This window comes from Oncorhynchus clarkii, chromosome 17 (genome assembly GCF_045791955.1).
Source record: "Oncorhynchus clarkii lewisi isolate Uvic-CL-2024 chromosome 17, UVic_Ocla_1.0, whole genome shotgun sequence".
Taxonomy (NCBI): domain Eukaryota; kingdom Metazoa; phylum Chordata; class Actinopteri; order Salmoniformes; family Salmonidae; genus Oncorhynchus; species Oncorhynchus clarkii.
In genome coordinates this window covers 47,757,632-47,818,579 of record NC_092163.1, presented here as the reverse complement: position 1 = coordinate 47,818,579, position 60,948 = coordinate 47,757,632, and the positions used below count along the sequence as shown (strand labels likewise).

Sequence of the window (60,948 nt, the reverse complement as noted above, 5' to 3'; positions counted from 1 at the left end):
GTATGGACTAAACAGCTGAAAGCAACACCCCAAAATGACTCGGTGGAATTACTCATGCCATAGCATTAATAGAATTGTATATTATACCTGAGACTCCAAAGCTCCTCTGAACCCCTCTCAATCTTGCTCCGCTCTCGTCTTGAAATAGAATATCACATTTTCGCTCAAAACCATGTTAAAGGTTCCCCTTAAATACAGCTCCCGTTTAATTCAAGCTTTGGCATTGTCCCATGAGTGACTGGGTCGAAAATGAACGTGAGGGAATTCCGTTTGATCTTATTGCTGTTTGGATATGCTAATCGCTCACACTGAAAGCTATCATGATGGTTTTGTATTGGTATCCGTTGACTCCCGAAAAGAAACAGTCTCTGCCCATTCATTAAAAAACTTCCGCATTGGCTATCATAGGCTACACTTGGTAACAGAAAAAATGTATCAAGGAATGATACAATCTATTTACATTGTCATATTTGGATTTCTATTGACCAAGATTTGTGCCCGGCAGCCATACTTTTTATAGACACCTCTGATATTTTGTTTTGATACCATAGCTAGAGAAGGCTACTTGAAACAAATAGCCTCGCACTTGGCAATAATAATAATAATACTAACAAAGCCCCCTTTGGCTCCCAAATCATGCAAACTAAATGCCTGATTCATCCAACTCCCTTTATTGATACCTTCTATTTCACCCTACAGCTGCATTTTGCCTATGTAGGCTAGTTCATGATGTTTAAGTACCGGATCCGTATGTTTTTCAATGAACTGAAAGTGCTGGTTTTCATGCGGTCTGGCTCAAGACGGGAGACCGATTCAGACACAGACACAGACAGGCGAACGAGCAGCATGCGAGGGCTCGGGGTAGGAGGCTGCGGGTGGCCACGCTTCGACTGCTCTACTCGGGACGATGAGGAGGAGTACTATGGCACCGATCCCCGGCCGCGCAGCCTGGCATTCGAGGAGAAGGATCAGAAGCTCCAAGCAGGCCTGGACGCGGTGTCGCTCACAAGCAGCTTGGACAGTGGCATGCGCTCGCCGCAGTGCCGGATCTGTTTCCAGGGCCCCGAACAGGTAGGCGCCCCTGTCCTCAACCGTAGCCCTGCACTTCACCTATCTATCCAAGTCTAGGCTACCCTTCCCCCTGCTCCTTGTGACTACCCATTGTTTCCAGGGTTATTTCTATAAGTTTCTTCAAGGCTTATAAGTTGGTTCTTTGCATGTACTGTATTTCAGGTCTATACATAAGCACACACTGCAGGGAAGCTCAGGTATCCCTCTACTAGGCTATGGCAAACAAGCATGTCTTTTATCAGTTCAAAGATCAAACTGTTTGGATCAAGCCAAGCTTTGTCTCCAAAGACCAGATATTGGCAGGGCCTCCCGAGTGGCTCAGCAGTCTAAGGCCCTGCATCTCAGTGCTAGAGGCGTTACTATACTAATACTTATTTTCCACCATAATTTTTTTTCTCATTTTGTCTGTCATAGTTGAAGTGTACCTATGATGAAAATTACAGGCCTCTCTCATCTTTTTAAGTGGGAGAACTTGCACAATTGGTGGCTGACTAAATACTTTTTTGCCCCACTGTACATAATATTGTTCCATACATTGTTCCATATATACATGTTGTTCCATACATTGTTCCATACATACATGTTGTTCAATACATTGTTCCATACACATGTTGTTCCATACATTGTTCCATACATACATATTTTTTCCATATGTTGTTTCCATGCAGATAATTTCAGGGTAAAACAGGCAGTGGTTTCACCATCAAGAACCAGATACAAATGAATACTGTAGGTACATACCATGATTTTAACAGAAGTGCTTTCGATATTAATCTGATTGTTGTGATTTGATTCAATGTCAGTCTGAACCTGACACTACTGTATAACACCAACAGTCTTGAAAGGTTTTCATCAATCGCAAACCTTTTCAGGATTTCATCACAGGCAAAAAGGAAAACACAAATAATGTGAAGAGGTGTACAACATGTTAGGGAGCAACAATGACATATAGTAGTTTTAACACAGTAGGACATACCTAGTCCGTTGCACAACTGAATGTATTCAATCGAAATGTGCTTCCACATTTAACCCAACCCCTCTGGATCCGAGAGGAACGGGGGGCTGCCTTAATCAACGCCATAGGCGCCCAGGGATCAGTTGTTGTTTGGGGGTTAACTGCCTTGCTCAAGGGCAGAACAGACAATTTTTCAACCTTGCCAGCTCAGGGATTCAAACCAGCGACCTTTCAGTTACTGGCACAACACTCTTAACCTCTAAGCTACCAGTAGATAAAGTGAAATACAGTTGTAAAGTGCATCCTGGGTAATGCATTTAATGACCTTTGCCCTTTTATAATGACATCCAATCACAATTAATCAACAAAGATTATTGTTTGCACAAAATTCAATCTATTAGTGATGGTAGAAAATGTCTGTTACTCTAGCAAATCAACTTCCTGTATTCTTGAGTAAATTAAAATACATTTTGTTTGAATTGGGCTATTTGTCAAAGAGCTCAAAATAAAAAAAGGCCCAAGCTAAGTCTAACTTTGGGCTGTAGTTTTATAGATAGGAACAGTCTCTGTTGCAGCACCATGTCCCGTGATATAGGGATCCCCTGAGGGAATCAAATGAGACAGGACCTTTGAACACTTTTAATTAGGCTTGGTGGTATCCTTTGAAAGGAGGCACGTGGTTCCATTAATAGAGTGGAGATGACAACATCGCATGGAGTTGATTTATAGGAGTGTCGTGATGGGGACTTACTGTGCAGGGAAATAAGAGATGAAGAGAGGACTGTGGAGTCTGCAAGACAAAAACCATGTAGCTAGGGGTATAGTGCCCTAACCTTATCACAAATCTACAGTCAAGTGTATTATTCCACCTCTGCACTGGGGAATGGTATTCCTTCCCAACCTCTAACTGTACATGTATATTAAACGGGTCACATTTTCTCATTTAGCCGAAAGACTGCAGATAAAGAAGAGCTTAGGAAGTGGGTTTCGAATGGGAGGTTGAGGAGTCTTTTATCCTAGATGATAATTCATTTTCAAAGTATGGTTCTAAGAATATCCTTGAAACGGCTGGCTATAGCTCTATGTTATTTGCAGTGAGGTAATTAATGGTGGTGGTGCACGTGTATGGACCCAGGCTCTGCTGGTTGATGAGTGCTGATGTGTAAGGCATTGGACTGCAGGCAGATTCTGACATTCATCCAACATCACTGGAGAGACATGCTCATGGAACCAAGAGTGCCCACAGTGGATTGTCTAGATGGACAACTCCCACATGCAATCCCAGGGTTTTAGCTGAAACACACCATGAACACTGTATTCCACTCCATTACATTAAAGATATAATCAACTTGAGTCGGTTAAATCGCATTCTTCCTTCTACCTGTGTATTTGTTCTCTGAATAGAAACTATACAGAAAGTGGTCATTACCATCTGGGTGAAAGAATCTGATCACCTTGTGCATGAATTCATATACACTGTTTTTTCACACTGGTCTAGTCAGAGAGGAATGTTGTAAGTTATGTCTGAGACCAGAGACAATAACAACCTTTCTGTCACCGTCAGGTGTTTCTGGAGCACTAACTCTGTGTAATTGTGCACATGTCAACATATGTGTATGTGCGGTTGTGTCTGTGTGTGTGTGTGTGTCTCATTATGTAGTACATCCTAAATGATATGAACCAAGCAGAGAGCAAGATAATAAAGGAGCGATGATAAGAGATGGAGAAAGACAGTGGGGGAGGGGAAAGAGACAAAGGAGAGCGAGGGATAGAGAGAGGGGGAGGTGAGATGGACAGTTAGGTAAAGTGTAGTATGGTGGGAAAAGAACAATAGAGTGGGAAATAGGTGATGAAAAGAAAATGCCGATTTTAGGGATTCTGTTATCTCTTTTAAAACCACATGGTTAATTGAGAACATTCATTTGTACATGTACCTTTCTAGCTTTTGAGGTTTCATTATGATGATTCTATGTAAGCTATTCACAAAAAGGTTACTCTTTGGCTTTGATATTGGTACAGTTTGACATTTTCAATTTTCATACATCAGCCCTTTCTATAGCCAGGTTATATTCAACTTGATAAACACTTGAATGTCAGTTGTGTTTTCAATTCAGTCAATTCATAAGGTTAACTGGAATTCCAATTCCATTTCCAAATGTTTATAATTGAATGCCATTGAGGAAAATATAAACTATCTTTCAAAAGTTTGGTATCACTTAGAAATGTCCTTGTTTTTGAAAGAAAGGCACATTTTTGGTCCATTAAAATAACATCAAATTGATCAGAAATACAGTGTAGACATTGTTAATGTTGTAAATGACTATTTAAAAGAGGGGTGAGAGGCCCAGGTGCACAACTGAGCAAGAGGACAAGTACATTAGGGTGTCTAGTTTGAGAAACAGATTCCTCACAAGTCCTCAACTGGCAGCTTCATTAAATAGTAACCGCAAAACACTAGTCTCAACGTCAACAGTGAAGAGGCGACTCCGGGATGCTGGCCTTCTAGGCAGAGTTCCTCTCTCCAGTGTCTGTGTTATTTTGCCCAGCTTAATCTTTTCTATTCATTGACCAGTCTGAGATATGTATTTTTCTTTGCAACTCTGCGTAGAAGGCCAGCATCCCAGAGTTGCCTTTTCACTGTTGACGTGAGTTTAATTGCTTCTTTAATCAGGACAACAGTTCTCAGCTGTGCTAACATAATTGCAAAATGGTTTTCTAATGATCAATTAGCCTTTTAAAATGATAAACTTGGATTAGCTAACACACCGTGCCATTGGAACACAGGAGTGATGGTTGCTGATAATGTGCCTCTGTACACCTATGTAGATATTCCATTAAAAATCTGCCGTTTCCAGCTACAATAGTCATTTACAACATTAACAATGTCTACACTGTATTTTTTATCAATTTGATGTTATTTTAATGGACAAAAACTTTTGAACGGTAGTGTACATTTCAGTTAATGGGGGCAATTAAAATGGAATTGATCCCAACCTTAGTTATGGTCAGCCTTTTACCCAACATAGTGAGAGGTAACCGTTGGCCTTGAAACAACTTCATGAAAAAGCTGAGGATTTTGAGGAGCACAACATTAATCACATACAGTGCAATAGCACTACATAATAGTTACATTTTTTTAAACCTTTATTTAACCAGGAAGGGCTCATTGAGATTAAAATCTATTTTTCAAGAGCGCCCTGGCCAAGATAGGCAGCACCAAGTCATTACAAAAAAAATACAGACAGACAACAATAGGAGTGTCATGATGGAGACTTAATGTGCAGGGAGTACAAGTAATCTAGTAAAAAACATTGAATTCACAAGAGTATAAAAAAGCAAATTAAAAACATTGACCGGTCAGGGAATCAGCCTCAAAATCCTTCATCAAGTGATTTAAAAATACCAATCGGGACAAGTTCTTCCAGTTTAAAAGTATTTTGTAAGGTGTTCCAAGACGATGGCGCAGAGTACATAAAAGCCCTTTTACCAAATTCAGTTTGGACATTTGGAACAGTTAGCAGGATAAAGTGAAGCGAACGAAGAGAGTACCCACCACATTTCTGAACAATAAAAATGCACAAATAAAAAGGTAATAAATCAAAAATTTCTTTGTAAATAAAAGTATACCAGTGACTGAGCCTACGAGTGACTAGAGAAGGCCAGCCATCCCTGGTATACAAAGTGCAGTGGTGCGTAAGGGTTTTGCAGTTTAAAATAAATCTCAAAGTGCCATGGTAAAGAGTGTCATTTGATCTCAAACACTGAGTGGAAGCATTCATATATAAAATATCCCCATAGTCTAGTAAAGGCATAAATGTAGCTGATACTAGCCTCCTTTTGGCTTCAAAAGAAAAACAGGTCTTATTCCTAAAATAAAATCCCTTTTCAGCTTCATTTTTTTTGTAAGTTGTTGAATATGCAATTTAAAAGAGAGGTCGTCATCAATTAAAATTCCAAGATATTTATATGAGGTTACAACGTCAATCTCCTTGCCCTGACAGGTAGTAATAGGTGAAAGGTTCAGAGGTATTTTTCTTGCATTAGAAAACACCATTAGTTTAGTTCTTAGTATTGAGGATAAGCTTCAATTGACACAAGGTATGTTGAACAGTATAAAAAGCAGTTTGCATATCACACTTCTATCACAGTTTCTCTATTCCTTCTCCTCATCGATTCTTCAGGTTAAGTGTCTCAACAGGTGATGGCCCGACCTCCGTGGCGCTTGCCATTTATCTTCGACAAACACAATTAGCCACCTCGTCAGGAGGTATCAAATATTCATGATCATTAGCAGGCCGTTCTCCAGCGGCTCGGTGATGGGGGTGACTCCCTGTTGACACTGTCAACCTGAGATGGAGAGATGAACATGCTGTGTCACTGTGGGTCAACCGGCCTGGGCCTGTATTCACAAAGCGTCTCAGAGTAGAAAATTGGTTGTAAGTGGTGAGAATAGAGACATTTTACTCCTACTGTTATGGGTAAAAATAAAAGCTATGCATGAAGCCTCTTTAGTCATTAGAGTCACACCTAGTCTAAATATATTTTGGAGACCTCATGAGCTGTCGTAACCAGTTAAGAGTTACTAGCAGGTGTCTTGATTAGGAAAATGCAGCGAGTCAGCGATTCCTGCGCCACATGCAATTGAATTGGAGTTTTTAAAATAATGTTTTGATATTTCTATGAGAACCATAAATAATCTAGACCTACATGCATTGGTATCTCTTTCGCTTTGACAATGATTTCACACAAGGCCTATTTCCCATCATATGTACCTATAACCCCTACCCACTGGGCACAGAAGTCAGTTCACCATCTAGTTTTGGAGTTGTCAACTAATGTGAATTCAACGTGAAATCAACAAAAAATGTCACCTTGTGATTGGGTTTAGGTTAAACGTTGGGTAAAAATACGAACTGACCCTACGTTAATGACTTTTGTCAAATTCAAACAGTTTTCCAGGTTGATTCAACATCGTAACAATATATTGTTTTGTTGAAATCTATCACATGGAAACAACGTTGATTTAAACAGTTTTCCAGGTTGATTCAACATCATAACAATATATTGTTTTGTTGAAATCTATCACATGGAAACAACGTTGATTTAAACAGTTTTCCAGGTTGATTCAACATCGTAACAATATATTGTTTTGTTGAAATCTATCACATGGAAACAACGTTGATTTAAACAGTTTTCCAGGTTGATTCAACATCGTAACAATATATTGTTTTGTTGAAATCTATCACATGGAAACAACGTTGATTTAAACAGTTTTCCAGGTTGATTCAACATCGTAACAAAATATATTGTTTTGTTGAAATCTATCACATGGAAACAACGTTGATTTAAACAGTTTTTGCCAAGTGGGTAGGCTATAATAAACAGGTTTTTCTTTTGATTATTTAATTACCTGCCTTCCATTGACATTGGCGTGACATTTTGATAACCATGTAAATCTCTCTCGAACAAGTTGAATATTACCAATATATTCACCTTTATTTACTCTCAGATTCAAACATGTTAATATGCATCAAAGTAGACCATGCAAAACTAAAAATCCCTGCAAGGCCAGCTCCTGCATGTCATCACTAACTGAAACCTTTGCTAACAGGTATTGTGTCAATTGAAAACATGCACAAGACAGATCACAGAATTGTCCATTTTAAGAAATGTAGCCAATTTATTACATTTACTAAATTTATAAGTTATTACTACATTTAGCTAACATTAGATAGTTAATCCAGATATTCTGACCTTTGCCTCTATTGCCAGTCTTGTGCAGGTCATCATGGCATTTGTAGTTCTTTATTATAGCCACATTAGCAGTAAATTAGCATTTCATTTTGGGAGGGTAAATACTTGCAAATACAGTGCCTTGCGAAAGTATTCGGCCCCCTTGAACTTTGCGAACTTTTGCCACATTTCAGGTTTCAAACATAAAGATATAAAACTGTATTTTTTTGTGAAGAATCAACAACAAGTGGGACACAATCATGAAGTGGAACGACATTTATTGGATATTTCAAACTTTTTTAACAAATCAAAAACTGAAAAATTGGGCGTGCAAAATTATTCAGCCCCTTTACTTTCAGTGCAGCAAACTCTCTCCAGAAGTTCAGTGAGGATCTCTGAATGATCCAATGTTGACCTAAATGACTAATGATGATAAATACAATGCACCTGTGTGTAATCAAGTCTCCGTATATATGCACCTGCACTGTGATAGTCTCAGAGGTCCGTCAAAAGCGCAGAGAGCATCATGAAGAACAAGGAACACACCAGGCAGGGCCGAGATACTGTTGTGAAGAAGTTTAAAGCCGGATTTGGATACAAAAATATTTCCCAAGCTTTAAACGTCCCAAGGAGCACTGTGCAAGCGATAATATTGAAATGGAAGGAGTATCAGACCACTGCAAATCTACCAAGACTTGGCCGTCCCTCTAAACTTTCAGCTCATACAAGGAGAAGAATGATCAGAGATGCAGCCAAGAGGCCCATGATCACTCTGGATGAACTGCAGAGATCTACAGCTGAGGTGGGAGACTCTGTCCATAGGACAACAATCAGTCGTATATTGCACAAATCTGGCCTTTATGGAAGAGTGGCAAGAAGAAAGCCATTTCTTAAAGATATCCATAAAAAGTGTCGTTTAAAGTTTGCCACAAGCCACCTGGGAGACACACCAAACATGTGGAAGAAGGTGCTCTGGTCAGATGAAACCAAAATTTAACTTTTTGGCAACAATGCAAAACGTTATGTTTGGCGTAAAAGCAACACAGCTCATCACCCTGAACACACCATCCCCACTGTCAAATATGGTGGTGGCAGCATCATGGTTTGGGCCTGCTTTTCTTCAGCTGGGACAGGGAAGATGGTTAAAATTGATGGGAAGATGGATGGAGCCAAATACAGGACCATTCTGGAAGAAAACCTGATGGAGTCTGCAAAAGACCTGAGACTGGGACGGAGATTTGTCTTCCAACAAGACAATGATCCAAAACATAAAGCAAAATCTACAATGGAATGGTTCAAAAATAAACATATCCAGGTGTTAGAATGGCCAAGTCAAAGTCCAGACCTGAATCCAATCGAGAATCTGTGGAAAGAACTGAAAACTGCTGTTCACAAATGCTCTCCATCCAACCTCACTGAGCTTGAGCTGTTTTGCAAGGAGGAATGGGAAATAAATTCAGTCTCTCGATGTGTAAAACTGATAGAGACATACCCCAAGCGACTTACAGCTGTAATCGCAGCAAAAGGTGGCGCTACAAAGTATTAACTTAAGGGGGCTGAATAATTTTGCACGCCCAATTTTTCAGTTTTTGATTTGTTAAAAAAGTTTGAAATATCCAATAAATGTCGTTCCACTTCATGATTGTGTCCCACTTGTTGTTGATTCTTCACAAAAAATACAGTTTTATATCTTTATGTTTGAAGCCTGAAATGTGGCAAAAGGTCGCAAAGTTCAAGGGGGCCGAATACTTTCGCAAGGCACTGTAGATTGATAAAAGCCACCTTGTCCTAGAGAGATTTACACGGTTATCAAAACATCACGCCAGGGTAAGCCTACATGAAACACAGTGTTTCTAAAATACCCTATGGGAAAATGAATGGTGGAAAAATTATTGGAACCATTTCCCTGTTTGACTGCTAGGTTTTATGGGTATTATGACTCATACTGTGGTACTCTATGTCATCATTGGTTCACCTGTCTCTCCATAACATCCCATTAACAAATAAATCATTGGTTACTTAGCTGTCTACATTATTTGATTTATAAGACATTATGCCCAAGGAGCAGATTCACTTAGCCTTGAATTAGCCTATATAATGTTGCTGGTTCTTTTTGGACCCAGCTACTTCAGTCCTTGCCAATTGAACCATCAACTGCTGTGGATATTTATATGCCCCGAAACAAATCTTATTTATATTAAGTTGTTATGATGGGCACTCTGTGCGTGTTTTGAGGTTGGGAATCAAGTTTGGTCCCACCCATGCTCAATACTCCATACTTCATCCCCCAAAACATCATAGTGACAGAGAGGCAAAGATACAATCCAGCGAGCAATTGTTGGTTTCCAGGATATTCATAGGGTATTCCAATAATGTTCATGACAGGCACATTCCATGAATTGTTCAGGAACGTTTTCAGTACTCTGTGGAGACATTCTTTCAACATTCACTTTGTATATGAAAATAATGTTTTGTCCATGTCTGTGATTGTTAGCTGAGAATAAGTGTTGATTGACGATGATAAGTATTGATCAAGACTGAGATACACTTGGTTGCAGGATTCAAATACAATATAATGTTCATAGAATGAACTACTTTATTTTTTTTATTCCACCTTTATTTAACCAGGTAGGCAAGTTGAGAACAAGTTCTCATTTACAATTGCGACCTGGCCAAGATAAAGCAAAGCAGTTCGACAGATACAACGACACAGAGTTACACATGGAGTAAAACAAACATACAGTCAATAATACAGTATAAACAAGTCTATATACGATGTGAGCAAATGAGGTGAGAAAGGAGGTAAAGGCAAAACAGGCCATGGTGGCAAAGTAAATACAATATAGCAAGTAAAACACTGGAATGGTAGTTTTGCAATGGAAGAATGTGCAAAGTAGAAATACAAATAATGGGGTGCAAAGGAGCAAAATAAATAAATTAAATACAGTAGGGAAAGAGGTAGTTGTTTGGGCTAAATTATAGGTGGGCTATGTACAGGTGCAGTAATCTGTGAGCTGCTCTGACAGTTGGTGCTTAAAGCTAGTGAGGGAGATAAGTGTTTCCAGTTTCAGAGATTTTTGTAGTTCGTTCCAGTCATTGGCAGCAGAGAACTAGAAGGAGAGGCGGCCAAAGAAAGAATTGGTTTTGGGGGTGACTAGAGAGATATACCTGCTGGAGCGTGTGCTACAGGTGGGAGATGCTATGGTGACCAGCAAGCTGAGATAAGGGGGGACTTTACCTAGCAGGGTCTTGTAGATGACATGGAGCCAGTGGGTTTGGCGACGAGTATGAAGCGAGGGCCAGCCAACGAGAGCGTACAGGTCGCAATGGTGGGTAGTATATGGGGCTTTGGTGACAAAACGGATTGCACTGTGATAGACTGCATCCAATTTGTTGAGTAGGGTATTGGAGGCTATTTTGTAAATGACATCGCCAAAGTCGAGGATTGATAGGATGGTCTGTTTTACAAGGGTATGTTTGGCAGCATGAGTGAAGGATGCTTTGTTGCGAAATAGGAAGCCAATTCTAGATTTAACTTTGGATTGGAGATGTTTGATATGGGTCTGGAAGGAGAGTTTACAGTCTAACCAGACACCTAAGTATTTGTAGTTGTCCACGTATTCTAAGTCAGAGCCGTCCAGAGTAGTGATGCTGGACGGGCGGGTAGGTGCAGGTAGCGATCGGTTGAAGAGCATGCATTAAGTTTTACTTGTATTTCAGAGCAATTGGAGGCCACGGAAGGAGAGTTGTATGGCATTGAAGCTTGCCTGGAAGGTTGTTAACACAGTGTCCAAAGAAGGGCCAGAAGCATACAGAATGGTGTCGTCTGCGTAGAGGTGGATCAGAGACTCACCAGCAGCGACCAATAACACATCTCAATGTAGAAAACCAAATCTGGGCAATAGGGGTGAGAGAAATTAGTCCTACTATTTTGGATGAATTAGGATGTATCACAGTGGAAAGAATCACTGATTGAATGAAGGAAAATACCAAATCAAAGCACCAGCACTGACTGACTATGATTACTCCACATACAGTGCCATCAGAAAGTGTGAGACTTTTTCCACATTTTGTTCTGTTACAACCGGAATTTAAAATGGATTAAATTTAGATTTTGTGGCACTGGTCTGTACACAATACCCCATAATGTCAAAGTGGAATTTTGTTTGTAGAATTTTTTGGGGCTCAGCTGGTAGAGCATGGTACTTGCAAGGCCAGGGTTGTGGGTTCGATTCCCACGAGGGGACCAGTAGTAAAAAGTATAAAAATTAATGCACTCACTAACTGTGAGTCGCTCTGGATAAGAGTGTCTGCTAAATTACTAAAAATGTAAATGTAATAAAACAAATAAAAATCTGAAATGTCTTGAGTCAATAAGTATTCAGCCCCTTTGTTATGGCAAGCCTAAATAAGTTCAGTAGTAAAAATTTAAAGTATGTTCATGAAATGGACCACATAAAAGCTCAAGTGTTTTGTGTGCGTAAGTGTAAAGTGTTTTTATCCTAAGTGGACACTGGGCACTACATCATTTCAACATGGAAAATTGGGTAACATTTGGTTGAGACATTGATCAATGAGATTACAACCTATATTCACCCACTCAAAAAGACAGTTGAATTTCCAATGCTTTCAACCATCTAAAAGCACAACCAAATTCCAATGGAAAAACAATGTCTGATATTTTTTGGTTAAGTTGTCACACTAACGTCTTATCACTTCACTTTCAACCATTTAAACGCACAGCAAAGTTCAAATGGGAACAAAATGTCAGATATTTAATTAATTTATACGGTACAAAAGAGGAATGTGATTTCACTGTGCTTCAACTAATATAAAAAACAAATGACCTGGATTGCAGTTGAGATTACATTAAAAGTACATGGTGCAAGTGATCAATGCCGTTCAAGATTATTACAGCGATTTTGAAGATCTCCACAGACTTGCGATGACCTATGTCTGCTATTTTGAACATGCATGCTTTATATGATTACTGAAGAAGAAATGTATAGTTACAGTAACCTCAAAATGTGCCCATGGATGTGTTACTCATTTTAAGGTCAAATGTTACATTCATTTGCAAGATCGTCTTAACTTTTATAAGAGCACAAGGCGAGACCCAAATGCAGACACAGGAGGCAGATGGTTGAGCTCCGATATTTATTATAACAAAAGGGGTAGGTAAAAACAGGTCGGGGACAGGCAAGAGTTCATAAACCAGGTCAGAGTCCAAACAGTACCAGGCGATAGGCAGCCTCGAGGTCAGGACCGGCAGGGGTTCAGTGATTAGGTCCGAGTCCAAACAGTACAAGGGGATAGGCAGGCTCGAGGTCAGAACAGGCAGATTGGTCAGGCAGGCGGGTTCGGCGTCAGGACAGGAAAGGGTCAAAACCAGGAAGTCTAGGGAAAAAACAGAGACTGGGAAAAATAGGAGCTAGGACAAACACTGGTTGACTTGGCAAAACAAGACAAACTGGCACAGAGAGACAGGAAACACAGGGAGAAATACACTGCTGATAATAAGCGACACCTGGAGGGGGTGGAGACAAGCACAAGGACAGGTGGAACAGATCAGGGCGTGACAACTTTAGGCTATTTACCGTATTACAAAAGTCAAATTGAATTGTGCTTGCATGTTAATGCAGCAAATAACAACATTTGAAGGAGATGTATCTTCTGCTTGGATAGTTCCGTCTGTGCCACTAACTTAGTCTGGTTTTAATTATAGTTTGTCAACAAATGAATAATTGACATGTTGGATTCACATCTCCATCTCAACCTAAATCAAATCTAACTTTAAATCACTTTAAATTAAGTTTGATTTGAATTAGTCCTATTCTTTAACTTTGATATGTTGGATTCATGTTTCCATCTCAAACAAAAATTTAAGTAATAGAATAGGAATACATCAAATCAGACTTTAAATGCACTTTAAATAAAGTTTAATTTGATTTCTTCCTATTCTTTAATTTAGATATTTGGTTGAGATGGAGATGAGAATCCAACATATAACTATTTTATTTGTAGACAAACTGGAATTAAAGCCAGACCAAGTCAGTGGCACAGATAGAACTATCCAAGCAGAAGATACAGTTGAAAGCGGAAGTTTACCTACACTTAGGTTGGAGTCGTTAAAACTAGTTTTACAAATATCCACAAATATCTTGTTAACAAACTATAGTTTTGGCAAGTCGGTTAGGACAACTACTTTGTGCATAACACAAGTAATTTTTCCAACAATTGTTTACAGACAGACTATTTCACTGTATCACAATTCCAGTGGGTCAGAAGTTTACATGCACTAAGTTGACTGTGCCTTTAAACAGCTTGGAAAATTCCAGAAAATTATGTCATGGCTATAGAAGCTTCTGATAGGCTAATTGACATCATTTGAATCAATTGGAGGTGTACCTGTGGATGTATTTCAAGGCCTACCTTCAAACTCAGTGCCTCTTTGCTTGACATCATGGGAAAATCTAAATAAATCAGCCAAGACCTCCACAAGTCTGGTTCATCCTTGGGAGCAATTTCCAAACGACTGAAGGTACCACGTCCATCTGTACAAACAATAGTATGCAAGTATAAACACCATGGGACCGTCATACCGCTCATGATGGAGACGCGTTCTGTCTCCTAGAGATGAACGGACTTTGGTGTGAAAAGTGCAAATCAAAGAACAACAGCAAATTACTTTTTTTTTTTTAACTAGGCAAGTCAGTTAAGAACAAATTCTTATTTTCAATGACAGCCTAGGAACAGTGGGTTAACTGCCTGTTCAGGGGCAGAATGACAGATTTATACCTTGTCAGCTCAGGGATTTGAACTTGCAACCTTTTGGTTACTAGTCCAACACTAACCATGAGGCTACCCTGCCACCCCAGGCAAGGTAACCTTGTGAAGATGCTGGAAGAAACGGGTACAAAAGTATCTATATCCACAGTAAAACGAGTCCTATATCGACATAACCTGAAAGGCTGCTCAGCCACTGCTCCAAAACTGTCAGTAAAAAAACAGACTACGGTTTGCAACTGCACATGGGGACAAATATCGTACATTTCAGAGAAATGTCCTCTGGTCTGATGAAACAAAAATAGAACTGTTTGGCCATAATGACCATCATTACCATCAAGGGGGAGGCTTGCAAGCCAAAGAACACCATCCCAACCGTGAAGCACGGGGGTGGCAGCATCATGTTGTGGGGGTGTTTTGCTGCAGGAAGGACTGGTGCACTTCCCCCATGATGCACAAAATAGATGGCATCATGAGGGATATTGAAGCAACATCTCAAGACATCAGTCAGGAAGTTAAAGCTTGGTCGCAAATGGGTCTTCCAAATGGACAATGACTCCAAGCATACTTCCAAAGTTGTGGCAAAATGGCTTAAGGACAACAAAGTCAAGGTATTGGAGACCTCAATCCTATAGAAAATGTTTGGGCTGAACTGAAAAAGTGTGTGCGAGCAAGGAGGCCTACAAACCTGACTCAGTTACACCCGCTCTACCAGGAGGAATGGGCCAAAATTCATCCAACTTATTGTGGGAAGCTTGTGGAAGGCCACCCAAACAATAAACAATTTAAAGGCAATGCTACCAAATACTAATTGAGTGCATGTAAACTTCTGACCCACTGGGAATGTGATGAAAGAAATAAAAGCTGAAATAAATGATTCCCTCTACTATTATTCTGACATTTCAAATTCTTAAAATAAAGTGGTGATCCTCACTGAACTGCTTTTTACTAGAGGTTAAATGTCAGGAATTGTGAAAAGCTGAGTTTAAATGTATTTGGCTAAATTGTATGTAAACTTCAGACTTCAACTGTACATCTCCTTCAAATGTTGATATTTGGTTGCGTCGACAACCAAACACTTCATTATCCATACATATCATGACATTTTAAAGCATCATTGATTATTGATCAAGTAGTCACATTTCATTTGATCTGTTAAACCTACCCTTTGGAATTACTTTGATAACAATAAACAATCTATTTAGTTTTTAAGTGGAGATCTCTCAACAATCATTCTAACGATAGCATATTGGCAATAGTCAGTGACAAATAGCTAAGCGGGGCTTGGTTAAAACCTTGGATGGGAGAACATGGGGTAGCTGTAGTTTTGTCAATTCTCCAGTAGGAGGTGCTGCCCTGCCTATTGTATTTTTTAAATTAAGATAGTTTTTCAAGGTTATATCCACTATCATTGCTTTTAAGGTACAAATTCAAAATATTTTATACAAGGTCTGTCTATGTTGAAATGTGGTTACCATGAGGGAAAGGGGATACCTAGTCTGTTGCACAACAATGCATTCAACCAAAATGTGTCTTCCTCATTTAACCCAACCCCTCTGATTCAGAGGCGCAGCCTTAATCGACGTCATCAGCACCCGGGGAGCAGTTGTTGGGGGTTAACTGGCTTGCTCAAAGGCAGAACGGCAGATTTTTCCACCTTGCCAGCTCTGAGATTCAAACAGTGACCTTTCTGTTACTGGCCCAACGCTCTTAACCGCCAGGTTACCTGCCACCCATGTGTGCAGATCAAATCATGTGGTTGAAATTTCACCCTCAAAACAAGAGTTGACTACTTTTTTCAAATCCAATGCAGATTCTGCATCACAATACATTAAAACAATGTTGATTTAACCTGTTTGTGTCCAGTGGGATGCCATTGGCTTTCTGGATGGCCATGCCGGCAAACAGGCAGTGAGACATGTGCGCTGACTCACCGTCCACCCCTCCTTCCCGTCACCGTCCTCCCCTCCACTTCTCTCTCCTCTCCGTCTCTACAGCAGCCCTGTGGCTATCTGGAATCTGAGCACACAAACACACACACACACACACAGGAGAGAGAGAGTGTGAGAAAGGTAAACATTATGAGGGGGGGAACACAGCAAGCGAAAGAGAGAAACAAAGAGGAGAAGGAAATGGGCAGTGGGGAACCGTAAGGGCCTTCAGAGAAGGGTTAGGGTTATAATTGTTGTATTTTTTAAATATACATTTAGTTTTTATTTATTTCCTATCTTTTCAATAATATTTCAATAAAATTCGGATTGAATGTCTTCAGTTTGTTTTGGAAAGGAAAGGGTTAACATTGAAGAGAAAAAAAGATCAAAATCAGGAATTTTAATTTGGTGGTCTCTGGGGATAAAAATAAAGCTATCTAGCTGTTGGCTAGGCCTTCAGAAGCTAGACAGAAGGCCTTTGCAATTCAACTGTATTAGAGCAGCATCCGCGAGTGAAAGTGGAATCAACCAATCACATTTTGACTTGCAATGGTTGAGACCGTAAAAAAAATAAAATAATTGGAAACGGATGCCATCTCGAAAGCCTAGAGACACGTCACTACCACATATTATCCATTATATTGATCATATACTGAAGTGGCCGCTTTAACAATGGAAAGAAATGTATTTAAAAAAAATGTATGTCAATTGGGAGGAGACCATTCTAGCCAATGAGAGGGCAGATGTGTGTGAACAACAGGCACAACTCAAATATAACGTTTTTTTATTTTTCAAGGTTGCCTGGATGTCTTGTGTCATACTTATATCAATCATTACACTCATAGCAACCTAAGCATTACGAAACTTTTATTCAATCTAATAAGCCATTAATGTTTTTGACCAAATTCTCAGTAACCAGGTTTCCATCCAACCTTTTTATGCAAGTAAAGTACATGTCGGATAAAAAAATGTAATGACAGGCCTGATGTTCAGACAAATTTTCTGTTTCCTTTCCAAATGTCAACAAAACTAAATACGCTAGACAAGGTGGGATCTTTTTGTGTCTGTAAAATAAATTATGCAAGAAATGTAGGTGGAAAGTTTTTATGCGCATATAATGATCATATATATATATATATATATATATATGCCATCATATCGAAGTAAACTTTGAGTCACGTGATGACATGTTGTGCGGTCCTCCCAATTACAACTCATCGGGAAAGCATAACGTTCATTAGGCGTCAGATTCTTAAATTATGATGAACTTCACAGGTGCAATGTGGCCTCCCGAGTGGCGCGTTGGTCTAAGGCACTGCATCGAAGTGCTAGCTCTGCCAATAGAGATACCTGGTTTCGCCTCTCGCGAGTCCGTACATGAGTTGCAGCGATGAGACAAGACTGGATACCATGAAATTGGGGAGAAAAAGGGGTAAAGAAAAAAAAAGTGCAAAGTGATGAGCTTGATGCTCCTTTCTAATAAATATTGAGGGTCTTATTCTGGTGACATGATCATTGATGAGGATGTGCAAGTAGACATACTTTTGTGCAAAAGAGCAGAAAAACAAATATGGGGATGAGGTAGGTAGTTGTTTGGATGGGCTATTTACAGATGGGCTGTGTGCAGCTGCAGCGATCGGTAAGCTGCTTTGACAGCTGGTGCTTAAACTTAGTGATGGAGACATAAGTCTCCAACTTCAGTGCTTTTTTGGCTTTGGGGATGACCAGTGAAATATACCTGCTGGAGTGCATGACCAGTGAGTTGATATAAGGCGGAGCTTTACCTAGCAAAGACTTATAGATGATCTGGAGCCAGTGGGTTGATTACAACCTGTTAATAATGGTGCCAACATTTTGTGGCTGATCTTTCAGCAGGAGAGAGGGTGATGTGATGTCCATATCACCAACGAACTATCATGGTCCAAACACACCAAGACAGTCGTGAAGAGGGCACAACAACACATTTTCCCCCTCAGGAGACTGAAAAGATTTGGCATGGGTCCACAGATCCTCAAAAAGTTCTACAGCTGCACCATCGAGAGCATCCTGACCAGTTGCATCACCGCCTAGTATGGCAACTGCTCGGCATCTGACCGTAAGACGCTACAGAGGGTAGTGCGTACGGCCCAGTACATCACTGGGGCCAAGCTTCCTGCCATCCAGGAACTACACTGCTCAAAAAAATAAAGGGAACATTTAAACAACACAATGTAACTCCAAGTCAATCACACTTCTGTGAAATCAAACTGTCCACTTAGGAAGCAACACTGATTGACAAATTTCACATGCGGTTGTGCAAATGGAATAGACAGCAGGTGGAAATTATAGGCAATTAGCAAGACACCCCCAATAAAGGAGTAGTTCTGCAGGTGGGGACCACAGACCACTTCTCAGTTCCAATGCTTCCTGGCTGATGTTTTGGTCACTTTCGAATGCTGGCGGTGCTTTCACTCTAGTGGTAGCATGAGATGGAGTCTACAACCCACACAAGTGGCTCAGGTAGTGCAGCTCATCCAGGATGACACATCAATGCGAGCTGTGGCAAGAAGGTTTGCTGTGTCTGTCAGCGTAGTGTCCAGAGCATCGAGGCGCTACCAGGAGACAGGCCAGTACATCAGGAGATGTGGAGGAGGCCGTAGGAGGGCAACAACCCAGCAGCAGGACCGCTACCTCCGCCTTTGTGCAAGGAGGAGCAGGAGGAGCACTGCCAGAGCCCTGCAAAATGACCTCCAGCAGGTCACAAATGTGCATGTGTCTGCTCAAACGGACTCCATGAGGGTGGTATGAGGGCCCGACGTCCACAGGTGGGGGTTGTGCTTACAGCCCAACACCGTGCAGGACGTTTTTCATTTGCCAGAGAACACCATGATTGGCAAACTCGACACTGGCGCCCTGTGCTCTTCACAGATGAAAGCAGGTTCACACTGAGCACATGTGACAGACGTGACAGTCTGGAGACGCCGTGGAGAACGTTCTGTTGCCTGCAACATCCTCCAGCATGACCGGTTTGGCGGTGGGTCAGTCATGGTGTGAGGTGGCATTTCTTTGGGGGGCCGCACAGCCCTCCATGTGCTCGCCAGAGGTAGCCTGACTGCCATTAGGTACCGAGATGAGATCCTCAGACCCCTTGTGAGACCATATGCTGGTGCGGTTGGCCCTGGGTTCCTCCTAATGCAAGACAATGCTAGACCTCATGTGGCTGGAGTGTGTCAGCAGTTCCTGCAAGAGGAAGGTATTGATGCTATGGACTGGCCCGCCCGTTCCCCAGACCTGAATCCAATTGAGCACATCTGGGACATCATGTCTCGCTCCATCCACCAACGCCACGTTGCACCACAGACTGTCCAGGAGTTGGCGGATGCTTTAGTCCAGGCCTGGGAGGAGATCCCTCAGGAGACCATCCGCCATCTCATCAGGAGCATGCCCAGGCGTTGTAGGGAGGTCATACAGGCACACACTACTGAGCCTCATTTTGACTTGTTTTAAGGACATTACATTAAAAAGTTGGATCAGCCTGTAGTGTGGTTTTCCACTTTAATGTTGAGTGTGACTCCAAATCCAGACCTTCCATGGGTTGATAAATTTGATTTCCATTGATAATTTGTGTGATTTTGTTGTCAGCACATTCAACTATGTAAAGAAAAAAGTATTTAATAAGAATATTTCATTCATTTAGATCTAGGATGTGTTATTTTAGTGTTCCCTTTATTTTTTTGAGCAGTGTATGTACTAGGCGGTGTCAGAGGAAAGCCCCGAAAATGGTCAAAGACTCCAGTCACCCAAGTCATGGACTGATCTCTCTGCCACTGCACAGCAAGCGGTACCAGAGCGACAAGTCTAGGACCAAAAGGCTCCTTAACAGCTTCTACCCACAAGCCATAAGGCTGCTGAATAATTAATCAAATGGCCCCCCGGACTATTTACATTGACCCCCCTCCCATTTGTTTTTACACTGCTGCTACTCGCTGTTTATTATCTATGCATAGTCACTTTACCCATGCCTACATGAACAAATTACCTTGACTAACCTGTAACCTCACATTGACACGGTATCGGGCTACCCCCTGTATATAGCCTCATTATTGTTATTATATTGTGCTACTGTAACGGATGTGAAACGGTTAGCTAGTTAGCGGTGGTGCGCGCTAAATAACGTTTCAATCGGTGACGTCACTTGCTCTGAGACCTTGAAGTAGTGGTTCCCCTTGCTCTGCAATGGCCGTGGCTTTTGTGGAGCGATGGGTAACGATGCTTCGTGGGTGACTGTTGTTGATGTGTGCAGAGGGTCCCTGGTTCGCACCCGGGTATGGGCGAGGGGACGGTCTAAAGTTATACTGTTACATTGATGCTGTTTTTACTTGAGTTTATTTGGTAAATATTTTCTTAACTTTCTTGAACTGCATGGTTGGTTAAGGGCTTGTAAGTAAACATTTCATGGTACACCTGTTGTATTCGGCACATGTGACAAATAAAGTTAGATTTTTATTTGATTTGAATGTGTCAAAGACCTAACTGGGTCCAGCACCGCACGGTATGGCTTGTTATGCACTATACATGTATATACAAAGTATGTGGACACCATTTCAAATTAGTGGAATCAGCCACACCTATTGCTGACAGGTGTATAACATCGAGCACACAGCCATGCAATCTCCATAGACAAACACTGGCAGTAGAATGGCCTTACTGAAGAGCTCAGTGACTTTCAACGTGGCACAGTCATAGGATGGCACCTTTCCAACAAGTCCGTTCATCAAATTTCTGCCCTGCTAGAGCTGCCCCGGTCAACTGTAAGTGCTGTTACTGTGAAGTGGAAACGTCTAGGAGCAACAACTGCTCAGCCGCGACGTGGTAGCCCACACAAGCTTACATTGTCTGTCCTCAGTTGCAACACTCACTACCGAGTTCCAAACGGCCTCTGGAAGCAATATCAGCACAATAAATGTTCATGGGGAGCTTCATGAAATAGGTTTCCATGACTGTGCAGCCTCACACAAGCCTAAGATCACCATGCGCAATGCCAAGCATCGGCCATTGGATTCTGGAGCAGTGGAAATGCGTTCTCTGGAGTGATGAATCATTCTTCACCATCTGGCAGTCCGATGGACGAATCGGAGTTTGGCGGATGCCAGGAGAACGCTACCTGCCCCAATGCATAGTGTCAACCGTAAAGTTTGGTGGAGGAGGAATAATGGTCTGGTCTATTTTTCATGGTTCGGGCTAGGACCCTTAGTTCCAGTGAAGGGAAATCTTAATGTTACAGCATACAATGACATTCTAGACAATTCTGTGCTCCTAACTTTGTGGTAACAATTTGAGAAAGGCCCTTTCCTGTTTCAGCATGACAATGCCCCCTGTGCACAAAGCGAGGTCCATACAGAATTGTTTGTTGAGATCAGTGTGAAAAAATCTGACTAGCCTGCACAGAGCCCTGACCTCAACTCCATCGAACACCTTTGGGATGAATTGGAACGCTGACTGCGACCCAGGCCTAATTGCCCAACATTAGTGCCTCACAGCAATGTTCCAACATCTAGTGGAAAGCCTTCCCAGGCTGGAGGCTGTTAGAGCAGCAAAGGGGGACCAACTCCATATTAATGCTCATGATTCTGGAATGAGATGTTCAACCAGCAGGTGTCCACATACTTTTGGTCATGTAGTGTATTGTTGTCAAAGACCTGACTGGGCCCAGCACCACATGGTATGCCTTGCTATATTGTTGTGTGCATGTTTGTGTACTGAGGAACATACTGAGGGACAAGAAAGCCACTTTCAATTTCATTATGTTGGGGACATTCATGGTGTAATGTGAGTAACATTATATCTCTTGAGAGTGTGTGTCAACCTGGTGCCAATCTACAATTAATGTGGGGGCTATGTCAGGATTAGCAATGGCATCCTCTCCCAAATCATGTAAAGCTATACAGCTGTACATTCTCTCTCATTAACAACTTCAATCATGAAATGTGAGCTAAATAAATGTTCTGCATTCAACAACTTCCTTGTTCTTTGCCTGTGCTTGGGTAGTTACAGTACAGTATCCTGGTCTTATTATGTACCATAATGCAAACTGTAATGCCCCCCTCACTTATCCAATGACATTAATATGCCTCTTACTGTACTATACATACCTGCTTCCATCACACAAAACAACACTCACCTTTTATGCACAATCCTTGTACTCCATTTTGTAATGTGTTGTACTGGACTATCCTGGCAAATGTATACCATCGTTTTACCATGGAAATGCTTGTCCTCTTCCATCCAGACTACCATAGTGAGTAATGTCCTAGACTAGATGGCAGGACTTAATGGAATGGAATAAACCACAAGATGATGGGGATAAGCCACCTGACCCTGACCTCTAACCTCAGCCAGTGGCTATATGACTTGACATTGATATTTATGTGGATCTCATGTTGAAGGGAATCAAGAATATGGCGGATGTCCTATATTAGATAGCAATCTAAGAATATTGCCAGATACCAAGGTGTAGGTGTACTCATGTGTGTCTCAAATGACTATTCAAACAACACCCTTAAGAAAACCATGTACCCAGAAGTGCCTCTAGAGATCCAGGTGCACACTTGTTTTTGAACATCCGTGTCAGCTTCACCAACGATTCAGTGCTTAGTGCCTGGTCTCAGGGATTGCAGGCTTTTGTAGCAACCCATCACTAATACACTTGATTCAACAAATCTATGAATCATCCACATCATGCTTAGCTGAATGAGGTATTTTAGTGCTGGTCTGGACCAAAAGTCTAGGATCAAAAGACCGGAGTAGTTGCCCATGCCTACAGTAGATATTTAGAGATTTTAACTGAAGCATATGTTTCTGTGTCCTCCAGGGGGAGTTGCTGAGCCCGTGTCGCTGTGACGGCTCTGTGCGCTGTACTCACCAGCCCTGCCTCATCCGCTGGATCAGCGAGAGAGGCTCCTGGAGTTGTGAGCTCTGCTACTTCAAGTACCAGGTCCTGGCCATCAGCACCAAGAACCCACTGCAGGTACAGGATCTGTTTGCGTGTGCGCATGTGGGTGTAAGTGACTACAAGTGCTGCCCTACACCTCAGGGTTTCCATACCAAATCAAAGGTAATCTGTGAATGCTGAAACATAGCTCTCCAATGCTCCGAAAATACATACAAATGTAACAAAACACCTTTTCACGTCTTCCTGCCTGCAACTGCGTGACATCAGTGCACAGATAATTAATTATCTCCACCAAAAAGACACACACATTGATCCACCTCTCCCTCCTTCCACCTCCCTCTTTCTCTCTCCACCGCCCCTCTCTCTCCCCCTCTCTGTATACCCCCCCTCTCTCCAGTGGCAAGCCATCTTTCTGACGGTGATAGAGAAGGTGCAGATAGCAGCCATCATCCTGGGTTCTCTGTTCCTTATCGCCAGCATCTCCTGGCTGGTGTGGTCGTCCCTCAGCCCTTCGGCCAAGTGGCAGCGCCAGGACCTGCTCTTCCAGATCTGCTATGGCATGTACGGCTTCATGGACATTGTGTGCATAGGTAAGCTAGAAGGTTCTATAACGTAGACCTCACTGATATACTATCAAAAGATAATCATAAGCTTTTGTGATTGCAATTGCAGGTATGAGTAGAGTTGCATATGACAACAAAGGAGAATACCTACATGCTTGTCACGTTCGTCGTATGAAGGAGACCAAGGCGCAGTGTGGTATGCGTACATTCTCTTTAAAAGAATGAACACCGAACAAAATAACAAACAAACCGTGAAGCTATACACTATAGTGCTGACAGGCAACTACACATAGACAAGATCCCACACCAGAAAGTGGGAGAAAAGGCCTGCCTAAATATGATCCCCAATCAGAGACAACGATAAACAGCTGTCTCTGATTGGGAACCATATCAGACCAACATAGACATACAAAAAACCCTAGACATACAAAAACCTAGAGTACCCACCCTCGTCACACCCTGACCTAACCAAAATATATAGAAAACAGAGACATCTAAGGTCAGGGCGTGACAATGCTCCCAGAGTTTGAATGTAGGAAGGGTGGTTGAAACGCTCCAGTGTTACAGCACTAGGTCTAGGATCTAAACAGTTTACAGATATTCTACCTTCTCTTCATAAGCTTTTGTGATTGGTCTCCTGACAGTTATTATGTCTGACCTGAACTTTGACAAGGGGAAGCATCCTACAGTTTTTTAATTCCAGTGGTGCAGTTTTCACAAGTATGCTGTACATTTTCATAACTCTTAGTACAAAACTCAAAAACAGTTCATCATAAAGGCATTTGCTTCAAAACTCAAAGCACACTTTCAATTGACTAAGTACAACACACAAAATCACACAGTCACCTTTTTCTCCAAACTTAATCAGTGTTTCATCTACTGTAAATACATGTTTTGTTAAACAACATTTCACTGTTACATAATCTGAACGCTCTTAATTGATGATCGCTTAAATGTTTGGTAAACCTAAAGATTCTAAAGGTAAACCGGTTTGTCTACTACAGATTTTGAGAACTACATAATGAAAATGTATGTCTGCAATGTAGAAACATAGAAGTATGATTAATACTCAAATGTACTACTACTATGATGACTGTTATGATTTTATTTCACAGTAAGTTTTAAAAAAAATCAGATATTGACAAGACCAGATATGTGCAACAAATCAAATTTTATTGGTTGCATAAACAATTTAGATGTTACAGCAGGTGCAGCGAAATGCTTGTTGTTCTAGCTCCTACAGTGCTGTAACTCAATTTCAATACCGTACCAATATGAAAATAATCCAGACAGTCCAAAACAAGAAAGAAATGCATCCCTACGGCCAATACCAAGGGTAGGCAACCCTGGTACTGGAGTGCTGCAGGCACGGCATGTTTTTTTATTTAACCAACCTGGAAGACCAGGTGTGTTGAATTTAGGCAATCACTGAACTGATTAATGAGCTCAGTTTGTCAGGTGTGGGGATCTAGTTGGAACAAAATAGTTCCTGCAAATCTTGCCCATCACCGGCAGCTAAAATCAAATCAAATGAGATGTGTGTCACCCAACACTCTCTCTCCTCCTCCACTGAAGTAACGTATCTGCTCCTTGGTGCACCTTGGAAGGAACCACTTATTATGGAGAATAGGGGGGTACTCTTTTCCTGGTCCAGTCAGTGTGCCCCTTCCGCAAACTTCAGCTGACAGATCTTTTTATAAATAAATGTTATCAAATGTGGGCTTAAAAATTAACTATAGTTATTAATTTAACACCTGAAAAATAAATAAAAAAACAGGACATATCTGAGGGGCCACGTGCCTAGCAACTTTGCACAATGAAAGGTTTTGAATGTAAGACTGGCTGCATTACAAGTGTTACCAGTTTGGTGTTTAGTAGTAAGAGTTTTGAAAATTCACCACAAAGCGATAAAAAAACGCTATTAACTCTTGATCATTTTAACATTCATGGTCAGTTCTCCTTGTAGTTGTCAGCTGTGTGTGTGTGTGTGTATAATTTAGTTAGTGAGAGCAATTTGTTTGTTTTGCTCGTTTCTGTTTGGGCTTTCATCTCACTTAGGTCGTAGTCTGTGTGACATGTAATGCTGAAAATGTACAGCCACTTCTCAAGAGCCTTGTACATCCAGACTGTTTAAATATTTACAGCATACTTGTGCAAAGGTAGCCGACAATCATTTCTGCCTTAAAGGTTTTTTCCCCCCACAGTGTGTTCTTACTTTCTCTCCTGTTCTTCTCTTTCTCTGTGTCCTTTCATCTGTTTCCTTCTTTGTCTGGCTATTCACACTCTGCAATCTTTCACTTCTCTCCATCCACTTGCCTTCCTCCTCCATCCACCTATTTTCTATTCACTGTCTCTCTCTCTCCTACCTCTTGTATCGCTCCTGCATCCCTCACGTTCATACCTGTCCTCTCTCTCTCTCCTACCTCTTGTATCGCTCCTGCATCCCTCACGTTCACACCTGTCCTCTCTCTCTCTCCTACCTCTTGTATCGCTCCTGCATCCCTCACGTTCATACCTGTCCTCTCTCTCTCTCCCTTTCTCTCTCTTACTTGCCCATGTCTGTCTGTCCATGTCTGTCTGGTTTTCTCTGTCCAGGTCTTATAATTCATGAGGGATCGTCTGTATACCGGATCTTTAAGCGCTGGCAGGCGGTGAACCAGCAGTGGAAAGTACTGAACTATGAGAAAGACAAGGACATGGGTGACCCCGTCAGCTCCAGCAGCAAGGGTGGGGGGCGTGGGGGTCGAAACCCTCCCCACAGTTCAGCCGGGGCGGACAGGGGAGGCCGGGCAGGCCAGCGTGTTAGGACTATTCTCAACCACCACTGTGGCTACACCATCCTGCACATCCTCAGCCAGCTGAGGCCCAGCGATGCACGCATCAGCGCCACGACCAACCGTGAGATGGTCATGAGGGTCACCACCGTATGAGACCGGACTCTGCGGGTGGGAGGGATTTGGACAACAGCCACCAACCCCCCTGATCCACCTCCTTAAAACCCCCAAATGACTCTCACCGTTCGCCCCTGGCCTTACCCCCCTCCGCACTGAGTATCTCCCTAAGCCCAAAGTGTGGCGCAGTGAGAGTGAACATAAACACAACGGCATAGACGCAGAGATCCTGCTTCTGATAACCCTCCTATGAGACACGAGGGGAGGGAGAGCAGCACAGCTAGAGTGTTGTTGAAGTTACAGACACAGACTGTAGGACAAAACCATTAATAAAAAAAGACTAAAAGGAAATGGCTTCGATAAAAAAATAAAAGAAAGCTGGAGGGCTTTCTTTCGCCAGGTGAAATACACAAGGTATTGTCATTATTCCTGTTCTTCTATTTTCTGAAGAAAACCTCAAAGTATTGTTACTGATTTAGATTTTATAATCGAGAACATGTTGAGGAGAAATGGCAAGGGACATTTTCTTACATCTGCCCCCCAAACCCATGCCACCAATTTTGACCCACATCTCCCCCTCCTCAACACAACTCATCCCTGTATCCCCATACCCTCCCCTTTTCTCTTTCTTTTTCTCCACAGTGTCTGTGAAATACATTCCCTGTCCACCTGTAACACCTAAACTGTCCCTTTGGCGCAAAGCAGACATGGAACCCTCTAAAGGATACGAGCAAAAAAGTACAGTAAAACTATTTAAAGAGATATGACTGACACATCTGAATGAGATTCCAACATTACAATTCATCTTCTGCAATAAAGAAACCTGTACATGTCATGGTGAAACCCTGTGTGACGTCACAGTTTTATATTGTGCACAATATTTGGTATCAATAGAATATGTTGTCTTGTTTTCATCAGTTACTGTGTGAAGTTCTGAGATTTGTACCTTGGAATATTTGAATATGTTAAAGTTAACAATAGAAGGTAGGTAAGCATCAATAATTAGAGTTAATCAACAGGAACCGATTAAAATTTTTCTTTAATGGTTTGAATATAATATAAGCTAACCTCAATCGACTGAAATTGACATGGAATTAGCCCCATCTGCCAATGGGTAGGGTAAGGATTCAATTGCAGAATGGCGTGTATAATAATTTTGGCCTTTCACAACAGAAATTGTGAAGCTTTGTGTACCCACTATTACAATTTTCTGGATTCTGACTGTAGTTTACAGAATGCAGGAGAGTACAATGCTTATGTGTTAGAGTGGACTACTTATACCCTCATTGTTTGTGAAAAGTAATTATTTTCAATTCAGTAAATTCGGAGTAGGCCAACAGATGGCGACAAATGACCAATATAAAAGATTGATGGTCTTTGATGGTCTATGGGCAGCAATTCATGTTTTGATATCTTTAAAACAGATTAAAACAGTTGAACCTTTTACTGCAGTGGGCTGAATCAGGGTCACACAGAGTGATTATTGTGGTCTTAAACAAATCTACTTTACAACACCTCACACATGGTTCTGGGCTTAAAAATAGAAAACACCTGTACCATGTCAGATATAGAGTTGAAATATATAAACATTTTGCATTTGCATCCCAATATTACACATTATATACATCACAGAAGACTGAAATATAACAAAATTGTTTGACATAGAAACACTGGATTTTTGTCAGGTTTTCTGAAATAATATTTATTAATTATTATTATTTATTAAATATTAATAACATAATTCCACGCATGAGGCCAAAAAGGGAGCTTTTGGTCATTGACTGCAGGAAAGGGCTACTATATCCATAATACGGAACAGGTGAAATAGAATAATGTCCAAACAGATGTGTCCCGTTGCAAAGAAAATGGTATACATAATTTGTCTTTCAGTGAAGTGACACACATCATGCAAACATTTGCACAGTGGTGGAAAAAGTATTAAATTGTCATACTTGAGTAAAAGTAAAGATAACTTAATATAAAATGACTCAAGTAACAGTAAAAGTCAACTAGTAAAATTCTATTTGAGTAAAAGTCTAAAAGTATCTGGTTTTAAATGTACTTAAGTACAGTGATGGAAAAAGTACTCAATTGTCATCAATTACCAATGCTATACATCAAATTCCTTAAACCAGAGAGCACGATTTTCTTTGTTTTTTAAACACTCCGACACTCAGACATCATTTACAGATGCAGTATTTGAGTTTAGTGAGTCCGCCAGATCAGAGGAAGTAGGGATGACACTGCGTTATATTGATAGGTGCACGAATTGCACCGTAATTCTGTCCTACCTGAGCATTCTAAAGGTAACGAGTACTTTTTGGTGCCAGGGAAAATGTATGGGAGTAAAAAGTACATATTTTCTTCAGGACTGTAGTGGAGTAAAATGTTAAGTTGTCAAAAATATGAATAATAAAGTACAGATACCCCCAAAAACTACTTAAGTAGTACTTTAACATATTTTTACCTAAGTACTTTATACAACTGCATTTGCATTGATACAATACAGCAGTAAATCCATATCTACATTTGAAGTCGGAAGTTTACATACACCTTAGCCAAATACATTTAAACTCAGTTTTTCACAATTCCTGACATTTAATCCTAGTAAAAATTCCCTGTCTTAGGTCAGTAAGGATCACCACTTTATTTTAAGAATGTGAAATGTCAGAATAATAGAAGAGAGAATTATTTCTTTCCGCTTTTATTTCTTTTATCACATTCCCAGTGGGTCAGAAGTTTACATACACTCAATTAGTATTTGGTAGCATTGCCTTTAAATTGTTTAACTTGGGTCAAACGTTTCAGGTAGCCTTTCACAACTTTCCCAAAATAAGTTGGGTGAATTTTGTCCCAATCCTCCTGACAGAGCTGGTGTAACTGAGTTAGGTTTTGTAGGCCGCCTTGCTCGCACATGCTTTTTTTTTGCCACAAATTTGGAAGTATGCTTGGGGTCATTGGCCATTTGGAAGACCCATTTTGTTGCTTCAATATATCCACACAATTGTCCTCCCTCATGCCATCTATTTTGTGAAGTGCACCAGTCCCTCCTGCAGCAAATCACCCCCACAACATGATGCTGCCACCCCCGTGCTTTGCGGTTGGGATGGTGTTCTTCGGCTTGCAAGCGTTACCCTTTTTCCTCCAAACATAATGATGGTCATTATAGCCTAACAGTTCTATTTTTGTTTCATCAGATCAGAGGACATTTCTCCAAAATGTACAATCTTTGTCCCCATGTGCAGTTGCAAACCGTAGTCTAACTTTTTCATGGTAGTTTTGGAGCAGTTGTTATGTGCCTCCTAAGTGGAGGGAGGTGCAGGAGTCAGGAGCAGGAGAGCAAGGAAGTCCCAATAGCACAATCATTTATTAGAAGTCCCAACTCAACAACAACAGGTGGAGGAACACATCCAAACGAAGTCCCCACACACAGGGAATAAACTCAACACACGGAGGAGAAACCTCTACTCCTAATTACAGTCCAAAACGGTACAACGACCGTGAGAAAGAAAACCCCGTGGCGCAAACACGCACCCCTAACATAGCAACAACAGCAAATAATCCCGCACACAGAATAGCAGGCAGCGGAGGTTAATAAACCCACCGAGATTAACAAATAGGACACAGGTGTAAAGGATAAACAGACAGACACAAACAAAAAGGAAAAATGGATCAGTGGCAGCTAGTAGGCCTGCGACGACTGTCGAGCACTGCCCGAACAGGGATAGGAGCCAGTCGTGACAGCAGTGGCTTCTTCCTTGCTGAGCGGCCTTTCAGGTTGTGTTGATATAGGACTCGGTTAACTGTGGATATAGATACGTTTGTATCTGTTTCCTCCGGCATCTTAACAAGGTCCTTTGCTGTTGTTCTGGGATTGATTTGCACTTTTCACACCAAAGTACATTAATCTCTAGGAGACAGAATGCGTCTCCTTCCTGAGCGGTATGACGGCTGCATGGTCCCATGGTGTTTATACTTGCATACTATTGTTTGTACAGATGAATGTGGTACCTTCAGGTGTTTGGAAATTGCTCTCAAGGATGAACCAGACTTGTGGAGGTCTACATTTCTTTTCTGAGGTCTTGGCTGATTTCTTTTGATTTTCCCATGATGTCAAGCAAAGAGGCATTGAGTTTGAAGGTGGGCCTTGAAATACATCCACAGGTACACCTCCAATTGACTCAAATTACATCAATTAGTCTATCAGAAGCTTCTAAAGAAATTACATAATTTTCTGGAATTTTCTAAGCTGTTTAAAGGCACAGTCAGCCTAGTGTATGTAAACTTCTGACTCACTGGAATAGTGATATAGTGAATTCAAAGTGAAATCAACTGTTTGTAAACAGTTGTTGGAAAGATTACATGTGTCATGCACAAAGTAGATGTCCTAACCGACTTGCCAAAACTGTAGTTTGTTAACAAGACATTTGTGGAGTGGTTGAAAAACAAGTTTTAATAACTCCAACCTAAGTGTAGGTAAACTTCTGACTTCAACTGTAGTAGATTGGCTCCACTACAGGCTGCATTGTATCATAACGGTCTGTGATTGTATCAATGAATTAGGTAGAAGAACTCAGGAAGAATTGTCGCAGCTGAGATATTCTTGGTATTGCGGGATGTCACAAGCAAGAAGCTACATGAAGTACTGGCTGGAACAGTTCCGTCCTCTCAGTTTCCCAGACCTGTGTAGCTCTGATTGAATTGTGAATATATTAGGATTAGTTGTGTTCTGTATTTTGTTTTAAATCAAATCAAATCTCAAATCAAATCGAATTTTATTAGTCACATGTGCCGAATACAACAGGTATTCGGCACATTCACCTTACAGTGAAATGCTTACTTACGAGCCCCTGACCAACATTGCAGTATAAAAATAAAACATTTGAATAAGAATAAGAAACAAAAGTAACAAGTAATTAAAGTGCAGCAGTAAAATAACAATAGCGATACTATATACAGGGGGGTACCAGTACAGAGTCAATGTGCTGGGGCACCGGTTAGTCGAGATAATTGAGGTAATATGTACATGTAGGTAGATATTAAAGTGACTATGCATAGATGATAACAATAGAGAGTAGCAGCGGTGTAAAAGAAGGGGGACAATGCAAATAGTCTGGGTAGCCATTTGATTAGATGTCTGACAATTATTAGGGCCTTTCTCTGACACCGCCTGGTGTAGACGTCCTGGATGGCAGGAAGCTTTGCACCAGTGATGTACTGGGCCGTACGCACTACCCTCTGTAGTACCTTGAAGTTGGAGGCCGAGCAGTTGCCATTCCAGGCAGTGATGCAACCAGTCTCGATGGTGCAGCTGTAGAACCTTTTGAGGACCTTTTGAGGATCTGAGGACCCATGCCAAATCTTTTCTCCTGAGGGGGAATAGGTTTTGTTGTGCCCTCTTCACGACTGTCTTGGGGTGTGCTTGGACCGTGTTAGTTTGTTGGTGATGTGAACACCAAGGAACTTGAAGCTCTCAACCTGCTCCACTACAGCCCCGTCGATGAGAATGGGGGTGTGCTTGGTCCTCCTTTTCCTGTTGTCCACAATCATCTCCTTTGTCACATTGAGGGAGAGGCTGTTGTCCTGGCACCATACGGCCAGATCTCTGACCTCCTCCCTATAGGGTGTCTCTTTGTTGTCTGCGATCAGGCATACCACTGTTGTGTCATCGGCAAACTTAATGATGGTGTTGGAGTCGTGCCTGGCCGTGCAGTCATGAGTGAACAGAAAGTACAGGAGAGGACTGAGCATGCACCCCTGAGGGGCCCCTGTGTTGAAGAGCAGTGTTGCTGATGTGTTGTTACATACCCTTACCACCTGGGGGCAGCCCGTCAGGAAGTCCAGGATCGAGTTGCAGAGGGAGTTGTTTAGTCCCAGGGTCCTTAGCTTATTGTTGAGCTTTGATGGCACTATGGTGTTGAACGCTGAGCTGTAGTCAATGAATACCATTCTCACATAGGTGTTCCTTTTGTCCAGGTGGGAAAGGGCAGTGTGGAGGGCAACAGAGATTGTGTAATCTATGGATCTGTTAGGGTGGTATGCAAATTGGAATGGGTCTAGGGTTTCTGGGATAATGGTGTTGATGACAGCCATGACCAGCCTTTCAAAGCACTTCATGGCTACAGACCTGCGTGCTACAGGTCGGTAGTCATTTAGGCAGGTTACCTTAGTGTTCTTGGGCACAGGGATTGTGGTGGTTTGCTTAAAACATGTTGGTATTACAGACTCATACAGGGAGAGGTTGAAAATGTCAGTGAAGACACTTGCCAGTTGGTCAGCGCATGCTTGGAGTACACGTCCTGGAAATCCATCTTGACCTGCGGCCAGGTGAATGTTGACCTGTTTAAAGGTGTTACTCACATCGACTCCGAAGGGTGTGATCACACAGTCTTCCGGAGCAGCTGGTGCTCTCATGCATGTTTCAGTGTTATTTATCTCAAAGCGAGCATAGAAGTAGTTTAGCTCGTCTGGTAGGCTCGTGTCACTGGGCAGCCGAGGGAAGCGAAGGAAGGGAAGCGACCGACAACTAACGTGGGGGACATCCGGAGGGGTTCGTCCTGATTGTACGAAGATTGTGACAGCCGATTAAATGGCGTCCCTTGAGAAGGTAAGAACAAGATGTACGTTAGGAGAAGTATACTTGGAATACGTCGGAGGAATGGAGAGAGAGAGAGAGAGAGAGAGAGAGAGAGAGATAGAGAGAGATGGAAGTAAATGAGTTCGAAGTATCATAAGTGGTAGGTGTGGTGAAGTTCTCGGAGCCTGAGTCTGTGACAGTAGGAGGGAGATTTTAGGAAAAGTGGACCCTTGCCTTTTGGCTGATCCATTTGTGGTTTCAGGGTGGGTGTAATCAGAGTTGGGTGCTGTGGAATCGGCGAGGGTAACCAAAAGTGATCTTATGATAATTGTTTGCGTTTCTGCTGGTCAGAGGCTCTCCGCGTTAAACGAATCGGGGCAAGAAATGTGAATTGTTTTGCTCTCAAGAAAAGGGTGCCATTGAAAGGACTGATTACTGGGGTACAGTAAATGTAAAAGTTGACCAACTGAAGGGGAAGATTCCCAGTGTTTGTGATGCTCGTCGTTTGGTGCAACGCAGACAGGGTGGTGTGAGTGGTGAAACAGAGTCATTGTTTGTTCTTTTGAGTTTTGATGTTGAGTCTTTGGCTAACAAAGTGATGTTAGGATATATAAGTTATCTTGTACGAGCTTTGGTGCCGAATACATGAAGTTACAAATCAAATAAATGTTTATTGGTCACATACACATGGGTAGCAGATGTTATTGCGAGTGTAGCAAATGCTTGTGCTTCTAGTTCTGACAGTGCAGCAAGTAATATCTAACAATTCCACAACAACTTCATAATACACACAAATCTAAGTAAAGGAATGGAATAAGAATATGTGTTCCATTTATTAAAGTGGCTAATTAATTCAAGTTTGTATGTAGGCAGCAGCCTTTCTGTGCTAGTGATGGCTGTTTAACAGTCTGATGGCCTTGAGATAGAAGCTGTTTTTTCAGTCTCTCAGTCCCAGCTTTGATGCGCCTGTACTGACCTTGCCTTCTGGATGGTAGCGGGGTGAACAGGCAGTGGCTCAGGTGGTTGTTGTCCTTGATGATCTTTTTGGTCTTCCTGTGACATTGGGTGCTATATGTGTCCTGGAGGGCTGGTAGTTTGCCCCCAGTGATGCGTTGTGCAGACCGCACCACCCTCTGGATAGACCTGTGGTTGCTTGGCGGTGCAGTTGCCGCACCAGGCGTTGATACAGCTCAACGGGATGCTCTCAATTATGCATCTGAAATATTTTGTAAGGGTTTTTGGTGACAAGCCACATTTCCTCAGCCTCCTGAGGTTGGAGAGGCGCTGTTGCACCTTTTCACTACACTGTCTGTGTGGGTGGACCATTTCAGTTTGTCAGTGATATGGAACTTAACTTTCCACCTTCTCCACTCTGTCCCGTCGATGTGGATAGTAAGGGTGCTCCCTCTGCTTTTTCCTGAAGTCCAGGATCATCTCCTTTGTTTTGTTGACGTTGAGTGAGAGGTTATTTTCCTGACACCACACTCCCTCACCTCCTCCCTGTAGGCTGTCTCGTCGTTGTTGGTAATCAAGCTGTCTGCAAACTTGATGATTGAGTTAGAGGCGTGCCTGGCCACGCAGCTGTGGGTGAACGGACTACAGTAGGGGGCTAGCACACACATTTTTTGCGGCCCCAGTGTTGAGGATCAGCGATGTGGAAATGTTATTTCCTACCTTCACCACCTGTGAGTGGCCCGTCAGGAATTCCAGGACACAATTGCACAGGGCAGGGTTGTGATCCAGGGCCTCAAACTTAATGATGAGCTTGGAGGGTACTATGGTGTTAAATGCTGAGATATAGTCAATGAACAGCATTCTTACATAGGTATTCCTCTTGTCCAGACGGGACAGAGCAGTGGGGCGGTAAGAACATTGAAGTGAGTCTAGGGTGACAGGTAAGGTGGAGGTGATATGATCCTTGACAAGTCTCTCAAAGCACTTCATGATGACAGAAGGGAGTGCTACGTGGTGATAGTCATTTAGTTCAGTTACCTTTGCACTCTTGGGTACAGGAACAATGGTGGCCATCTTGAAGCAAGTGAGGACAACAGACTGGGATAGGGAGAGATTGAATATGTCCATAAACACACCAGCCAGCTGGTCTGCACATGCTCTGAGGACGCGGCTAGTGATGCTGTCTGGCCCGGCAGGGTTGCGAGGGTTAACACGTTTAAATGTCTTACTCACGTCGGCCACAGAGAAGGAGAGCCCACAATCCTTGGTAGTGGGCCATGTCGATGACACTTTATTATCCTCAAAGCGGGCAAAGGTGTTTAGTTTGTCTGGAAGCAAGATGTCGGTGTCCGCGACGTGGCTGGTTTTCCTTTTGTAGTCCGTGATTGTCTGTAGACCCTGCCACATACGTCTTGTGTCTGAGCCGTTGAATTGCGACTCCACTTTCTCTATACTGACATGTTGCTTGCTTGTTTGATTGCCTTGGGGAGTGAATGACTACTCTGTTTGTATTCTGCCATATTCCCAGTCACCTTGCCAAGGTTAAATACGGTGGTACGCACTTTCAGTTTTGTGCAAATGCTGCCATCTATCCACAGTTTCTGGTTAGGGTAGGTTTTAATATTCAGTGGTTACAACATCTCCTATACACTTCCTTATGAACTCACACACCCAATCAGCGTATAAGTCGATATTATTCTCTGAGGCTACCCAGAAATTATCCCAGTCCACGTGATCAAAACAATCTTGAAGCATGGATTCCGATTGGTCAGACCAGGGTTGAATAGTTCTTAGCACAGGTACTTCCTGTTTGAATTTCGTCCTAAATGAAGGGAGGAGCTAAATGGAGTCGTGGTCAGATTTTCCTCAAATGTTCTTTATTAAAATCCCCAGCTACAATAAATGCAGCCTCAGGATATATGGTTTCCAGTTTGCATCCAGTTCCTTGAGGGCCGTCGTGGTTTCGGCTTGAGGGGGGATATACATGGGTGTGACAATAACCAAAGAGAATTCTCTTGGGAGATAACACGGTTGAGGAATTCTAGGTCAGGTGAACAAAAAGACTTGAGTTCCTGCATGTTGTTACAATTACACCATGAGTCGTTATCAGGAAACAAACACCCCTGCCCTTCTTCTTCCCGGAGAGATGTTTATTCCTGTCGGCGCGATGCACTGCGAATCCAGGTGGCTGTACCAACTCCGACAGTATATTCTGAGAGAGCCATGTTTCCATGAAACAGTGTGTTACAATCCCTGATGTCTCTCCGGAAAGCAACCCTTGCCCTGATTTTATCAACTTTGTTATCTAGGGACTGGACATTAGCGAGTAATATATTCGGAAGCGGTGGGTGGTGTGCACACCTCCGAAGTCTGACTAGAAGACCGCTCCAACTCCCTCTCCCTGAGGTGGCTTTGTTTTGGGTTGGTGTCTGGAACCAGTTCAAATGCCTTGGGAGGTGCAGACAAAGGATGTTAGCCCAGAAAATGGGGCGGCAGGTAGCCTAGTGGTTAGAGCGTTGGACTAGTAACCGAAAGGTTGCAAGATCGAGTCCCCGAGCTGACAAGGTTAAAATCTGTTGTTCTGCCCCAGAACAAGGCAGTTAACCCATTGTCATTGAAAATAAGAATTTATTGCCTGCCTACGATGCAACGCCATGAGGTACCTGCCCAACTTCTTCTCCAAGTGACAGGTATTTAACTGTTTTCCCCTCCCCTGTTCCACATGTTTTGTCTCCTTTTCCCCTCTTTCTTTTTTTGTGTGAAGTCTATTCTAACAATTTTAAAAAAATGTTTTCATACACTTCAATGTTGATGATGAGGTAGCCAAAGACAGTCTAAGGTTGTCACCCACATAACACTTCTGCCTTGTATTTTTCGTGTTTATATTTATTTGTAGACACGTCTGTCAAACATCCCACCTCTAAATAATACAGCACTTGATCCCTTCAGCAAGTTTTCTAAATGTTTTGTTTCCTGGTGATGCTCAAATTCAAATGGTGTTTGCTACAATTTTGTACAGCTTTCTGACCATTGGGCATTGAGGTTATGTGAAGTTATCCACCTTAGGAAGGACACGTTATTTAATAATTACTATCAACAACAATATAAATATTTCTGTATATCACAAAATAGTGGATACAAACAGAGTGAAAGAGGCGAAGTGAGACGGGTAACTCGGCCCAAAATGTCTTCTCCAGCAGGTGGCGTTTTTCTCTTTTTTCTGCTTACCATGGAGGTCAATGAGAGTGTTGAATTTGGTCCAAAAAAATGTAACGGCTTATTTGCTACGTGATTTTTATTTGGTCGAATAGAAGTTTTGTAATGCTTAGTTTGTACCGATATAAGTAGGACACTTGACATCCCGGGAAAAAACACTTTATATCGGAGTTGTGCTATCTGGTGTCCTTGGGATGTCCCTACCCTAATCTGTAACTCCAACCTGCTACTTTAACCATTTTCAATTTCAACTTCAATGGGGTAGGGACGTCCCAAGGATCCCGGATAGCACACGCGTAGCTACCCTCTCATTCATTGTTAGAGTGGCCAATGGACTATCTGGTCAATATAATGGAACATCTGTGATATAAAATATGTTCATAACCTTTCAGTGAGTAAAATCACCCTGTCTATATCAGGTAGTTTACAACCCTCTAGTGGCAACAATAGGAAGTGTTTGATCTGCACCAACAATAGGAAGTGTTTGATCAGCACCAACAATAGGAAGTGTTTGATCAGCACCAACAATAGGAAGTGTTTGATCAGCACCAACAATAGGAAGTGTTTGATCAGCACCAACAATAGGAAGTGTTTGATCAGCACCAACAATAGAAAGTGTTTGAGAAGCACCAACAATAGGAAGTGTTTGAGAAGCACCAACAATAGGAAGTGTTTGATCAGCACCAACAATAGGAAGTATTTGAGAAGCACCAACAATAGGAAGTGTTTGAGAAGCACCAACAATAGGAAGTGTTTGATCAGCACCAACAGGGACCAATGTGACCAGTACAGCAGCTTGGTTTTTATCTCTATAACCGGAGAGTAACAATAGATAATGATTTCTAACCCTTATGTCACAACACAGAGATTTTAGCCTCAAATTACTAATTTGTATTTTGGATAAATCCAAGATTTCTCAACAAAGGAGACACTGTGCCAGTGACCACATGTCAGGTGTCACATCAGCTGAGTATAGGACACTAATCAGTATTTTACAGCCGACTAGTGGAGGGTTTATCCTTTCAATTTTGTATTTGTATTTATTATGGGGGGATCCCCATTGCAGCTACTCTTCCTGGGGTCCAGCAAAATTAAAGCAGTTCATACAATTTTAAAAACATTACAGAACATTCACAGATTTCACAACACACTGTGTGCCCTCAGGCCCCTACTCCACCACCACCACATATCTACAGTACAAAATCTATGTGTACGTGTGTGTATAGTGTGCATGTTATCGTGTGTGTGTATGCATGTGTCTGTGCCTATATTTGTGTTGCTTCACAGTCCTCACTGTTCCATAAGGTGTATTTTTATGCGTTTTTTAAATCAAAATTTACTGCTGTCATGAGTTACTTGATGTGGAATAGAGTTCCATGTAGTCATTGCTCTATGTAGTACTGTGCACAGTCTGTTCTGGACTTAGGGAATGTGAAGAGACCTCTTGTGGCATGTCTTGTGGGGTGTCCGGTGCATTCAACATGTCAATACCACTCATAAATAAAAGTAGTGATGAAGTCAATCTCTCCTTCACTTTGAGCCAGGAGAAAATGACATGCATATTATTAATATTAGCTCTCTGTGTACATTCAAGGGCCGGCTGTGCTGCCCTGTTCTGAGCCAATTGCAATTTTCCAAAGTCCTTTTTTGTGGCAACTGACCACACGACTGAACAATAGTCTAGGTACGACAAGACTAGGGCCTGTAGGACCTGCCTTGTTGATAGTGCTGTTAAGAAGGTAGTGTAACTCCCTCAAGTAACCACGAGCACAACCGTTCCTTGATTTTAACTGGCAGCTTTATTCTGTAGATTTAGTCAGAATTATCACCTTCCGTGAGAACTATAAAGTAAATGAAAAATACAGTTAAGCACACTCTTACAACCTTATCTTACGAGTGACTTATTAGCTTGGTATAACTCTGAAGTGCTTACATACATAACAGTTTAACCAGCGTTATAACGGGTTCAGATTTAATACATGAATAAAGGAAAAATACCTAATTGGCTGCTTATTACAGAAGGGAGGAAATCAAACTTCACACTTATTATTCCTGCCGTGAATTCACACTTCATCCTAACAAACACTCTTCAACCTTTATGAACTACACCCGATGACATGAAAACTTAGCTAAAGCAGCGCAGGATTGCCTTCCCTCCAAAAGTGTGTTGCTACAATAAGGATCCCCGTTACAACAGTATTAGCTATGTAGTTCTGCTTGTCTTATCATTTCCCCCGCACAGCGGACACGTAAACAATTCAAACAAAAGACAACGACATAGACTTACAGGTTAACTGTCAGTTACAGGTAGCGCAGCTCTTTATTATTTATATATTTCTCCCCATTTTAGCTACTGTTGTATCAATATGTTTTGACCATGAAAGTTTACAATCCAGGGTTACTCCAAGCAGTTTAGTCACCTCAACTTGCTCAATTTCCACATGATTTATTACAATATTTAGTTGAGGTTTAGGGTTTAGTGAATGATTTGTCCCAAATACAATGCTTTTAGTTTTTTTTTTTTATATTTAGGACTAACTTATTCCTTTCGACCCACTCTGAAACTAACTGCAACTCTCTAAGTGTTGCAGTCATTTCAGTCGCTGTAGTAGCTGACATGTATAGAGTTGAGTCATCCTCATACATAGAAACTCTGTCTTTACTCAAAGCCAGTGGCATGTCATTAGTAAAGATTGGAAAAAGTAATGGGCCTAGACAGCTGCCCCGGGAATTCCTGATTCTACCTGGATTATGTTGGAACGACTTCCATTAAAGAACACCCTCTGTGTTCTGTTAGACAGGTAACTCTTTATCCACAATATAGCAAGGGGTGTACAGCAGCAAACTATGATCAATAATGTCAAAAGCCACAATGAAATCTAACAAACAGCCCACACAATCGTTTTATCATCACTTTCTCTAAGCCAATCATCAGTCATTTGTGTAAGTTCTGTGTTTGTTGAATGTCCTTCCCTATAAGCATGCTGAAAGTTTGTCAATTTGTTTCCTATAAAATGTAATTGTATCTGGTCAAACACTATTTTTTCCAAAAGTTTACTAAGGGTTGGTAACAGGCTGATTGTTTGGCTATTTGAGCCAGTAAAGAGAGCTTTACTATTCTTGGGCAGCAGAATTTACATTTGCTTCCCTCCAAGTCTGGGGGCACACACATTCTAGTAGGCTTAAATTGAAAATATGGCAAATAGGAGTGGTTATATCGTCCGCTATTATCCTCAGTAATTTTCCATCCAAGTTGTCAGACCACAGTGGCTTGTCATTGTTGATAGACACCAATCATTTTCTCACCTCTTCCACACTCACTTTACAGAATGCAAAATTACAATACTTGTCTTTCATCATTTGGTCAGATATACTTGGATGTGTAGTGTCAGTGTCATGCCTAAGTTTGCTAATCTGCCAATGAAAAAATGATTCATGTAGTTGTCAATAACAGTTGGTTTTGTGATGAATGAGCCATCTGATTCAATGTACGATGGAGCTGAGTTTGCCTTTTTTTTCCTAAATTTAATTGAAGGTGCTCCAAAGCTTTTTTACTATCATTCTTTGACATTTATCTTTGTTTCATAGTGTAGTGTCTTCTTCTTTTTCAGGTTAGTCACATGATTTCTCAATTTGCAATACGTTTGCCAATTGGTTGTGCAGCCAGACTTATTTGCCATTGCTTTTGCCTCTCACCCATACAATTTTTCAATTCCTCATCAATCCACATGGATTTACCTTTTTTTACTGTCATTTTCTTAATAGGTGCATGCTTATTATTAACTGGAAGAAGCAATTTCATAAATGTGTCAGGTGCCGTGTCTGTTTGCTCCTCTTTACACACAAACAAATATTTTTTTACATCAACAACATAGGGCGAGTAACCTAAATTAGATTGAATCAAACTTTAGGAATTTAAAATCGCAACACATTTTACAGGGAAAACCAATCAAGTGGAAAAAGTAAAAGCAAACAAGAAATTATAATACGTCTCATTTTCTTTCAACTTCTTGCATTGGAGCAAAGCTCCTAGGCTGAATTTGAACAGATACGTTGACATGATGACATATGAAACGAGACGGAGTAGGCAGTGGAAATTTCACTCATGACATGCTATAGTGTATTGCTGTCCTAAGAGGGAGTCATTCTGAGTGTGGGCTCCCGGGGCTGACAACTGAAAGCAATGCAAAAAGTGTCTGTCGACTTGACTCGCTCACAAGTGTTAATAAAGTTTCAGAGCACCACAATTATCCAGACAATGATGTCATTAAGACCTGCCCATTTTGAGCCGAGGATTAGGTGCTTTGGAAAAACACACAGAGCGACTAACACACACATAAATATACTTTCAGTCATACGGACACACATTAACAGGAGCCCCTGAGTGATATTTGTGCACCCACACGCATGATGTAAGTGTGGGTATAAATGGCGCTATACTCCCCAATATGCCGTTGTTATTTTTTTCCTCTGTGCCAGAGCACTAATTAAAGTGTGAAGTTTTTTCCATCTTGTGAAGTGTGGCCTCAGTCATCAAGGGAACCCAAAGTCTACAGTTGTGGGACAGCAAGACATGATACATATGAGAGGACAGTACTGGCTACATTGCGTACATGGAGAGATACAAGGAGAGACTGCGGATGGAGAGGACAATGGGAGGCTTGTGCATGTAGGATTTTAATCTGCTCACATGCGCGTGGGTGTATCTGTAGGCGCTACCTGCACACTCAGCAGCACTGACACAGAGCCCATGCCAGACCCTGATCTCTTCTGGGGGGAGGAGAGAAGAGCAGTCTAGTGAATTTTCCACTATGGCGGTTTAGACTACAAAATCGATCTGCCCAGAACACACATGCACACACCTCCGCCACACACACCCTCCCCCCGCCTCCACACCTCCCCATTTCCTGGCGTGAACACAACAGCTGCTATGCTAATCTGTGCCATGGCTGAGTTTTCCAAGAAAGCCCTGTTCAAATGACACTATCTGTCCGCAATCCAATGTAAACTACAATGACACAGGTGATAAACCTCTATGTTGGTTCTGGGCTATATCTGTCCTTTTGGGGGGGGGGGGGGGGGGGGGGGACCTTTGCTCTTCAAAGTATTTAAGGCCACCACACCAAGGCATGTTTTGTGAAAAATATTGAAAGATCATAGGAAAATGGGAGATCAGGGTCAAATGTAATAGTGCACACGGATTCATTAGTGCAACTTCTTATTGGACAGGTCCAGGTAGTCCCTCCGTGTTTCGGTTCACTATCTCGGCATGTAAAACTGGTGCTATGGCATTTTGCATCCTTTTACCTATCTAACATCAGCTCACTTGCACTGAGGTGGGAGGGGTGGCAATATTTGAGTTATGTCTTTAAAAAGTAGCTCAAAAATGACTATCATTCTGCGCAAATAGTGAGATTTTAGACTCCCCAAAAGCATGTCTTAGCAGTAACGAGGTTAGTTATGGCATGGATTTTGACAGCAGAAGCTAAGCCTATCCAGCCATGACCAAATCTGTATGCATTTTGCACACAACCTGCATGCATTTTGCGTACCATACACAATTTGAGGTCAAAGTACACTGGTATGAACGTGGCAGAGAAATGGAAAGGGTCAAAAGTTTCACGTTTCTACATCACTGACAACCTGAAATGGTCCCTTCACACAAACAGCATGGTGAAGGCGGTGCACCAGCGCCTCTTCAACCTAAGGAGGCTAAAGAAATTTGTCCTCTCTTAAACTTCTAAAGATGCACCATTGAAAGCATCCTATTGGGCTGTATCACGGCCTGGTATGACAATTGCACCGTCCGCAACCACAGGGCTCTCCAGAGGGTGGTGCAGTCAGCCCAAAGCATCACCGTGGGCACACTGCTTGCCCTCATGGACATCTACAGCACCCGGTGTCACAGGAAGTCCAAGAAGATCAACGACCTCAGCCACCCGAGCCACGGCCTGTTCACCCCGCTACCATCTAGAAGGCGGAAACTGTACAGGTGCATCAAAGCTGGGACCGAGAGACTGAGAAACAGCTTCTATCTCCAGGCCATCAGACTTAAACAGTCACCACTAGCCTTAGTCACTGTTCTAGCTGGCTACCACCCAGCACAATATACTTTTCTATTCATATACTGTTCATACACATCATTAAATGTATAATATATTTATATACGGTACCAGTCAAAAGTTTGGACACCGACTCATTCAATGGTTGTTGTTTTAAAAAAAAACTATTTTCTACATTATAGAATAATAGTGAAGACATCCAAACTATGAAATAACAGATATGGAATTATGTAGTAACCAAGAAAGTGTTAAACAAATCAAAAATATATTTGAGATTATTCAAGGTAGCCACCCTTTGCTTTGACAGCTTTGCACACTTGTGGCATTCTCTCAACCCAGCTTCATGAGGAATGCTTTTCCAACCATCTTGAAGGAGTTCCCGCATATTGCTGAGCACTTGTTGGCTGCTTTTCCTTCACTCTGCGGTCCAACTCATCCCAAACCGTCTCAATTGGGTTGAGGTTGGGTGATTGTGGAGGCCAGGTCATCTGATGCAGCACTCCATCACTCTCCTTCTTGCCTGGAGGTGTGTTTTGGGTCATTGTCCTGTTGAAATGATAGTCCCACTAAGCGCCAACCAGATGGGATGGCGTATCGCTGCAGAATGCTGTGGTAGCCATGCTGGTTAAGAGTGCCTTGAATTCCAAATAAATCAGTAATGAAGCAATGATGGACTGTAATTTATCTTTGCTTATTTGAGCTGTTCTTGCCATAATATGGACTTGGTCTTTTACCACCCCTACCTTGTCACAACACGACGGATTGGCTCATACGCATTAAGAAGGAAAGAAATTCCACAAATGTACTTTTAACAAGGCAATTGTTAATTGAAATGCATTCCAGGTGACTACCCCATGAAGTTGGTTGAGAGAACGCCAAGGGTGTGCAAATCTGTCATCAAGATAGAGGATGGCTACTTTGAAGAGTCTCAAATATAAAATATACCTTTTTGGTTACTACATGATTTCATAGTTTTGATGTCTTCACTATTATTCTACTATGTAGAAAATAGTAAAAATAAAGAAAAAGTCTTGAATGAGTAGGCGTGTCCAAACTTTTGACTGGTACTGTACATGAGATTATTTTTATTTGTCAAATGGCAGCCAAGCATCACTCATCATGTCACCAAAATAAAACCCTCACTATTTATTTGAAAGGTGCATCAAGCTCATCACTGTGCACATTCATCTTCCTCTGAAGTTCATCATAAATTATTTAATCTGTAGCCTAATAGACTGCATACTTTCCCAAATCGTATTGGGAGGACCATACAACATATCATCGCGTTATTTCCATATTTGCGCGTAAAGGTGTTTCCTCCACCATTTCTCGCATAATTCATTTTACAGACTCAAAGATTCCACCTTGTCTGGCGTATTTTGTTTTGTCGACATTTGGAAAGTTTACTGACAAATGTACTGTTTCCAGTAAATATCCGATGTACTTTACTCGCATACAACTGTTTGATGGAAACCGGGTTACTGAAGGCAGTTTTTTTGGTCTTTACCAATGCATTCGCCAATACTATCAATAAAGGGTTTGGCTCGTGAGACTGCTTTGAAATACATCTTAATCACCAACGCTTTATTAAAAGATTAAGTTTGGGAGCCGCAAAACAGTGAGCGGACATCCCCTTTTTATCTGTATATTGTACATTATTTTAGCCGGCTATTTTGGATGTGCTTAAAACCCCCTCCATGTAGGCTACGTGTCCATATGCCCATCATTGAACCAGAGACGAGATGTTGCTGGTGACTCGTATTTTGAAATATTTAAGATATTTTTCTGTAACAATTGTTTCATCTGATAAAAATATATATTTTATTGTCACATACAACGGATAGGTTTGTGTTTTTCAGGGTCAACCATAGTAGTACCCCGCTCCTGGAGCAAATTGGGGTTAAGCTCAAGGGCACATCGACCTATTTTTAAAAATAATTACAAAAATAAAAATTCACCTTGGGTATTCAAACCAGCAACCTTTCATTTACTGGCCCAATGCTCTTATCTGCTAGGCTACCTGTCACGTTCGTCGTATAGAGGAGACCAAGGCGCAGCGTGATATGAATACATTCTTCTTTAATGAAAGAAAGAACACTAAACAAACTAACAAAACGAACGTGAAGCTATATAGAACAAGTGACATGCTGACATGCAACTACAAATAGACAATAACCCACAAAACCAAAATGGAAAAGGGCAACCTAAATAGGATCCCCAATCAGACCACCATAGACCTACATATACCTAGACATACCAAAACCCCATAGAATTACAAAAAACCCTAGACAAGACTAAACACACATACCACCCTCGTCACACCCTGACCTAACCAAAATAATAAAGAAAACAAAGATAACTAAGGTCAGGGCGTGACAGTACCCCCCCCTCCCCCCCCCCCCTCCCCCCAAAAGGTGCGGACTCCCGGCCGCAAACCTAAACCTATATGGGAGGGTCTGGGTGGGCATCTAACCTCGGTGGCTGCTCTGGTTCAGGACGCCACCCCCCTTCTTTATCCTGAGTCCGCTCTTGTAGCACTGACCCGTGGATCATCATCGGAGGCTCTGGACTGCGGATCCTTGCCGTATACCCCGGGCTGGAGACCCTCGCTGTGTGGATCATCGCCGGATGTTCTGGACTGGGGACCGTTGCTGGAGACCTCGGGCTGGGGACCGTCACTGGAGACCCCGGACTGGGGACCGTTGCTGGAGACCCCGGGCTGGGGACCGTCGCTGGAGACCCCGGGCTGGGGACCGTCACTGGAGACCCCGGACTGGGGACCGTCGCGGGAGACCCCGGGCTGGGGACCCCGGGCTGGGGACTGTCACTGGAGACCCCGGACTGGGGACCGTCGCTGGAGACCCCGGACTGGGGACCGTCGCTGGAGACCCCGGGCTGGGGACCGTCACTGGAGACCCCGGACTGGGGACCGTCGTTGGAGTTTCCGGCCTGTGAACTGTCGCCGGAAGCTCTGGACTGGGTACTGTCGCCGGACGCTCTGTACTGGGCACTGTCGCCGGACGCTCTGGACTGGGTACTGTCGCCGGACGCTCTGGACTGGGTACTGTCGCCGGACGCTCTGTACTGGGTACTGTCGCCGGACGCTCTGGACTGGGTACTGTCGCCGGACGCTCTGGACTGGGTACTGTCGCTGGATGCTCTGTACTGGGCATTGTTGCCGGACGCTCTGGACTGGGCACTGTCGCCGGAAGCTCTGGACTGGGTACTGTCGCCGGACGCTCTGTACTGGGCACTGTCGCCGGACGCTCTGGACTGGGTACTGTCGCCGGACGCCCTGGACTGGGTACTGTCGCCGGACGCCCTGGACTGGGTACTGTCGCCGGACGCTCTGGACTGGGTACTGTCGCCGGACGCTCTGGACTGCCGAGGCGCACTGTAGGCCTGGTGCGTGGTGCCGGCTGGGGACACGCACCTCAGGGCGGGTGCGGGGAGGAGGAACAGGGCGTACTGGACTGCCGAGGCACACTATAGGCCTGGTGCCTGGCGCCGGCACTGGTGGTACCGGGCTGGGGACATGCACCTCAGGGCGAGTGCGAGGAGCAGGAACAGGGCGTACTGGACCCTGGAGGCGCACTGGAGGCCGAGTGCGTGGTGCCGGCACTGGTGGTACCGGGCTGGGGACACGCACCTCAGGGTGAGTGTGAGGAGCAGGAACAGGGCGTACTGGACTGCCGAGGCGCACTGGAGACCTGGTGCGTGGTGCCGGCACTGGTGGTACCGGGCTGGGGACACGCACCCCAGGGCGAGTGCGGGGAGGAGGAACAGGACGTACTGGACTCTGGAGGTGCACAGGAAGCCTGGTGTTTGGTGTTGGCACTGGTGGTACTGGGCTGGTGACACGCACCTCAGGGCGAGTGCGGGGGGAGGCACAGGATACATTGGACAGTGGAGACGCATTGGAGATCCAGAACATAGAGCTGGGCTCAAATGTTCTGGCTGGATGCCCATTCTTGCCCGGCAAATTTTGAGGAGCTGGAATAGAGCGCACCGGGCTAGAATAGCGCACTGGAGACACCGTGCGCATCTCTGCATACACGGTGCCTGACCAGTTACACGCTCCCCACGGTAAGCACGAGGAGTTGGCTCAGGTCTCCTACTTGACTATGCAATCTCCTCGTGTGCCCCCCCAAAAAGATTTATTGGGACTGCCTCTCGGGCTTCCGTGCTAGCCGTGTACCTTCATATCGTCGCAGTTCCTCTATTCTCCGGTATTTATCCTCGTACTATCGCCGTTCCGCTTTCGCTGCCTCTAACTCCTCCTTAGGACGGCGATACTCCCATGGCTGTGTCCAGGGTCCTGCTCCATCTAATATCTCCTCCCAGGTCCATTTCCCCATTAAGCGCTGTTCCTCCTTTTCACGCTGCTTGGTCCTGGTTGGGATGGTTATTCTGTCATGTTCGTCGTATAGAGGAGACCAAGGCGCAGCGTGATATACATTCTTCTTTAATGAAAGAAAGAACACTAAACAAACTAACAAAACGAACGTGAAGCTATATAGAAAGAGTGCTGACATTAAACTACACATAGACAATAACCCACAAAACCAAAATGGAAAATGGCAACCTAAATAGGATCCCCAATCAGACCACCATAGACCTACATATACCTAGACATACCAAAACCCCATAGATTTACAAAAAAGCAAAGACAAGTCAAAAACACACATACCACCCTCGTCACACCCTGACCTAACCAAAATAATAAAGAAAACAAAGATAACTAAGGTCATGGCGTGACACTACCTGCCGCCACAATTAAAAACCTTGCCAAGAATTAGTCAAGTAGCCTATCCATAGAAGATTTCTAAATGGTCAACTTTGGAGGCTTTCGCCATCATGCTTTTGCGTGAATGCCAATTCTCATAGGCCTACCTACCTACTCCATTTCGCTTGTATCCATTCCCATTTCTAAAGAGCGACTTGTCCAGTTACGAAGGATGCGCTCCTTCTAACATATTCAAATTATTCAGTCCTATAATGCCATATCAACGGTGGATAGGCCAATATCTTGCGATTGTGCCTCACACATACACAATACATTACATTTTAAGGGGAGCCTAGTATTTTTTATGTGATTTATTTTTGTATGCGTAAAGACATGTATGGCCTATACTCGTTGAAGCAATTACAACAATGTTGACTGCCAACACTCCAAACATATTTAGCAAAAACGGGATGTATTTTACTGTTGCTATAATTTGTTACTGTAACCTATGCTGTTTTATAGTTTTTCCTCAATCGCGTAAAAGCATTTTTTTTGGAACAATGTTGTCGATTTACAAGAGTTCACAAGACCCACAGAAACTCAGTGGCCTTTTACAAATCAGTAAATGCATTTTCGTGTAGTTGCCTTCTGTCACGCCCTGACCTTAGTTCCTTTTTATGTCTCTATTTTGGTTTGGTCGGGGCGTGAGTTGGGGTGGGCATTCTATGTTGTTTTTCTATGTTTTCTATGTATTTGGCCTGGTATGGTTCCCAATCAGAGGCAGCTGTCTTTCGTTGTCTCTGATTGAGAACCATACTTATGTAGCCTGTTCCCACCTGGTGTTTGTGGGTAGTTGTTTCCTGTTTGGTGCTGTGTCACCTTTCAGTACTGTTTCAATTTTCGTTGTTTCACTTTGTTATATTGTATTTCGTGTTCAGTTATATTAAATTAAAATGGACACTTACCACGCTGCGTTTTGGTCCGATCTTTCCTGTTCCTCAGATGAAGAAGATCGTTACACCTTCTCAAAACATTAATACATTAATGAAAAATATGTTATACCGTCAAAATTGTAAATACATTAATTTAAAGAACATGACTGCCTGCAAAAAGATTAACACAGCCATTCTTATCACTTGAGTCCAAGCAGACAAAACAGAAAGGTAGTCTGTTTTAAAAATCCCAGTCAATCAGTACATTTTTCTTTGCAGTCACTAAATCATGATGATCTAAATTGAAAGTATGTCCGCAATATTCTAAAAAATCATAACAATTAGATAATCCCCATCCCCTAAATCTTGGCATATGTTGTACATGGTACAACTGTTGTTGTACCTCTCTGACCCCACGAGGGAAAACACATGTCCTTGGTTATCTTACAAACCAGTTCTACCACAAGGGCCATAGTCCTATCCCCTCCTCGTACGGCCCTTAATTATCAAACGGGTCAAACTAGACACTTTTTTTATGATTAGCATGTGTTACAAAGAATTAGTCAACCAGACATCCTGGCACCAAATATGCTGATTTTAAGGAAGGGGGACTAGAGAGTAATATTTAGCCTGATGCCTCTTTTGTTCTAAGGAGGGCAATAGCACCAAACACGAAGTGGGCCTTTTCACCAGGTTTCAAAATAATGTCTCAAAATGAATGCCTCACCACACTGTTGTTCCTATATTATTAAAAGTGTAATATGTATGTATCTTATTCCAGTCATGTTTAGAATCTACGGGCTCCTTATCCCATTTCAGGAACTAATAACTGTTTTTCTATATAGTAGGGACTTATTGTATACACTCACAAGCCAATCTCAGGTTTTATTCCAATATTGGCATGCCGTATGCTTAACTGTACCTAACTAATTTTCAATCTTAGTCTAGTAATTCAACTTTGAAGTAAATCCGTTGTTGCATTGAAGGCCTTAGTGAGAGATTGGATTCTTGAAGTCAGATCTCAATGACCATTCAGAATTAGAATATAGTAAATGAAGTGTTGATTAAGACTATTGTTGATGGTTAATGATAACTACTGATAGTTACTTCAAGGGGTCTCTCTATATCAAAACCCATAATGATTCTTTAGATTACGTTGGATAGGATTACCAAATTTCTTAGAAATTAAATCAATTAATTATTCCACTAATTAATCAGTAAATGATCTTGAATATTCATAGACAAAGTCACAACACTGTAATAAACAGTATCAATATACCATGGACTAGGACGAGAATATTCCGTGCCCCCCAGCCGAATTGGAGTTGATGACAACACAAAGACAATAACGTACACAACTGCCGCATCAGTATTTAGCCATGGAACACGTTGATTGACCAGTGAATGGTCAAGCCCTTGTCACACCTACCACTTTTTTTTATTAATCAAAACCTAGCCTTTTCACACCACCGCCAGCTATTGCGCCAATAATTCCTGCTGTGAAAATAGCTAAAATATTTCCGACAAACTTCTGGACTTAGTGCAAGCGCTAAGATTTACCATTTGCATTAGGTTTGTTAAAGTAGACCCCAGTATCTGTCCATTGTCTCAAACTAGATTGATACTTAAAGTACAGACCACAGTTGGTATGATGTTTGTGTGTGTCAGTCACCTGCTGCACTAGGTAGGAGCTTTAAGTGACTGTTCACTCTAAAATCAAAGTTTGTCAGATGTTTAGGTCTAAAAGTGGACCTAAAACCCAAATGAATGGAAAACATTTGGCACAGACTGAAATGAGGATCATATGGTGCTTGTTTTCCCCATTCCTGTGGAATTGAGTAATATATCTGTATCTAGAACAGATTATGTGGGACGTGGACTCATCTGAACATTAGTCTACTTTTGGGATCTGAAAGGTTTTGACAAAGGCTTTCTGTTTACTGTTTATACTTATGAGGACATTGTTTAACTATCTCCCAGGGTTTGGTGTACACCAACACAGACATGGAGGAGGTGCTTCACTGGATGGTGAAACACTTCAGTGAGCATCCACTGTTCACACGGGTCCCCGACACAGAACTGGTATGATGACGCACACTTTGAACAGTCCTTCTCCACAATTCATAGAGATTCTGTTTTGACTGATGTGATACTGTATGTAATAATATTTGTCATATAGCAGCCAACCTTGAACCTCATATAAGTAAGCCATAGAGATTGAGCTTTGTTGGATGTGCTTCACAAATCTTCCTACCTTCCAATTTGGAAAACATTGTTAACATACTTGCCAGTATCCATACAGTTTGTAACCCAAATCTGATGAGTAGGAAACCTGGTAAGAGACAGTCAGCAAATAGGAGTAGGGTAGCTCTCTTCAAGATCCCTCAAAAGTGTCCCTTTGTTTTGCAGGTTGATGATGCCATCATCAGAGGAGGGGAAGAAGGTGCAGAGGAACGGAAGGAAGAACTACCTGGCAGGTTTTCCGCAGAGTGGCATACTAAAATCCCAGTATTACAGATATCAGTTGTATGTGAGATGAACTGGAACTCTCTTTGCCTTGCTGATAGGAGCAACAGCTCTCTCCTTGCAAGGACAACAAAATGGACGACCAAAACGACTGCTAGGTTTGCTCCAGGGATGGAGCTTGGCCTGTCTGTCTTAAAAGTAGTTTCTCCCTGAATGGTGGACAGGAATATGAATGGGTCTTCATTGGTCAAGGGTTTAAATGGCCAGACTGAAGCATTCCACCATGATCTTTTGTGAACTGGTGCCTGATTTGGAATTATGATGATTCACCGTTAGCTAATTTGACTGCTCTCTACGGCGTCCTGAGCTGGTGATAAATCTGCAATGAAGCTGTATTGATTCATTATACTTTCATGAAAGCCTTAATAAATATTTGTTTTGTCAAGCCTTTTTTATTTGCATCTTTATTGTGGGATGCAATCACCTTTTCCGACCCTCTGCCAAACCTTAACTGCTGCTTTTGGTTTCTGGTTGAGCCTCCAAGGCTTTCTTTGTTCCAGCTTGATAGGGGAAGTGTTGGTTTTGGCTTAGAGACACTAGTGTTGGAGAATCCCCCACCCCCCCCAAAAAATTGTATTTGTACCTTTTTATTTAACTAGGCAAGTCAGTTAAGAACACATTCTTATTTTCAATAACTCTCTAACCACTAGGCTACCTGCTGCCCCAAGAATCTGAAAGCATTTGCCAAAAGTGCATTGACATCTGCATATCACAATGGATGATACAGCTAATGGTAGCCCAAAGTTTTTGCCACTGCACTCTGACAGCAAGAAGTACATTGAATGATGTGTGTTGTCTGTAAATGTGTGTACTTAGGACTGCACTTGCTGTCTGAGACCTACACAAATCTGTTGGCTCTGTCCTGAGCAGGGAGAGAGGAGAATGGAGGCATCTGCCTGGAATAGTGGTTTTGTTCCAAATGGCACCCTAGTTCCTACATAGTGCTCTGCTTTTGACAAAAGTATTGCACTATATAGGAAATTGGGTGCCATTTGGGACACAACTAGTGGGTCCATTTAAACTTAGGTTGACCTTTGGTCCTTTCAATCCACACTGAAATATTATTCCCGAATCGTGATCAAATGTGTTCATTCAGCACAATGTGGACCATATGGTTTGATTCATGTCTGTAGAAGTTCAGAAACGGGATGGTGCAGGTTTGAAATTTTCCCTTTTCTACAGCTGCAGGCAGTGTTGGCTAGAAACAGGACAGCACTCGCCTCAATAGTGGAACCCCACAGTCAGGAAACCAGCGATGGATACAGTGTGAAACCTTAGGATCTCTCTTACACACACACACACATACCGAGTTTTAAAAAATCCCCCGAAACTCAAAAGGAACCATTGTCTGTTTGACAATCTGTTCATTGTGTATATTCGTTGGGGGCAAAGTCGGGCATGAGGGGTGAATGCCAGGAGGGCATGAGCACACCAGCTCTAAGCAAACAACAGAGACTCATCAGTAGAACTCTGCAAAAGTATGTAGTTGAAAGCACAGTGGGTCAGCATGATTATGTAGTTGAGTGTAAATGACTGTTTTTCAGCACTTTGGATGCTGTGCTGGGGGAAATGTCCTAACGATTTTAGCTAGGGAAATAGTAAACTGGTGGAGGCTCTATGTGCCATGGATCCCGAGAGCCCAGACATTTTGGATGTGAACTAGGTCAGACCATTGTTGGATCTAAACTAAACCAGTGGAAGCAGAGTTTACTGTGGCTCTCACATTCTTGCGATGTGAAATCGCAACCATAGCAACAACAACAACATGGACCCCACTCAGTGTTTCTCAAAGATACTGTGCTATATTAACAAGCCAAGGCACAGCCATGCTGTTTAGCATCAAGTTTGATAACAGAATGAATTTGCGTGCATTCCCATAATGTACTTTGACCTGACTAAGGTACAGCATCCTGCTCATACCAATATTACGATCAACCCTATAATGTAATACCATAATTAAACCATGTAGTTACTAATACACTCTATCCCCCTTTTGGTCTTGATAACAAATCATTCCCGGTAAATGCTTATACTGTACTGTAAACAACTAAAAGAGCATTTATCGTTTGTACTGTAAACGACTAAAAGAGCATTTGTTTTAAACCTGTAACATTTCAATGTGTCATCAAAAATGAACAGTTTGACAGTTTGTTTCTTTTTTACAACCTTATTTTCCACATATTTGTTTTCATCACAAGTCATTTTTTCAGTCTCTTATCAGTGTGTACAAGTCTTTAATAACCGTGAGTGTTTCAGACTGTAACGCTGGTGTGGTCTGATGACCCTGTGAGACTGACGTGGACTTTTACCTGTACAGTGTCGTTGTGCCCCCGTTCGTTCTCACACATTTACCCCTGATCATCAGTTATGTCCGTTGTCAGTAGCAACTCGTGCTCTCAGCTGATCCCAGTGTCGTCGTAGACTGTCTGTGTTTCTGCTTATCACTATGTAATAAACCGGACCTGTCTGTGTGACAAACCCAGGTATCCATCTCGGTCCTCCTCCCGTTGTATTTTGCAAGTACACGGCATCCTCCACACTGAATTACCGTTCCACTGCACGTTGGTCATGGCAGAACTTTTGTCGGTACCTTATCCTGCGGACAGTTTTGGCTGTGCTGGTTTGATGAAATCTGGTACGAACATGTCTGCTCAAGAACAAGTCAGCAGGTGTTTGTCCTGTTGTGCAGTTCGGTGTGGTGCGGTACTGCAGTAAGAACAAAGAGATCTTGTCCTCGATGTCCAGAGTGGTATCGGCAAGCTTTTCGTGACATTTTGTTATGTCTGAACATTCCTGTCTGCCAGCCCGTTTGAAGTTGGGTGCGCTGTTTGAGTGCAGGATCTTGTTCTGCCTCATGAACGTCTGGAATACGTTTGAAATTAATGTCCGTTACGATTTGCTCAGCGAATGCTTTAATTTTCAAGAGGTTAGTTGGAATTATAACTCTTGAGCCCCAGACCTTTGTTCCACTGACAGCTCATTCCTCTGTATGTAGAATGATTTCAAGTTTTCTTCAACCGGTTCAGGCCAAACTTCATGATATATTTGTAGACTTTTGAGTTCTTGCTGACCGTGCGTGTTGCTCTGGCTACTTGTGTAGTGTTCAGTGGTGCTTCCTGGAAGTGCTCTGTCAGCAGTGTGTGGATGTGAGCTGACTGCCTCGGTTCCGGCGTCACTGGTCTCAGGTAAAGGAAAGCGCGATAAATCAGTGTTGCTCTGGTGTTCCGATTTGCAATAATCAATGCGGTAGTCATACGTTGACAAGATGATGGCCCACTGCCGAATGCGTGCAGCGGCCATCGTGCTCCCCAAACAAGGTAGAGGTTTTTGATCGGTCCATAGGCTGTTTGTTTCTACTCTCCTAACTGCCAAACTTTTCACATTTTACTTTTAAGATTTTTTTTATCAAACTCTATTCAACAAGTACACTAACTTCTTAGCTTTGTCCCCGGACACTTTATCTGAACATGGATATGCAGGACCTCCACCAGACAAAAACGCTAAGTAACACTATGCCTTCTCGTTGTACTCATAACATACAGGAGAACTATTGCCTTATGGTGAGGATAACGAGTTGCAAGCCCGTCTTCAGATGCAATCGTCAGGTAAGAGCAATTTAAGTATAGGAAAGGATGAAACAGAGTCTGTGCCACCAGTAAGTACAGGTGGCTTCTGGAAAGAAATGTTGTTGGCATGCTCAACTGGTGTCGCTGATAGAAACTTTTAGAGGAGCATGCGTGTACCAATCGGAGGCAAGGGGTGTAAGTAACTCCGTTTTGTACCGACAAACCAGACAACAAAGGTTAAATCAAGCCTCTAAACCTAGTAAATCAACATATCCCCAAAAAAGCAAACCAATCAGTTTGTAAAACTACACAGTGGCACGAATTACAACAAGTAACAACTTGGAGACACAAACGAGGGTAATGAACAGTTAAATGCTATCCCAGGGAAACGTAGCTAAAATACTCTCAATGCACACCAAAAACAAATGAACTGCTACAATCTGTGAAAGTAGATGCGCTCAAAAAGAATGTAGCTATCGTGTAAGACATGCACAATCAAGGTGTGCCATCAAGGAGTACACATGAACGAACAAGACAACAAAAATAGCGATGAACCGGACCAGCAAAAAAAAAAGAGATTGAGACATAACAATATGAGAACGTTGTTGTTACCAGAAGACTAGGAAAAAGGAGATCTTTCCGGCTACTTGGTCAAACTGATATCAGAGGAACTTGACGTGGGTATATCACCAGAAGATCGCTGGAACGATGACATAGAATCGGCGTGAAGCAGAAGAACGCTGAACAGCCATGCATGGTAATCTTCAAACTATGGAACTACCAGACCAAAGTCAACATTCTGAAATGTTGGAGATCAAAGGAGATCAAAATCCAAGGACAGACCATTCTATTCGTCCAGGACCTATCTGCTAAGCTGATAAAAAGACACAAGGAATACCTTCCAATCAGACAGTCCCTGGACAAAGAAGGGATTAAATATCAGCTCCACTTCCCGGCAGTGCGGTGGGTATGGAATGGAAGGGAATGCAAAGCATGGAATTCACAGGCGCCGATGAAGCCCTAATCAAGCTGCAAGAAACCTTTCCAGTCAAAAGGCCTACAAACACTGAGTGTAATGGAGACCTTCACGGGCAGAGGAGAGTCCCCTGCACCAAGAAGATGATGAAGTGAGAAAAAGCGATGAACATAGTGAGACCTAAGACCCGTTTATGGTAAATTGAGACATTATTTCCCCCTCCCCCCAGTGCAATCTATACTCTACTTTCCCTGTTCTTCTCTATGAAGTAACGATAGAAGTAGCCGATGCCAACGGGCTACATGGACACTGAAAAGACAATTCAAAGGGGGAAATATAGCATGTATGTTAACTGTTCTCTGTGTGTGTGTGTGAATGCATGTGTGAGGGTGGGATGTTTGAGGGAGGGTGAATATGTGTAAGAGGGTGGGAGAGCAGTTGTGTGGCTGCATTGGGCAGGGTTCCTCAACTGGAGGCCAGTGGGACAAATCTGGCTAGCAATAATATTATTATTTTTTACAAAATGTAACTAACATTCTCAGACACATGATGCAAATAGCCGCAAATACAATGTCCCAAGAAGGAAGTTACCCCACCTAAATAATGCAAAAGTTACTTTTTAACTTAATTCATGAGGAGGGAGAATGCAGGAGACAGTCAACTAATAAAGCTGTCAGCGGACCATTTTGTGGTGCTGAAATGTAAAAGCCGCAAACGCTGCGCAATCAACAGGTGAACAGTGCTTGCAACAACCTTAATTTTAATTTTCAAATAACAAAACTTAATAATCTATTTCTTCCGAGCCTAGGCCTATATAAAACAGCCTACCTCAGCCGGTTTTTATGTGGCTTAACCGTATATTTCACAAGGGAAAAAAATGTGGCCTAATAGAAGTGTTTTTTAAATTTATTATTAGGCTTACTTACAAAGGCAACTGGCCAAAAATGGAGCATTCTACATAAAACAATAATTTAAAGAAAAAATGTCAAGGTCTGTAAATGTCTGCGTCTGTACCGGGAGTCTCGGGATGGCCTGCTCCTGTAACAACAGAACAAACAGAAAATACTGTCAACAGGAGACCTAAATAGCCATAGGACAAGCACTCACAATACTGTTAGTATTTATTAAATAAAGTCATATAGGCTATTAAGTTACTTAAATGGGAAAAGTTGCATTTCTGCTCAGACACGTGGATGTCAAATGAGATGGATGACTTACGTGAAAGCCAGTTCCTGTCGTAAGTCTTGATTGTGTTAATAGAGGAAATGGTGTACTCGCAGGTGTAAGTCGATCCAAACATTGTTAGTTTCTTTATTGTGCTGTATTCCTCTGCGCATGCTACCCAAAACGCACACAGGGACTCGGCACTCCTGATCGCATAGCTGATTTGGCTCGATGTCTGGAATTCAATCAGCTCAGTTTGAATTGTGGCCTCATCCAGCAAGGGTATTGTTTTCTTAGCAAGGGATGAGAATTCTCCACCTGGGCGACTGAGAGGATCACGTAGAAATGCAATGATATCCTTGGGCCTGCTGTAGTCTTCAAACCTGGTGGAGAAGTTGTCCCTTAGCTGATTGATGAAATCTTCTATCCCTTCTGGGACAATGTTGCGGCCTGGACCCTCTGCCTGTCATTTCTTCAGCGCGCTGAAGTGCAGTAGCCTTCCAGATGACAAGTCCAAATCGAAAAACTCAAGCTTCCTAGTAAAGGCCTCCACATTTTCCCACAATGTCCATGACTGTTTTCCCGCTTCCTTGTAAATGCAGATTTAACCTGTTTAAGTGACAGAATATGTCAGCCAAAAAAAGCAACATTGGAGAGACAATTCCTCAATTTCCAGAATGTGAAGGTGATCATGCAGCTCACAGAATCCCTCCACCGCTTTTCCTTCACTCAGCCAGCACACATCTTTGGGAAGCAGATCATCGTGGGTGGCCTCCTCTGATTCTGCCCCTAGAATTTCTAAGCAAACAGCTGGAGTCAGGGCTTTCTCCTATAGAGGAACATATTTATTGAATGGTCTGCCGATCCATGTGAGAGACGCCGACTCGGTCTCAACCTTTAAGTCTTTACTGAAGACTCATCTCTTCAGTAGGTCCTATGATTGAGTGTAGCCTGGCCTAGGGGTGTGAAGATGAACGGCAAGGTGCTGGAGTGACGAACCACCCTTGCTGTTTCTGCCTGGCTGGTTGCCCTCACTCCACTGGGATTCTCTGCCTCTGACCCTATTATGGGGCTTGAGTCACTGGCTTGCTCGCGCTCTCTCATGCCGTCCCTAGATGGGGTGAATCACGTTGTGACAGGCTTTTTTTGCTATACTCGACTTGAGTGGGTTGAGTCACTGACGTGATCTTCCTGTCTGTTTTTGCGCAGTGGGGAAGATCTTCGTGGGCTATACTCAGCCTTGTCTCAATGGGGTAAGTTACTGGACTGTTGATATCCCTTTGGTGTGGGGGCTGTGCTTTGGAAAAGTGAGTGGGGTTATATACTGCCTGGTTGGCCCTGTTCAGGGCTAACTTTGGACAGTGTCCCCCGACCCCTAGTATCGATGCTGCAATAGTTTGTGTGCCAGGGGCTAGGGTCAGTCTTTCCTATCTGTTGTAATTATCCTGTCTTATCTGCTGTCCTGTGTGATCTTAGGTATATATTTCGCTCTCGCTCTCGCTCTCGCTCTCTCGCTCTCTGGGCAGTGAACATGTTTTTTCACACAAACTTAATCTGAAAGTTTAAGTATTGATTATTTTAAACCCAAGAACATGTTTTAGAATAGTAATCTTAGTAAGAAATATGCTAACATAATTGCCATTGCTAGCTAGATAGCTAGTTAAAATGGTTACCTAGCAACAAACATTTGTTTTGTAAGAAGATCTTTGAGAATTTCGTAATAAAATCATTAAATCTTATGAACTTTTTTTTCTTAAGATGCTTCTTAAGTTTTTGCGTAAGAAGTGTTTTGTGAATCTGGGCCCAGGTCTTTGAACACTACTTTGTTTCCTTTTCTGTCTCCCTTTCCTTCAACCCTAGCCACTCAGCCCATCACAATCTTTGCTCTCTCTCTCTCCCACTACTCTCTCTTCTTCCATCTTATCATCTCTCACTTCTGCTAAATCCTTCTTCTCTACTGATTTTGCGTCTTCGACCCTACTCTCCTCCCTTTCCGCAACCTATGACTCGCACAGTCCCCTTTCCACCCGGCCGGTTTGGCCCTCCCCTCCTGCTCCGTGGCTGAGTGACTCATTGCTAGTTTACAGAACAGGATTACGTGCAGCTGAGCGAAAATGGAGGAAAACTAAACTCCCGCAGGACATATCATCCTTTCACTCCCTCCTCTCTACCTACTCTTCATCTGCTAAAACCACTTTATATCACTCTAAATTTCAAGCTTCTGCCTCTAACCCTAGAAAACTATTTTTTACCATCTCCTCTCTCCTTAATCCTACCAACCCCCTCTCACCCTCCTCCCTCTCTGAGGACGACTTTTTCAACCACTTTGAAAATAAGGTTGACGACATCCACTCCTCATTCACTCAGCCTATTGAGTCCACTGGTCCCACTCACACAGAACTACCCTACAGAACTTGACCTCTTCTCCAGATTAAATCCTGCGACTAGTGAGGTCTAGCCGCCCGATAACCTGCCATCTCAACCCCATCCCCTCTTACCTTTGCTACACCATCTCTGGAGACCTTCTCCCATTCCTCACTTCCCTCATCAACTCATCCCTGACCACTGGCTTCAAAATGGCCCAAGTCACTCCCCTCCTCAAGAAACCAACACTCAACTCACCTGACATCAAAAACTATAAACCTGTATTCCTTCTTTCTATTCTTTCCAAAACACTTGAGCCTGCTGTCTCTGATCAAGTCTCTCGTTATCTGCCTCAGAACAGTCTTCTTGACCCTAACCGAGACTGCTATTCTCTGTGTTCTGGAGGCTATCCACACTGCCAACGCTGACTCTCTCTCTCTTCTGTTCTCATCTTCCTAGATCTATCCACTGCCTTCGACACATGAACCATCAAATCCTCCTCTCCACCCTCTCAGGGCTGGGGGTGTCAAGCTCTGCACACTCTTGGATTGCATCCTACCTGGCAGGCCGCTCCTACCAGGTGATGTGGAGAGGATCTATGTCTACACCACCATCTCCAACACTTCCTGAATAGATTTAGCATTTTCAATAATTTATTTAAGTTGTACTTACATGCTTAATTTGTTTCCAGTTCAGCTTTTGTAACCAGTTCTTTCCACATAAAGCTGGTCCAGAACCTTTAACAACTATGAGTGGTAGATCCTCACTTTGATCCTCATAGCTCAGTTTTACAGTAAACTGTCCCATTACAGCAATGTTCTGTCCTGTATAAGTGTTTAGGTTGATGGCTGCATCCTCTAGTGGCAGATGTGGAAATACACTCATACAATTCATGTGAAATTATGCTCACTGTAGTGATGCACGGGTCGACCTATGTGGTTATGTCAATGAAGGGCGGGTAGGTGGTGGGCGGATTGAATAAAGAGAAAATAATACCTTAAAAACATCCATAAATGTATAATTA

At 42.5% G+C, this 60,948-nt stretch overlaps 1 protein-coding gene across 1 annotated transcript; it reads left to right on the top strand.

Annotated features, from left to right (window-relative positions):
• Positions 1–726: 726 nt before the first annotated feature.
• Positions 727–27,121, top strand: LOC139369782 (E3 ubiquitin-protein ligase MARCHF9-like). Its single transcript, XM_071109049.1, has 4 exons — positions 727–1,071; positions 23,327–23,482; positions 23,805–23,997; positions 26,566–27,121. Exons 1-4 carry the CDS (start codon positions 727–729, stop codon positions 26,898–26,900), a joined length of 1,029 nt encoding a protein of 342 aa, XP_070965150.1. The 3' UTR covers positions 26,901–27,121.
• Positions 27,122–60,948: the final 33,827 nt, after the last annotated feature.

Coding starts and splice junctions, on each gene's coding strand:
- LOC139369782 (XM_071109049.1), top strand. CDS start 727: ATGATGTTTAAGTACCGGATCCGTATGTTTTTCAATGAACTGAAAGTG. Junction 1,072..23,326: donor GTTTCCAGGGCCCCGAACAG/GTAGGCGCCCCT, acceptor TGTGTCCTCCAG/GGGGAGTTGCTGAGCCCGTG. Junction 23,998..26,565: donor CATGGACATTGTGTGCATAG/GTAAGCTAGAAG, acceptor TTCTCTGTCCAG/GTCTTATAATTCATGAGGGA.